The sequence below is a fragment of the Sorex araneus genome, chromosome 6 (assembly GCF_027595985.1).
Source record: "Sorex araneus isolate mSorAra2 chromosome 6, mSorAra2.pri, whole genome shotgun sequence".
Classification (NCBI taxonomy): Eukaryota; Metazoa; Chordata; class Mammalia; order Eulipotyphla; family Soricidae; genus Sorex; species Sorex araneus.
The window spans coordinates 84,493,710-84,550,805 of NC_073307.1; the positions used below are offsets into that span (position 1 = coordinate 84,493,710).

Here is a 57,096-nt window from a genome sequence, read left to right on the forward strand (position 1 = left end):
ATTTTTGGCATATCGAATACACCACGAGTAGCTTGCCAGGCTCTGCCTTGCGGGCAGGATACTCTCCGTAGCTTGCCGGCTCTCCGAGAGGGACGGAGGAATCGAGCCCGGGTGGGCCACGTGCAAGGCAAATGCCCTACCCGCTGTGCTATCGCTCAATTATTATAATTGAATAAAATTAAAGGAAGTGCTGGCCGGGGACAAGACTTTGTGGCCATGCCATCTTGGGCTGGGGATGTGGACAGGTGGTCCAAGCTGCAGAAAGCTGACGACGTGCATGTGTGAAGTCGATCTAGAACCCCACAAAGCCTGGGCTGAGTTGGGGGCTCAGGGATTTGGGGCCTTTCCAGCTCCTGCTGGTCACGGACAGCTGCCTTGGCTTAGGAATGGCTCCTTGGCGGCACAGATGTGTTTCCCGGGTGCAGCAAGGGCTCTGTGGCGAAGGGAAGGGCCGTGGGGGTGCAGAAGCTTCTGCAGGGCGCAACTCCCCGTGATGCCTCAGTGCTCCCGAGCTCTGGAAGCGCCTTGGGGGGTGTCTGGCACAAACAGCCCCTGGCAGGGGCAGCTCAGAGGCCCGGGACCAGGAGCACCGCCCACCCCCACAGGGGAGGGGGGGCAGCGCGGCTGACGGGAACAGCATTCCCGGGGAGCAGCCCTTAGCGCGTCACCCCCCCAACCCGGCCCCGCGCCGGGGCGCGCGCACGCGCCTTTAACTTCCGATTTCTCCGCCCTTAGAAACTCCCGCATCGCGGGGCGCGGGCCACAGCCAATGGGAGGGGAGCCGCGCGGGGCGCGGGCCAATGGGCGGCGGCGACAGTGCGCGGTCCGGTTGCCAGGGGGCGGGCTCGGCGGGCGGCCAGGCTTGCCAGCCCAGCAGCGGAGTTTGCAGGACGAGGAGGAGCGGAGAGGATGGAGACTTCGAGGTCACTGATGGGCTCCCGCGGCGAAAGGTGCGCGGGGAGCTGCCGGTCTCACGTGGAGGGGCCGGGGGGAGACGGGGCCCTGCACGCGGGACTCGGAGGGGACAGGCACTGGGTTTGGGGCACGAGGAGAGACGGAGTTGGTGGCGGGGGCAAGTCCCTCCTCCTGCTGAGGACCCGCTTGTAGCTCTGAGTGCTGGGGGGCGGCTGTGCAGCCCTCACGCGGACGGGGGCTCCTGTCCCTTCGGGAGACGGGCTTGGGGGCTTTCCTTGCGAGACCTCTTTACCCTCTGGGGACGCTGCTCCCCAGCCAAGGTAGTGCCACCACTAGGGTCCGTGAAGCCTTCCCGGGGCCGTGAGGGCTGGAGGCTGGGGGCTGCTGAGGGCTGCTCTAAGGATCTGGCTGGGTTCTGGACCTGGTCAGGGGCTGCAAATGCTGTTTCCCCACTTTCCTATTTGCTTCTAGTAGTTCTACTGCTCAGGACCGTCTCGTACAGTGTGTGGTCCCCCAGTTTCTGATCCTTCGCAATGACCCTCCAGCTCTCTTCTTCCCGCTTTGCCAGAGCAGCTGAGAAATAGAGGCATCCGAGCCGGTTTTCTTGTCAATGAAGACTTAGTTGGGGGCCGGTGAGAAAGCATTGCTTTAAAATGTTACCATTGTCTGAGGATTCCTCCTGGGTTCAGTTGTGAGCGAGCCTTGAGCACAGAGCCGCGAGTAACCCCCTCCCGCACAGCCCCGTAGGGCCCAGCTTCTGATCCCCACCCGGATCCCCGCAATTAAGCTGGTCTCTCTCGATTGCAGTGTACATTGGGATGGTTCAAGTGAAGGGAACACGTCTGTTTCTCACTTGGCCCCCAATTAAGATTTAAACTGGGAAATCTCAAGTTAGGGTTTCACAGCTGCTGGAAATAAACACTTAGCAATTAAGATTCATGGGCTACAAGAGATAGGAGGTGGGGCTGGAGCGATAGCACAGCGGCGAGGGCGTTTGCCTGGCACGCGGCCAACTCGGGTTCGATTTCCAGCATCCCAGAGGGTCCCCCAAGCACCACCAGGAGTAATTCCTGAGTGCAGAGCCAGGAGGAACCCCTTGCATCGTGGGGTGTGACCCAAAAAGCAAAAACATAAGTAAATAAATAACTGATCTGGCGCTGCCTTCCCCTGGGCTGACCAGGTTCTATCTCCAGCACCCCATGCGGTTTCTGCAGCCCGCCAGGAGTCATCCCTGAGTGCAGCAGAGCCAGGAATAAGTCCTAGAGCTTCCCTGGGTGCCCCTGCCGCCATGAAGAATTGAAGAATTGTATCACTGTTATCCCGTTGATCATCGATTTTTCTTGAGTGGGCACCAGTAACGTCTTCATTCTTCCTAGCTCTGAGATTTTAGCAGCCTCTCTATACTCGTCCTTCCCAGTGGTGCCCATTGGAGGCTCTTTCAGGGTCAGGGGAATGAGACCCATAATTGTTACTGGTTTTGGCATATGAATACACCAGGGGAAGCTTGCCAGGCCCACCCCCCAGGGGGAAAAAAAAAAAACCCACCACTAGGATTCACTCGGATATTTAGTGTCTGAATTTTTTTTTTCTTTTGAGTCACACCTGGAGATGCACAGGTTTTTTTTCCTGGTTCATGTACTCAGGAATTACTCCTGGCAGTGCTCGGGGGACTTTATGGGATCCTGGGAATTGAACCCGGGTCTGCTGCATGCAAGGCAAACGCCCTACCCACTGTGCTATCGCTCCAGGCCCTAGTGTCTGAATTTCAAACCATTTCAAAACACTGCCCTGCAGCACCAGATGTGGCCCTGGGGACCCTCAGCACTGTCACAGGACCTCTTTGTCCTTGTGGGCCCTGCGCTGGCCGGGGAGGGAAGTGTGGCTGGGAGCCGGAGGGCAGGAAGCTCCCCTTAAATTGATACAAACAAAAATACTGTTTCCGAAGAGTCGGGGTAGAGAACACATCCGCTTGCAACAAGTTTGGCTTCCTGGAGAGTTGTGCGCTGGGAAATCGCTTCACTGGCTTCCCGGTTCCTGGCCGCACGTGGAGAGAAAAGTCCCCTGTGTTTACAGGCGGAAGCTGGTTGGGGAGATAGTTACTTCCAGCGTCTTTGTTGGGTATCTGAAGTGAATGAAGTTGAGGCAGCAGATTTTTGGATTTTTAGTGTGCGGGCGGGGACAGCAGGCAGTCCTCAGGGCTTTCCCGGGGCTCGGCACTCGCACTCGGGAGCATCACTCCTGGCTATGCTCCAGGGACCGTATGGGGTGGCAGGGATCAGACCCGTCAGCTCTGTGAAAGGGCAGTGCCCTTCCTACCGCACTATCTCTCCAGCTTCCCCTCCTCCCCACACATACTTTTAACTTTTGAAATGCAAATGTTAGAAGCAGGAGGTATGTGATCATTATGTAATATGTTCGGCTTTTTATTTGTTTTGTTTTGCTTTTTGGGTCACACCCAGTGATGCTCAGGGGTTACTCCTGGCTCTGCACTCAGGAATGACCCCTGGCGGGGCTCAGGGGACCCTATGGGATGCTGGGAATCGAACCCGGGTCGGCCGTGTGCAAGAGAACCACCCTACCGGCTGTGCTCTCGCTCCAGCCCCAGGGCTTTTTATTTGAATATAAAGAAATAATGAAACTTGTGGACTTCTAGGGAGGTTGGGCAAGAGAGAGTGGGCTTGGTCAGTTCCTGTGGTTTTCTCCCTGGGCAGTGTGTGAAACTCTTCAATTTGAGGGTAAAGTCACACTCTTGATTTGCCCCACGGTTTATTTGTGGCAGCTTGAATTTATTGCATGTTCATAATTCTATGATTGGTAGGCCGGTGCAGAGATGTTCATCGACTCATTAATGTTGGTGCCGTTAATTACATTTCTGCTTACTTGAAAATAGCTATTATCTTTCAGGTAGGTAAGTAGGATTTTTTTTTTTTTAATCGCAGAGATTTAATGAGTGCTTCCTGCGTGCCCGGTGCTGTTGATGCAGCACTTATTAACTTGCTTCTGTCTTCCGAGCCACCCGGGCTGAGTTGACTATTAGCCTCTGGTTCTGTGTGAGGTTGGGGCATTTGCCAAGGTTCTAGCGCGAAGGCGTTAGGCCTGGGAATCTGGGTCTTGGACACGCACCTGAAACGGTTCCTCCTGGAGTTAATTGACTTTCCCTTTCCCTCACCCTTTTTACAGGGTCATTAGCATTATCCCTTATTGTAAGGGAAAGAAAACAGAAATTTCTTGCTTGGGCTGGAGCTGGTAGGGCGTTTGCCTTGCACGCAGCTGACCCGGGTTCGATTCCCAGCATCCCGTATGGGGCCCCGAGCTACTGCCAGGAGTAATTCCTGAACACAGAGCCAGGAGTAACCCCTGAGCATCTCCGGGTGTGACCCAAAAAGCAAAAACTGAGTAAAATTTTAAAAAGGGGCTGGAGTGATAGCATGACTGCCGACCCGGGTATGATTCCTCCGTTTCTCTTGGAGAGCCCGGCAAGCTACCGAGAGGATCCCGCCCGCATGGCAGAGCCTGGGCAAGCTCCCCGTGGCATATTGGATATGCCAAAAACAGTAACAAGTCTCACAATGGAGACGTCACTGGTGCCCGCTCGAGCAAATTGATGAACAACGGGACAACAGTGCTACAGTGCAGTGCTATTAGTGTTGTTTATATTATTATTTGATTTTGGGGACCTGGTGGTGCTCCAGGCTTATGACTGGCTCTGTGCTTGGGGATCACTCCTGGCGGTTTAGGGACCGTATCGGGTGCCAGGGATCCAACCTGGGGCGATCACGTGCAAGGCACACACTCTGCCCCGTACTTGCCTCGAAGTCTGGTACTTGTGCATCTCAGCGGGAGCTGAGGCACCTTCCCAGTTCCCTTCTTTCACTGTTCTCTTGGCTTCGTGGGTTCTTTTCAGGAATTATGTATGCACAGTTATAAATGCTTATCATATGCACATCAGTAATGAAGCAACGCAGGGCAGCACCCAACCCGCTGTACTGTCACTTCTGCTCAGAATGTGCAGGTTTTTGGGTTTTGTTTTGTTTTTGCTTTTTGGGTCACACCCGACAATGCACAGGGGTTACTCCTGGCTCTGCACTCAGGAATTACTCCTGGCGGTGCTCGGGGACCATATGGGATGCTGGAATCCAGGTTGGCTGCGTGCAAGGCAAACGCCTACCTGCTATGCTATCGCTCCAGCCCCAGAATGTGCAGGTTTTTATGTGGAAGAAGTTTACTGCTAATTTGGCTAAATGCCACAGGGCAGGTTTGCTTGACTGCATGTCAGGGGAAGATTCGGTTCTGTAAGAAGCTGCTGGACGGTTTTCCAGGTGGCTAGACCACTGGGCTTTTTCCTCCAGCAAAGGGGGACTAGTTGCTGTCCGTCCACGGCCTCGTCCAGATTTTGTCTGTCCGACTTCTGGCTTTCAGCTGTTCTAAGGGACATGTGACAGTTGTAATTTGCAGCCCCTCAGGCCAGCGATTCTGAGTTTTTTTTCTTTCTTTCTTTTTTTGCTTTTTGGTCACACCTGGTGATGCACAGGGGTTACTCCTGGCTCTGCACTCAGGAATCACTCCTGGCAGTACTCGGGGACCCTATGGGATGCTGGGAATCGAATCGGGTGGGCCGCGTGCAAGGCACACGCCCTCCCCGCTGTGCTGTCGCTCCGGCCCCAGTCTCTTTTCGAATGTGCATGTGTCATCCGGATCTTCTTTGCTGAGAACTTGGTTCACATCTTTTGCTGGCACTGATTTCTCATGGTTGAGTTTTCAGGGTTTCTGGGATCCCTTTAGGGCGACTCCAGGATCAAGTGCTCCCGCTGACGTTCACACATTCGACTTTCTTTCCCCGCCCCCCCCCCCATGTCCTGTAGTGATTTCCTAGTTGGCGAAGTCGCCTTATGCCGGCTCCTGCGAGCCTCTGAGGCTAAATGTCACGCAGGTGGTGACCTTCGGGGAATGTCTCCAGGCAGGAGACTTACCCGCATTGTGCCACGTGGGATTTAGCTGGTTTCATTTGTTATTAAGAGGGTTTATCTCCTTCCTTCCTTCCTTCCTTCCTTCCTTCCTTCCTTCCTTCCTTCCTTCCTTCTTCCCTCCCTCCCTCCCTTCTTCCCTCTTCTCTCCCATCCTCCCTTTCCACCTCCCTCCTTCCCACCCTCTCTTCCTTCCTTCCTTCTTCTGCTGAGCCACATCTCCAGTTGACTTGCTGAAGATAGCAGAAATGCTAGAGATAAAACTTGACTCAGGGGGGCTGGAGCGATAGCACAGCGGGAAGGGTGTTTGCCTTGCACTCGGCCAACCTGGGTTCGATTCCCAGCATCCCATAGGGTCCCCTGAGCACCGCCAGGAGTAATTCCTGAGTGCAGAGCCAGGAGTAACCCCTGTCTGTTGCTGGGGTTGTCATCCTATTTTGCTGGGCGTGACCCAAAAAGCAAAAAACACTTAGAGCTTCTGACTTCAGATACTGAGCTCTTATTCCCATGTCATCCTTCAAAGAGCAGTGACTTCGGAGCTGGAGGGCTATCTCAGCCTGGAGCGCATGTTTTATATGCAGGAACAGTAAAACCAGTCTTTCCTCTGCTAATCCGCAGCTTTGGGATTCGTTGTGAAAATTTTTGTTATACTTCACGTTAGCGACAGCACAGCGAATAGGGTGTTTGCCTTGCATGTGACTGACCCAGGTTTGATTTTCTGCCCTTCTCGGAGAGCCCGGCAAGCTACCGAGAGTATCCCGCCCACACTGCAGAGCCTGGCAAGCTCCCCGTGGCGTATTCGATATGCCAAAAACAGTCACAACAAGTCTCACAATGGAGACATTACTGGTGCCTGCTCGAGGAAATCGATGAACAACGGGATGACAGGGATACAGTTCACATTATAAAACTTTAGCCTCTATTTTCTCAAGCTTTGGATGGGTGATGGGGGGGTGACAGACCATGTGGGGTGCTGGGCTCTAACCCGGGTCTGCCTCATGCCAAGTGGCCTCACTGCCCCTGAAACTGCCCCTTAAGCAGTAACTCTGGGTTTTCCCCTCCCCCACCAGTGCCTGGCGGCCTCCCTGCTGCCTTCTGGTCTGGCTTCCCCACGTGCCTCGACACAGGGGTCCTGCCGGGAGCAGGTGTTGCAGGGGGCGCGACCCACCCTCTGCAGGGCTCGGCGGTGCCTGTGACTGTACACAGGCTCCATCTCTCAACATCCTGGGCCACACACTTCAGGGGGTTGTTGATTTGGGTGTTTGGTGCCCGGAATAGCACCCAAGCCCTCCTCCGCGCAGTGTGAGTCTCCCCAGCCCGGCCAGCCCCCGTATTTTGCTATTTTTAGCCCGATTGTCGTCCTGGTAAATTAGTAAGAGTTCTCTGTAAGTGCCTTTTCGAAAAGTGTATTTATTTTTTGCCTTGGTGATTTATTTATTTATTTATTTATTTTGCTGTTTCTTTTCTTTCTTTTTTTTTTTTTTTGCTTTTTTGGGTCACACCCGGTGATGCACAGGGGTCACCCCTGGCTCATGCACTCAGGAATTACTCCTGGCGGTGCTCGGGGGACCATATGGGATGCTGGGATTCGAACCCGGGTCGGCCGCATGCAAGGCGAACGCCCTACCCGCTGTGCTATCACTCCAGCCCCTGCTGTTTCTTTCTTTAATTTTATTTTTTTATTGAATCACCATGTGGAAAGTTACAAAAGTTTCAGGTTTAAATCTCAGTTGTACAATGCTCAAACACCCATCCCTTCACCAGTGCACATATTCCACCACCAAGAATCACGGTATACCTCCCCCCTTCCCCCCACCTCCCCAGCCCCCCACCCTGCATGTGTAACTGGTAAATTTCAATTTACTTTGAAAAGTGTATTTATTTTGAGCTGGAAGTGATGGTACCTTGGCTAAGTCGCTTGATTTGCCTGCGGCCATCTGAGTCCTACCCCTGGCATGCCCTGGGGTCCCCCTGACCGCCAGGAGTAACTCCTGAGTGCAGGGCTAGGAGTGGCCCCTGAGCCTTGCCTAGTGTGGCCTAAGCATGAAGAAATTTTTAAAGTTTTAGTTTTGGGGTTTTGGGCTACACCTGGCTGTGCTGAGTTACTCCTGCCGGGACTGACCCCAGGCCACCCCGCCCCCTCCCCCCAGCAAAGTATCCGCTACACCTCTGGCCTGTGAATCCTTTCAGTGTTAAATAAGAAACTCTTGGAGGTCGGTCTTGAAAACAAAATTATTAGCCTGCTTGTTAATACATTTTGAAGAGCAAAAGCTTTATTTTCATTTTGTTAAAATGTATGGCACAGCGGGTAGGGCGTTTGCCTTGCATGCGGCCGACCTAGGTTCGATTCCTCCGCCCCTCTCGGAGAGCCCAGCAAGCTACCAAGAGTATCCCGCCTGCATGGCAGAGCCAGGCAAGCTCCCCGTGGCGTATTGGATATACCAAAAACAGGAACAACAAGTCTCACAATGGAGAAGTCACTGGTGCCCGCTCCAGCAAATCAATGGCAATGGGACAACAGTGCTACAGTACTATAATTTGTTGGGCTGGAGAGATCGTATAGCAGGTAAGACATTTGCCCTGCACACAGCTGGCTTGAGTTTGCTTCTCAGCACCCCATGTTGGGGTCCCCCAGTCCCCACCAGGAGTGATCTCTGAGAGCAGAGCCAGGAGTAAGCCCTGAGAACCACCTGGGGGTGGCCTCAAAAACAAACAAAACACCCAAGCAACAGAACCCCAAAACAAACTATCTGCCTGCCTACCTACCTACCTACCTACAGTTCACAGTAAAACTCACAACAAAACCTGTGCTTTTTCTCCCCAAGAGTGGCAATGAAATACTGTAACCTTAAAGGACTGAATCAGCGTATAATAATTCGACTTTGTCTCTTTGTAGCTATTCTCTTAAATTTGGGGGGAACCGGGGTGGTGCCGGAAAGTGGACCTAGAGCTGCTCGCAGGAAGGTGAATGCTTGACCATTGAGCCACACTCCTGGCCCCCAGATAACTAATTTTGTAAATTAAAAAAAAATTAATTTTCTTGGCAGTGCTGGGATTGAACCTGGGACCTCACACATACCAAAGCAAATGCAAAAGTCCCCCCTCCTCCTCCCCCTTCTTCTCCCCTTCCTCCCTCTGCTCTCTCCCTCTCCCCTCCCTCCTCTGCTCCCCTCTGTCCAGGCCCTTTTGTTTCTTTACTGTACTTCCTGAAACAGAGACAAAGTCTCATTTGTCGGTGTGTGCTCTGTGGATTCAATCCCTGGCCCAGATTGGCCCTGGCTTTTTTGGGGGGTGGTGGGGTGGGGTGGACAGTGGCCCAGGACTAAAATCCGAAGAAGTAGTATCTTATGAGAAGTATCCTTTGTGGTGAAATGGAGCAGCCGAGTGAGTGTTAATAAAGGAAGGGTCCGTGTCTGGCAGCCGCAGGGGCATTGCGTGGTCTTCCTCTGTGCAAGCCTTCCCCGGCGTGGGCGTGGGGAGTGGCCTGCTCCCGGGTGGCGTGGCCAGCCCCCCAGCCCACCCCAGCGCAGAGCCCTGGCCACGTGGCTACAGTGGGTTTTGTGTTACTGGCTGCTAGGATAGTGGGTCTGAGGGCGGGGGAGGGCATCAGGCCAAGGGAATATTGGACCAGAACATGGGAAGTATAGGAGGGTCACAGAGGGGGGCCGGTGGTGGAGGTCTTATTAATGCTCCCCACTTTCGGCTGTGTGAGTGCCGGGGACCGAGCTAGGAGCACACACGTGTGAGGAGTGCCCTCTGCCTTTGACCCATCCCCAGCCGGATCTTTTATTTTATTTTTTTTTGCTATTTTTTGGGTCACACCCGGCGATGCACAGGGGTTCCTCCTGGTTCCGCACTCAGGAATGACTCCTGGCGGTGCTCAGGGACCCTATGGGGACGCTGGGAATCGAACCCGGGTCGGCTGCTTGCAAGGCAAACGCCCTCCCCTCTGTGCTATCGCTCCAGCGCCACCCCCAACCCCCCAGCTGGATTTTTTTTTTTTTTGCTTTTTTTTTTTTTGGGTCACACCTGGCGATGCACAGGGGTTATTCCTGGCTCTGCACTCAGGAACTACCCCTGGCCGTGCTCAGGGGACCATATGGGATGCTGGGATTTGAACCTGGGTCGGCCGCGTGCAAGGCAAACGCCCTACCCGCTGTGCTATCTCTCCAGCCCCCCCCAGCTGGATTTTAAACAGAGTTCTTGGTTTTTGTTTTTTTTAGGCCACACTCAGTGATGCTCAGGGCTTACTCCTGGCTCTGTGCTCAGTCAGGGATCACTCGTGGCGGTGCGTGGGGGGTCCATATCCGCTCTATTATTCAGCCCTGAAAAAACTTTGGGCCCCAGAAAGGAGACTTTTGCTCTTTCTTTTTGTTTTTTAATTTCAGGCTTTAGGTCACACCTAGTGATGCTCAGGGGTTACTCCCAGCTCAGTGCTTAGTCCCTGTGGTGCTCAGGGGACCACGTGTTGCCTGAGACTGGATCCATGTGCCAGGCATGTGCCCCAACACTGAAGCTCTCTCCCTGCCCCCCCCCCCCGCAACATTTTCAGTTTTGCTGAAGTCCAGCGTATCTGCCAGGTGGCTCGTGCTTTTCATGTTCTAAGAATCTGTCGCTGTGCCTCCTGTCAGAAGGATTCACGTACTCTAAGAATTTTCGAGTTTTAGCCATTGACTTGAGGTCATTGATCCGTTTTGAGTCCGTTTCTGTGCTTGATGTGAGAGCGAGGTCCAGTTCTGCCATTTGGCATGTGGACAACTAGTTGTCCAGCGTCCCTTGTCAAAGAGACTGTTCTCTCTTCACCGAAGGACCTTGGAACCCTGTCAGAAATGCCGTGGCCAGGGCCAGCGGGGTCGTCCAGGAAGAAAGGCGCTTGCCTGGCGGGTGGCCCCTTGGGGCCTGGCCCTGGTTTGATCGCCAGCACTGCATGCACGGCCAGGGCCACTCCTGAGTATAGAGTCCGGCAGAGACCCTGTGCACCGCGGGGTACCCCCCACAGCCTCCCGCCGCCAATAAGGTGGCCATAAATTTGACTATTTTTTTTTTAACTGGAGTTAATCATTTTTCTTCCTCTTTGTTCTTATCTTGCCCTCTTCTGCCCTATTCTTTTTGTTTTGTTTTGTTTTGCTTTTTGGGTCCCACCCAGCGATGCACAGGGGTCACTCCTGGCTCTGCACTCAGGAATTACCCCTGGCGAGGCCCGGGGGACCCTATGGGATGCTGGGAATCGAACCTGGGTCAGCCGCGTGCAAGGCAAACGCCCTCCCAGAAGTGCTATCGCTCCAGCCCCTCTTCTGCCCTGTTCTGTAAGTACTCTAGTTTGTCCTGGCTGAAACTTTCTGGGAAAGGAAACAATGTTACAGGCTTCCCCTTTTGTTTAATGACGCTGACAGTTAATAAATGGGTGTCCATGAAATTCATTTTCTTCGATGTTTCAGTTCTGCTGAATGACCAGATCAGATGTTACTATCTTTTCAGTATTTATGTTTTCAAAATATCCAGCGATTTTATTTTTTTCCCTTGCTCACCAGCTTTAATGGAAGGTGGAGGAGCTGGGCGTGGGGTGGGAGATGGTTGGGGACAAGGAGGCGCTGGCCCCACTGGACCCTGAGAGGCGGGTTGTGAATCTTACAAGTATCTTGATAGGGGGCTGGAGTGATAGTCCGGCGGGGAGGGCGTTTGCCTTGCACACAGCTGACCCGGGTTCGATGCCCTGCATCCCATAAGGTTCTCCAAGCACCGCCAGGAGTAATTCCTGAGTGCAGAGCCAGGAGTAACCCCTGTGCATCGCCGGGTGTGACCCAAACAAAGTATTTTGATAGTCGAGGGTTCCTACGGGCAGTGTCCGAGGTGTTACAATAGACGTCCTTGGAGCAGGCTTTTGATTTGGTGTTTTAGGTCACATCTGGTGGTACTTGGGGCTTGCTCCTGGCTCTGTGCTCAGGGATCACTCCTGGAGGTGCTCCGGGGGCCTTGTGGGGTGCCGGGGATTGAACCCGGCCACTGGCAAGGCAAATGCCCACCCTGCTGCATATCCCACCAGCCCAGAGTTTTCCCCCTCTGATGATATTTTTTTTTTTTTTTATAGATTCCGGGGATCGAACCCGGGTCTCACACAGGCCAGGCCTCTACATGACCTGGCCTTTAGCAGAGTTTCACCCAATATTAGTTAGACTTAGAGTAAGGGAGAACGTGCCGGGAGACAGGAACGTGTTTGGGCCTCCAGACCCCAGGCTGCCTGGGTGGGCCCTGTCCGAGACGTCCACTGAGCCTGGCCAGGAACTGCGGGGAGCTCCTGAGCACTGTGGCGACAGCACTGCAGTCCTGACTCGTGCTTCTCCAAGAGGCACATTTAGGGCCAGATAGGACGTTGATGAAGAGAAAAACAGCCGGGAAAATGGTCCTTTCGTCTCCTTGACTTCGTAGGACTCGTTTCTGCCTCACGTTGATCTACTGAGCAAGTTTTTTTTTTTTTTTTTTTTTGCTTTTTGGGTCACACCTGGCAATGCACAGGGGTTCCTCCTGGCTCTGCACTCAGGAATTACTCCTGGCGGTGCTCGGGGGACCCTATGGGATGCTGGGGATCGAACCCGGGTGGGCCGCGTGCAAGGCAAACGCCCTCCCCACTGTGCTGTCGCTCCAGCCCCCTACTGAGCAAGTTTGCATAGGCTGGGCAGCAGAGGCGAGAGGCGGCTGGTAGGGAAACGCAGGTTTGGTGAGCGCACATTCCAGCTCAGGGCTGAGAGGCCCAGTTCAAGACAAGCATATCGAATAGATTGGTTCTGCGCATTTGTAATTTAAAACAAAACAAGAGCCCAGGGAAAGTGCAGCTTTTGATGTGAGAGGCGCCCGAACGTGGCAGTTACACAGCCCTGAGCGCTCGGCTGCTTGGGTCAGGGTGCTTTGATTATACCTTGTTCGGTTACCTCGCCCACCTGCCCAGGCTTGATGAAAGGAAATAAGTGGTGTCAAGACAGCGCGTTGAGACACACCCGGCTTCTCCACGATGAAAGGGCTTAAGTGCTGGAGGGCCCGAGAGAGAGTACTGGGTGGTGGGTGCTGGCCGGGTCCCGATCCCCAGGACCACATACAGTCCCCTCAAACCCTTGAGCACAAAGCCAGGAGTGGCCCCAACACCTCCCCACCTCCCTTCAAATCCCCCCAAAAGAGAAGTACTTGAAGTACTTGAGAGTGTTAATTATGTGTTAAAACTTTCCGTGTGTGTGTGTGTGTGTGTGTGTGTGTGTGTGTGTGTGTGTATTGGGGAACCATATCCAGGGTGTGTGTGTGTGTGTGTGTGTTGGGGAACCATATCCGGCGATGCTCAAGGGTTATCCTGGCTCTGCACTCAGGAATTACCCCTGGCGGGGGACCGTATGGGATGCCAGGGATCAAACCCAGGTCGACCCCACGCAAAGCAAACGCCTTAGCCACGGTACTGTCGCTCCAGCCCAAGTTTCAGACTATTGAGGTTTCAGGGTTTTGGTCGGGCCAGGGCACCAGCACGGTCTATTTTCTGTGCCAGAGTATTTTCCAGCCTCCCGATGAGGACAGAACGAGTGTAGGAAAAGCAGACACAGTGAAGTAGCCGTGGGAAAGACTAATCCCTGACCGTACAAGGTGTCTTAGCCAAGTTTACTCTTACTCTGCGGTGTTGCAGTATCGTACAGTAACAGCATCGCTACAGGAAAGAGTAAATTGGTGAAATTCAGGCTGTTTTCATAATGGTTTTAGCCCTCTTATGTAGAATTTTTTAGATATAGACTAATGTCATAAAATACCAATTATGTCCTAGCATTCTATTTCATAAAGCGAGTAAGAGTAGGTGGGTGGTCAGTAGTCTGCATTCAGCCAGCATCTCCCATCCCTAATGGGCCCTCCTAGCACTTTACTTGGTGGTCCCTTCGCTGTCTGCGCTGCCTTTTCCCCCAGCACGCAAGGCCGGCTCCTATGCTGTGGAGTAATCCTCCTAAGTAGACTACACACCGAACATGATGGCCACTTAATACCTCTGCTGCAAACCACAACACCCAGAAGGAGAGAGAGAGCAAAAGGGAATGCCCTGCCACAGAGGCAGGGTAGGGGTGGTGGGAGGATGGGGTGGGGGTGGTGGGGAGGGATGCTGGGACCATTGGTGGTGGAGAATGGGCACTGGTGGAGGGATGGGCACTTGACCACTGTATAACTGATATGCAAGCATGAAAGTTTGTAAGTCTGTAACTGTACCTCACGGTGATTCACTAATAAAAAAATTTTTTAAAATAGGTGGGTGGGGCTAGAGCAATAGCACATGGGTAGGGTGTTTGCTTTGCACATGACTGGCCCGGGCTCAATTTCCAGCATCCCATATGGTCCCCGGAGCACCGCCAGGAGTCATTCCTGAGTGCAGAGCCAGCAGTAAGCCCTGTGCATCGCCGGGTGTGATCCAAAAAGAAAAAAAAAAAAAAAAAGGTGGGTGTTCAGCCAGTACAGACCATTCCAGTAAATCCTCACACAGTCCCTTCGATGACACTGTTGTGAGATAAAACAATTGTTACAAATTAACTTTTATTGATACATATTTCTTTATAATTCCATTTGTCTTTGTGCTGTAACAAGTAATACAAAGTTAATCATTCGTGCCTGCAAGGGGGCAGGCCGGGGTGGCCGGTGGAACCCCGGACATTGGTGGAGGCAGGTCAGACTGGGGGTGGGGGTGGGGTTGAAACATTTAATGCCTGGAACAACTATGTTATGGGCACCTTAGCAAATTATGGCATTAAAATAAAAAATAGGTGAGTGTGGGTCAGACGCAGCTGACCCCGGTTTGGTCCCTGGCATCACAGTTGTTCCCCTCTGCGGCCAGGAGTGATCCCTGAGCACAGAGCCAGGAGTCACTGCTGAGCACTGTTGGGTGTGGCTGCAAATTCATGTATTCATTCATATATATAGTAGATTTGTATGTAGCATATGACATACATAGATATCTATATGTAACCGCAATTTTAGAGCCAGAAAGGAAAGTGGAGCACCTTTAGGGCCACAAAGTCAAGGACGGAAGTAGGTTTTATTTATTTATTTTTTTTTAATTTTTTAATTTTTCATTAGTGAATCACCGTGATGTACAGTTACAAACTTACGAACTCTCGTGTTTGCAGTTCAGTCATACAGGGATCGTTTACCCATCCCTCCACCAGCGCCCACTCTCCTCCGCCAGTGGTCCCAGTATCCCTCCCCCCACCCCCACCCCATCCCCCACCACCCACCCCGAACTGAGGCAGGGCATTCCCTTTTGTTCTCTCTCCTTTTGGGTGCTGTAGTTTGCAAGAGAGGGATTGAGTGGCCATCGTGTTCGGTCTGTAGTCTACTTTCAACTCGCATCTTCCAACCCCAGTGGGTCCTGGTTTAGTTTCTTAAAGAAGTGGATCATTTAGATGCCTAAGCGATAGTCCAGTGGGCAGGGCATTTGCTGCCCCAGGTCCAGTCTCTGGCATCCCAGAAGATCCTCCCAAGCGGGCTGGAGCGATAGCACAGCGGGGAGGGCGTTTGCCTTGCACGCGGCTGACCAGGGTTCCATTCCCAGCATCCCATAGGGTCCCCCGAGCACCGCCAGGAGTAATTCCTGAGTGCAGAGCCAGGAGTAACCCCTGTGCATCACCGGGTGTGACCCAAAAAGCAAAAAATAAATAAATAAATAAAAGATCCTCCCAAGCCTGCCAGGTGTGACCCTGAGTGGGGAGCCAGGAGTAAGCCCAGAGCATCTCTGGGAGTGGCCCCAAAACAAAACCAAAGAAAGACAGAAAAGTAGATCATTTAAAAAATTTTGTGCAGGGGCTGGAGCGATAGCACAGCGGGTAGGGCGTTTGCCTTGCACGCGGCCGACCCGGGTTCGATTCCCAGCATCCCATATGGTCCCCTGAGCACCGCCAGGAGTCATTCCTGAGTGCAGAGCCAGGAGTAACCCCTGTGCATCGCCAGGTGTGACCCAAAAGGCAAAAAAAAAAAAAAAAAAATTTGTGCAGAGCCAGGAGTAACCCCTGTGCATGGCCGGGTGTAACCCAAAAAGCAAAAAATAAATAAATAAAATAAAAAAATTTTGTGGCTCCAAAACAACAAAGACAAAAAGATCATTAAAACTCTTTTTAAAATTAAATCACCGTGAGATCAGCAGTTATAGAGTTGTTCGTAATTGAGTTCCAGCCACACCCTGGTGAGAACTGTCCCTTCCCCAGAGTCAACTCCCTCCCCCAGTGTCCCCGTTTCTCTCCTGCCCCTCTCCGCCTCTATGGCAGACACCTCTTTTTTTTTTTTTTGCTTTTCGGGTCACACCCAGCGATGCTCAGGGGTTGCTCCTGGCTCTGCACTCAGGAATTACTCCTGGCGGTACTCGGGGGATCCTGGGATGCTGGGGATCGAACCCAGGTTGGCTGCATGCAAGGCAAACACCCTCCCCGCTCTGCTGTTGCTCTGGCCCCGACACTTTTCTTTTTTTCCCTTTTGGGTTTGTGGTTTGCGATACCGTTACTGACGGGCATCGTGCCTGTCCCTTCACCTCCTTTCAGCTCTCAGCCCCTGTCCCGAGGGACCGCTCCCTGGTCCTGTCACTGTCATCATGGCCCTTCTCTGTCCTAACCGCCCCGCCCCGTTGCCCAAGCTTCCTACTAAAGACCCGTCCTGCCAGCCTTGTTTCTAGTGTCTCTTGAGTGTGATTCTCCTACTCTGTTTCTTTATATCTTACCAATGAGTGCGATTACTCAACGTCTGTCCCGCTCCCTCTGACTCATGTCACTCAGCATGACGTTTTCATGTCCATCCATGTATCAGAAAATTTCATGACTTGATTTTTTTCCCCTTTCTGATGGCTGTATAGTATTCCCTCGTGTAGATGTGCCGTAGCTTCTTCATTCATTTGACTGTTCTTGCGCACTTGGGTTGTTTCCAGATTTTGGCTCTAGTGACTAGTTCTGCAGTGAACATAGGACTGTGGTTGTCTTTTCTGCCTTGTGTTATTTGGGCCCTTCAGGTATATTCCAGGAGTGGAATTGCTGGGTTGTATAGAAGCTTAATTCCTGTTTTTTTGAGGAATACCCACATAGTTTTCAAAAAACAAAAAACGTTGGATTAGTCGGTGTTCCCACCAGCAGTAAATGAAGGTCCAGTAGGGATTCCGGAATGCAGAGCCAGGAGTAAGCCCTGAGCACTGCCGGGTGTGGCAACAAAACACAAACCAACCACCAATACAGGGCCTTGTATTTAAATTATTTTTCTTGACTGTAAGCCTCTAATAAAAATTTATAATTCATGGGGCTAGAGCAATAGCACAGTGGGTAGGGAGTTTGTCTTGCATGTGGCCGACCCGAGTTTGATTCCCAGCATCCTATATGGTCCCCTGAGCACCGCTAGGGTTGATTCCTGAGTACAGAGACAGGAGTAATCCCTGCATATTGCCAGGTGTGACCCAAAAAGAAAAAAAATTATAATTCAAAGAATTAGGAGCTAATTTCTGCCCTCTTTGATAGTATAAGCATTCCAGAACTGTAGAGTCGCAAAATATCAAGTTGGGAAGTTGTAAAAAATAGAAAAAGCCACAGAAAGTTAATAAAAGATGAAAGGGTTTGGTTTCTTGGCGGAAGGTGGTAATTTGATGCCGCGTGTGTGGTTATCTTTTTCTCATCAGACAAACCTGTCTTTCCGTATTAAATCTTATCTGTTCATCTGCACTTAGAATTTCCCTGATGCCTGCATAATGTTTTAGTTATTTTTAATTCTAAAAATCAAAAAAATATTTTGTGGGGCTGGAGCGATAGTACAGTAGGTAAGGGTGTTTGCCTTAAACTTGGTGTGGCCCTCAAATAAAAATAAAAATACATATTTTTTTTGATTTGGGATCACTCCAGCAGGGCTGGAGGCTACTCCTGGCTCCGCACTTGGGGATAAGCATGTGGGGACCCGAAATTAAACCCAGCCCCTCGAGCCCTCCCACCTGTCCCTGGCATAATGGCTAATTAGCAGACTTGAAGAGTAAGTTAAGTGACTCGTCTAGATCTTAATAAAATTAGTGGGCTGTGATAACACCATGTGCACAGTCCAAGTTTGCCAGAACTTGCTCCAAAAAGGAAGCATCTTGAAGGTGAAATTTTGCCTTTGAGAGGAAATGAGTCAAGGTCAGGGGCCATTGCTGCTGTTAAACCTTATGCACAACTTTTCACCTCTGTGTCTTCACCGTGAAAGTATGACAGACAGTAGTACCCAATTCCTAGGGTGGTTTAGAAGAAGAGAGAAAATAATGTCTGAAAATACATATAGCTCTTGTGTCCAGAACGGGATCAGTCAGTGCATGGTTCCAAAGAAAGGGATCGGGACTAGAGCGATAGTACATCTCGGGGAGGGCGTTTGCCTTGCACGTGGCCGACCCGGGTTCGATTCCCAGCATCCCATAGGGTCCCCCGAGCACCGCCAGGAGTAACCCCTGAGCATCGCCGGGTGTGACCCAAAAAGCTAAAAAGAAAAAAAGAAAAGAAAAGAGAAAAGACGTGTGTTTGTTTCTGTTTGGGGCTGCATGTAGTGGTACTCGGAGCTCAGTCCTGGCAGTACTCAGGGGGCCATACCTGGTGGGGTCACTCTCAGGCCGACCACTGCAAGCCCAGCACCTTGGCGGTGTCCCGTCTCTTCAGCCCCCGTGTTTGTCTATCCTCTGAGTTTGCAGTCTCCTGAGATTCTTCTTGGAACACAGACAAGAGACATCTCTGGAAGACAGGCATTGGGGGCTGTCAGATACTTAATGAACTGAGCGCATTTCTATCACGCGGGCGGTCCCAGTTCAACTCCAGCACCGGATAGCCCCCGAGCACTGCCAGAAGGGCCCCCACGGCCCAAACCAGAAGGGACTCCTGAGCACCTCCTGGGGTGGCCCCCAAGCAAAAAGTCCCCCCCCATCCCCACCCCTGAAACAGATAGAAGACCTGGTTCTCGGAGGTTGCTCAGAGAGCGAGAGCACTGCTTTTGGAGTTCTGGGTTTGATCTCCGGCACCACATGGTTCCCCCCAGGTGCCACTGGGGGTGACCTCAAGGCAGTGCCCGGTGTGGACCAGAAAACCCACTACACGAGCCACCGCCAAGACTGCCTCAGTGTGAACAGCTCCAGGAACTGAGGCGGTGCAGAGGCAGAAAGAACGGGCTCGAGGGGACAGACACGGGGAGGGGGAGGGGCGGGTGTGAGGCTTTTCGGTGACTCGCTGCCTCTGTGTCCTACAGTGACTTTGAAGACGAGTCTCTGAGGCTGCGGCAGCTGAAGCTAGACAACCAGGTAAGCCGGACCTCTCCTTTGGATGTCCTCCTTGGTCCGTCTTTGTTTGGGGGGGCCAGGGGTGACTCCTGGTGGGGCTCCGGGGACCGGACGGGGACCCAGGTCAGCTGCGTGCAAGGCTCTGGCCCCGCCGTGCTTCTTTTGAAATCCGTCCACTCTGCTGCACGCTGCCCGTGACGATCACCGTCTTCCCTCGCGCTCCGGTGGGGCCAGGGGAAGGAGCAGCGTCTGGGGTTAATATGCTGAACGGAGCCCTGGGGCCTGAAATGATCAAAGGGCGTCGGGACCGTCAGCGATGCAGCCACTGAGGATTCCTGGCGCCTTTCCGAAGAATGCGGAGAATGTGTCCACATCGCGTTTCTGCTGTTAGTCATTTGGCGCTGCTGCTTTACTCTTTGTTTCTTTCCCTTTTGGGTCACACCCGGCGATGCACAGGGGTCACTCCTGGCTCTGCACTCAGGAATGACTCCTGGCGGTGCTCGGGGGACCCTATGGGATGCTGGGAATCGAACCCGGGTCGGCCGCGAGCAAGGCAGACGCCCTCCCCACTGAACAAGGCTGCGTCTTGATCCTGACACACAGACCTGAACTCTGCCGTTTTGTTCACGAGCCTCTCTGGCCGGCCGAGAGCCTTCCTGCACTGTCCTGCTCCCCGTTTCCAGCCACCGCCTGCGGTCACTGCGTGGTTGTTCCTTCGTGGCCTCGCCAGCCCCCGGGAACAGAAGCAAGTCTGTCTGTGACCACCGTTACAGCAGAAGTTTCTCGCTTAGAGTCCCGGGCACATGACCTTCATGAAATACTTGGGGTTTGTGGTGGAGGTTGTTTTGGACCACGCCTGGGGATGTGGGTTACCCCTGGCTCTGCACTCGGGAATTACTCCTGGCAGGCAGGGGCACCATATGGGATGCCGAGAATTGAACCCGGATCAGCCACATGCGTTCAGACACCGTCCCCGCTGTGCTGTCGCTCCAGCCCGTATTAGATATTTGAGTGGAGGAAGAGTGTTAGGAGTTAGTAACCCGGTGGATGGTGTGATCGCCATCTGTGACCGTGCCTTCCCCGTGTTGCTCTCTCATTTGCTTTTTCCTGTGAGTGCTTTAACCCCGGGAGTCCCATACCTTTGCCTACCCAGGAAACACCGTTCACGAAGTTTCTTGGTGACTGAACATGACATGACAGTTTTGTCGTCGTCTTCTTTTTTTTTTTAATTCCTTTATTTATTTATTTATTTATTTATTTATTTATTTATTTTGCTTTTTGGGTCAAATCTGGTGATGCTCAGGGGTTCCTCCTGGCTCTGCACTCAGGAATGACTCCTGGCGGTGCTCCGGGGACCACATGGGATGCTGGGAATCGAACCCAGGTCAGCTGAGTGCAAGGCAAACGCCCTCCCCGCTGTGCTATCGCTCCAGCCCCTTGTCTTGCTTCTTGCTGTTGCTCGGGGATTAGTGAAGGGACCTCTAGCCCGACAGGTGACTTGAATGATTCCACAGGAGAGGGGGTTGGGGCTGAGTCCCACAGACCCGTGGGCCTGGACCCAAGGGAGTGTCCAGGCCCAGGAACTGTGCGGGTGCCCCTGGCCACGTGCTGCCGGGTGCCTGGGGTGCAGGAGACAGTCATCACTTTCGGCTGCCCCTCAGGCCACCAGCACTGGCACCCAGGCCCCCCCTGGCCCCGGGAAGGGCCCTCCAGGGTCAGTGCTGTAGCCCTGCTGCCTTACGGGTCAGGCGGGGTCTGCAGAGGGGAGAGTCGCTTCCTCTCTGCCTTGCTCCGCCCTTTACCAGGCGAGTGTCCCCTTCCAGGGACAGAAGAGGAAAGGCCACCAGTCACGTCAGGGTGCCGAGGTTTTGGGTGGCTTGTCAAACAGTGGTCCTCACCCGGGGCCAGCCAGACAGGTGCCTGGAAAGGGGTTTGAGGATGCGGGCCCTGGGGGCACAGGCCGCGCCCTGTGGCTCTCTGCGACCACGTGGTGCCAAGGCTCAGGCTTGGGTCCGAGCACCATGTGGCCTGACCCTGGGCTCTGAAGGTTTGGGGTGTTTTTTTTTTTTTTTCTCTTTTAGGCCACACTGCATGGGGGCTACTCTCGGCTCAGTGCTCAGGACTGCTCCTAGCCTTTGCTCCTAGCCTTTGACCTTTGGCACTGCAGAAATGCCCCGAGTACCATCTTGTGTGGCCCGAAATGCTAAAAGGAAAACAGACAACACTGGGCCCGGAGTGGGAGCACAGCGGGGAGGGTGCCAGCTTTGCTTGGCATGGGGCCAGGTTGGGTTTGAGCCGAGGCATCCGTCCCAAGGCACCGCCAGGAGTGAGTCCTCAGTGCAGAGCCAAGAGTCACCCCGGGCACCGCTGGGCATGGCCACGACAAAACAAAAATGGGAGAGGGGGGGAAAACCAACCCACAAAAGTCTTGGGGCTGGGACTGTAGCTCAGCTCAGTGATAAAGGAAATCAATATATAAATAAATGATAGCAGTATATTTGGGGAGAGCTTTGATTTTTCTTTCTTTTTGCTTTTTGGGTCACACCCTTCGATGCTCGGGGCTGACTCCTGTCTCTGCACTCAGGAATCACTCCTGGCGGGTGCTCAGGGGACCCTATGGGATGTCAGGGATCGAACCCGAGGCAAACGCCCTCCCGGCTGTACTACTACTCTGGCCCCTTAGGGAGAAATTGTAAAGGACCGAAGTGAAGTGCGTACAGGGTTCAACCCCCAGCAACACGTGGTCCCCGGAGCACTGAGCCAGGAGTGGTCCCCAAAACACACGAAAGCCACTTGGGGCTAGCTCAGGGCTAGAGTGTGAGCTCTGCGCATGTGCGGTCCGGGGTTCACCCCGCAGGACTGCCCCTCCCCCCCCCAAATTCTCGGGACCAGGGCCGATCTTTGCAGGCGAAGAGGTGAGGATCCTGGGAGGCCCCTGAAGTCCTGCCCTGTGCAGAGAAAATGTTGCCCAGAGGCACGTTGAGGCAGGGGGTGGCCCGGCGCAGGGCTGCCTCCCTGCGGGACACGGCTTGCTCCGGCAGCGGTGGGCCTCCTCAGGGGGGCAGGCTGGGGGCCTCTGTCACCCCTCTAAGGCCGGCTCAGGTGTCCCCGAGTTCAGTTCCTAGGGAGTCCGCGGTGGGCACGTCACCGTGGCCGAGGGTCTCCGGTTCACCGTCTCTGTGTGATTAGCCCAGCGGCTGTCAGTGTCTTAGGATGGGCTCGGACCAGCAGGTAGCCAGGGCTGGGCCGGAGCGACAGCACAGCGGGGAGGGCTTCGGTCCCCAGCGTCCCATAGGGTCCCCCTAGCACTGCCAGGGGTGATTTCTGAGTGCAGAGCCAGGAGGAACCCCTGTGCATCACTGCATCGCTGGGTGTGACCCAAAAAGCAAAAAAACAAACAGCCCCAATATCAAGGGCTGAAGCTAAATTGGAGAATTAGTTTCTACTAAACGGTACCCCTGAATCCACTGGCCGGCACGTGTCACAAGGAAGGGCTGGAGGGAAACCTCGCTCCAGAAAGGGACTGAACGAGTGTGTGTGTGTGTGTCTGTCTGTCCATCCATCCGTCTGTCTGTGTCTCCCTGTGTGTGTCTCTGTTGTGTATCAGTGTCTGTGTGTCTGTCTGTGTCTGTGTGCATCTCATCAAATACCCCGTTTGTCCTGATTGATTCTTTTTTTTTTTATGCTTTTTGGGTTACACCCGGCGACGCACAGGGGTTACTCCTGGCTCTGCACTCAGGAATTACTCCTGGCGGTGCTCAGGGGACCATATGGGATGCTGGGAATCGAACCCGGGTCGGCCGCGTGCAAGGCAAACGCCCTCCCTGCTATACTATCACTCCAGCCCCAGTCCTGATTGATTCTTACCGTACTTTTATACCTATATAAATCAGAAAGCGGCCTGCTAAGTTTGAAATCACAGGAAGTGGAGTCCGTAAGATGATCTTCGGGTAAGTATCATTAATGTATGCTGGCCTGACTAGTTCACCTCTAGGGAAGGCCTTGAGCCGCCAACGGAATGCGATACCTACCTGGCCAGGACACTGCATGGACACTGGACACTTCCAGGAAATCTCGCCCCTTGGTTTTCTGTTGCCTGATATCCCTAGAGACCGTTTCCCTTCCCATTCACTTATTTTTTTCCATCACCCAGGTAACGGTATTGTTTAGATTTTTTCCTGTATCCTTTTTTTCCCTTACAGTAAAATCTTAGAATTTAATGTATAAAATTCTTAAATTTTTAAGGATCTGGGTTTGCCTTTCGTGGTAAAGCATAAACCTGTTTGTGTATGGTCCTGGGTTCGATCCCAGGCCCCAAGCACCACCAGTTTTTTGTGGTTCATGGAATGATACTACAAATTACTAAATTTTCAGATACTTTTAAACCAGGCTATTTTTTGTCCTATGTAGGTTTTGGGGGCGTCGTGGGGGTTGAACCCAGATCCTAATGTATTTAAGGTCTGTATTTGACTTCATCCCCACTCTGACACGTGTGGTATTCTGTGTCGGGGTTCTCTGATTCAGCAAATTTCTTACATGTTGAAAATTGGCCGGAGAGATAGCACAGAGGATAGGGCATTTGTCTTGCACACAGCCAACCTGGGTTTGATCCCCGGCATCCCATTTGGTCCCCCAAGCACCACCAGCAGTAATTCCTGAGTGCAGAGCCAGGAGTAATCCCTGGGCATTGCTGGGTATGGCCCAAAAACCGCAACCAAAGAAGAAAAAAGAAAATATATTACTTTTTTGGGGCTGGAGTGATAGCACAGCAGGGAGGGCATTTGCCTTGCACACGGCCAACACAGGTTTGATTCCCAGCATCCCATAGGGTCCCCCGAGCACCGCCAGGAGTAATTCCTGAGTGCAGAGCCAGGAGTAACCCCTGTGCATTGCCGGGTGTGACCCAAAAAGAAAAAAAAAATTTTTTTTAATTACTGTTTTTTTTCCATCTTATTGTTGTTTCCACTTTTTGATCATTTCATATTATGCTGCCCTGCCCTGGACATTTATGCACAAGTGTTTTGGATCTGTTTGAACCTCAGGTGGGTAAAACGCCTAAATGCAGGCCTGCAAGTATAGGCCTGCTCACCTGGGGTAGTGGAGTTGCTGGGCCGTATGGTAGCTCTAGGAACCACCAGACTGGCCTTGGAGATCCTGAGCACCTCTAGGGTGGACCTCACAGTCCCCAGCACTGCAGGGCCCACGGGTGCCACGTCCTGGTACCCTGCAGTGAACGAGGGCCCTGTTGCCTAAGCTTTGCTGGGAACCCTTGGGAGGCTCCCCCATTGCCATAAACACATTTTTTTTTGGTTTTGGGGTCACACTCGGCGATTCTCAGTACTCACTCCTGGCAGTGCTCCGGGGACCATATGGGATGCTGGGAATCACCCGGGTTGGCCACCTGCAAGGCAAATGCCCTACCCGCTGTGCAATCACTCCAGGACCCATAAGTACACTTTTTAAAAGCCATTGTTTCCTCTAAGGTATCGGCTTCTGTTTGTACTAGTTTGACCAGAGTACTCAGATTTTCAAGGCTTGTAGGCACCTTAGCCGACCCCAGAATGTCAGGATTTTTGGGCTTCCCCGGGATTCGCGCCAAGCTTGTTTATGCCATCTGGTGGACAACGGTGGAAGTGCAGCAGCATCCCGGATTCGGTCTGCCCCTCTGTCTGTGTTCACCCTTCCGGGACACAAGATCATGTATGGACCTGGTATTTCAGAAGGTCTGGTTGAAAGCTTTATCTTCCTGTGACACTCTCGGGCAGACTCCTGGACCTGGGCAGCCTTCCCGACCTGGCCGTTGCTCCTTGGAGCTTTCTAGTCCGTTCTAGAAGACCATCCTATATCCAGCCCTTGTCTCTTGGAAGGTCAGATTGTAGCCTGTTCCTTGGCCAACACCCCCCCGCCCCCACCGTTGTTTCCCGAATCATTTTGCCACCATCATTCATTCCTTTGCCCCCCGAAACTGGTAATAGACTCCTCCGGGGTCTAGAGAAGACGGATTCTTCAAGCTCTTGTTCAGTTTCCCAGGGAGTTGGGAAGTGCGAACCTTTCAGTTAAGTGACTCAAGGTCCTGGAGGTGCCTGTTTTCACTGATTCGGGCCATCAGGGGACCCCCCCGCGGGGAGTCATCCCCCAGACTCCCTGGCTGACTTGGAGAGGGGCCTGTCCCTGCTGCCTGGTGTCAGATATTCGTAGCTGCTCCAGGGGGACACATCGTAAATGAGAGAGGAGTTGCCATGGTCCCTCTGAAACTCAGCAGCTCTTTCCTCCCTGACTCCAGTCGTGTGTGCTGGGAGCAGGTGGAATCTACAGCAGATGACGGCCTGGAGGGTGGCACAGCGGGGACAGTGTTGGCCAACCCGGGTTCCATTCCCGGTATCCCATAGGGTCCCCTGAGCACTGCCAGGAGTAATTCCTGAGTGCAGAGCCAGGAGGAACCCCTGTCTATCGCTGGGTGTGACCCAAAAAGAAAAAAAAAGCAAACCAACTTGTATTTTTTTTTAATTTAATTTAATTTTATTAAATCACCGTGTGGAAGATTACAATGCTTTCGGGCTTAGGTCTCAGTTATACAATGCTGAAACAACCATCCCTTCACCAGTGCCCATATACCACCACCAAAAAAAAAAAAACAAAAAACCCATACAGTACACCTCCCATCCCGCCCCCCCACCCCCTACCTTGTAACTGATAAGTTTCATTTTACATTCTGTTTACTTCGGTTACATTCAATATTTCAACACAAACCTCACTATTGTTGTTAGGAGTACCCCACTAGATTCAGACCTACTGTGAAGACAAATAAGGTTTTGAATTTCTGTACTTTAACAAGAAGTCCAGGGAGATTTCTTCCAGATATTAGATAACTGCAGGCTTGAAAACCCAATCTGTGGTCGTCTTAATATGGCAGCCACCGCGCCCCTCATCCCCGGAGAGAAAGAGGCGAGAGAGAGAGAGAAATACCTTTCCCCTCCCGGGCGGGCACGGGGCCGAGGCTTAGTTCTCAGGCTGGAGACATTCTGCGAGGAGTTGCTCACACCGAAAGAGGTTTTGCTGGGTCTGGATTCACGCTTGTACAGCTGCGGAGAGGCCGCACATGCGTGCGGCCCCCAGGATCACATCTCGGCGGTCCAAACCAACTTGTAAAACACCATCAAAGTTAACCTCCTAACCCTGGTGGTTCCCAGAGGTGGGGGGAGTGAAAATGGAGGGCTGGTTTTTTGTTTTGTTTGTTTCATTTTGGGGCTATCCCCAGTGGCATTCCTGCCTCTGTGCTCAGGATGACTCTTTTTTTTCTTTTTGGGTCACACCTGGCGATGCTCAGGGGTCCCTCCTGGCTCTGCACTCAGGAATTACTCCTGGTGCTGAGGGACCCTATGGGATGCCGGTGATCAAACCCGGTTTGGCCTCGTACAAGGCAAATGCCCTCCCCGCTGTGCTATCGCTGTGGCCCCCTCACAATGACTCTTGGCTGGGTTCGGGGGACCATCTGGGGTGCCAGGGATCTAACCTGGGTTGGCTGCATGCAGGACAAGCACTTTACCTGTTTTACCATCTCTCTGGCCCCCTGGAGGGGTGGTTTTTTTGTTTGTTTGTTGCTTTTTGGGTCACACCCGGCGATGCTCAAGGGTTACTCCTGGCTCATGCACTCACAAATTACTCCTGGTGGTGTTAGGGGGGCCTTATGGGATGCTGGGAATCGAACCCGGGTCGGCCACGTGCAAGGCAAATGCCTTCCCCGCTGGGAGATACTGGAATTTTGGCGGTAGTGCTGGTGAGTTGTAGCACACACCTCGAACTGTGAAGCTGTTCTCCTGAAATTGTGTAGGACCGGGAACCTACAGCAAATCAAGCCAGTGTGATTTCAGGAGATTAGAGCTGGGCTTTGTCGGTGAGCCAGGGTGGAAGCAGGTCCTTTGGGTCAGGCTCCCGAGAGGGAGTGAGGGAACGGGATCCAGGGTGTTCATTTCCAGCGGGCACGCTGAAGCTCCTGGCCTGCGCGCCTGTCTCCTGTCCCTGCCTCAGTCCCGGACACCTGACCCGGCGCTCGGGGAAGGAGATGATGAGGGAAACCAATTAGGCAGTCCCTGGGGCCCTTTCATGGGCCACCAGGAAGCCTGATCTAGTTTCTTGTCATCTTGTCTTCAAAGAAAGTAAAAATCCCCAGGAAGTAGAATACTCTCCCCCTCCCCCCACCCCGCCACCGCACATCTGTGCAGTTCCCCTTGACCAGACACCAGCAGGCGCCCCTTTTCTGCAGAACAGCTTCTCGGTCGTGCCATCAAGCCGACTGGCTGTCGGCAGGGTTTCTGCCCCGTTCAACAGCTCTGCGGTTTGCGGAGTCTGACTGCGGTCCCGGGGGTAGGGGGTGACCGTTGCTCCTGCTTCTCGTGTCCGTGTTCACTGTGTCCTCAGGCAGGCTGCTCCTTGCCGACAACACCGAACTTCTCGGCTGCTGGAGAACCTGTTAGCGATTCTCTGGGGCGGGCCTCAGAGCTGACAGCGCTTCTGGCCCTCTCAGGCCCGTCTCGCTCTCTCTGTCCAGTCTCGGAATAATCTCCCAGACTCCAGTGACGGGGCCGAGGCCCTGGCTCGGAGGACTGGGAGGATGCTGTGCCTCCTGGAGACCCGAGCTTGAGCCTCAGCACCGCATGGCCCCCCACGCACTGTGGGAGCGACCCCTCAGCCTAGAGCCAGGAGGAGCCTCTGAGCACTGCTGGGGTCACGCAAACGCTAAATGAACAACCGACCGGGGTCTTTTCTGTCAGCTTCTATCTGGGTCCTGGCCTGGCTCGACACGTGCCAGACATTCCAAGTCGATCGTCACAGGTAGTTGATAAAGGTTCGCGTCATGAAGCGAGCGAATCCTTGCCCCACCCGGGTCCTCACCTTTCCCGTGTCTCAAGGCGGCAAAAGTTCACTTAGAAATAAGTTTTTTGTGGGGCTGGAGCGATAGCACAGTGGGTAGGGCATTTGCCTTGCGCACGGCTGACCCGGGTTCAAATCCTAGCATCCCATAGGGTCCCCGAGCACTGCCAGGAGTAATTCCTGAGTGCAGAGCCAGGAGGAACCCCTGTGAATCGCCGTGTGTGGCCCAAAAACCAAAAAATAAATAAAATAAATAAGTTTTTTATGGTCGCCGAGGAGCTCGTGGCCTGAGGCGGTGGCTCTCTACGGGGCCCTGAGTGCTCCTCCCGTTCCCTTGCAGAGAGCACTGCTGGAGAAGAGGCAGAGAAAGAAGCGCCTCGACCCGCTCATGGTCCAGCCCAACCCCGACGCCGGGTTTCGCCGGCCAAAGCTGAGACGTGGGGAGGAGCAGACGCCTTTGGTGGAGTCCGGGCCACGCAGGGAGGCCGTCCTGCCCGGTGGGTATCTGCACCGCGGCTCTTCCCGCTGGGGGGGAGGACAGTGGGGCGGGGAGGGGCTCCTAGCACACCAAGAGAAGGCAGGAACTGTCAAGGGACACTATTAGCGTTCATCAGAGTCCTGGAAACTGCATTTGACTTAGGATAAAGCAGTGACCTCTTTAGTGGAAGACATTATTATTATTATTATTATTACTATTGTTATTATTTATTACAGCACAGCGGGTAGGATGTTTGCCTTGCACTGATAGGACATTTGCCTTGCACGTGGCCAACCCAGGTTCGATTCCTCTGTCCTTCTCGGAGAGCCCGGCAAGCTGCCGAGAGTATCCCGCCCACACGGCAGAGCCTGGCAAGCTCCCCGTGGCATATTCGATATGCCAAAAACAGTAACAAGTCTCACCATGGAGATGTTACTGGTGCCCGCTTGAGCAAATCAATGAACAACGGGACGACAGTGTTATATGAAGAATAGTAAGGGTATTTTGGTGATCGGAGGGGCGGGATTCATTCCTCCTGTTTTGGAGCTAGACCTGGTGTTTCTTGGGGATCACTTGATGCTGGGGACCCCCACATAGAAAGCACCTCCAGTTCCATGAGCCAGCTCCTCGGTCTCAGAAGAAGGATCTGCTTCCCGCCCTAGAGTCGGTGTTGGTTTTTCCTGTTGGTTTTGGACCAACACCCGGTCCTGCCCAGGTCCTGCCTCTGGCTTGGTCGCAGCTCCCAGGGGTTCCCGGGGGAGCTGGGCTGGAACCCGGGGCTTCTCTCTGCTGGACCTGTGCTCCGGTTCTTCAAGCCGTCTTCCAGGCCTAGACAACTGTTACTTCAGATGCCATAAAAGGAAGTTCAGCAGCTGACAGTCTTGATTGTTGGTCATTCAGAGGGTTCTTATTTGGTTTTTTGTCTGTTTGTGGGTCACACCAGGCGGTGTTCAGGGCTTAACCCAGGCTCTGCACTCCAAGATCAGTCCTGGTGGGCTCGAGGGACCAAAGGGGATGCTGGGATTGAACCTGGGTGGGCTGCATACAAGGCAGGAGCCTTACCCACTGTGCTACCATTCCGGCCCCTCATCTTTCAGAGTGACTGGGGAGTAGGTATGAATAAAGGGCGTCCGTGCTTCTGATACTGCGACTCAGAGGCGCAGTCGGGGCACGCAGGCCTCAGATCGAGCCCCTGAACTTGAACGGCCTGGGTAGCATCAAAGCTCTGGAGCACAGACTTAGTTTTTTTTTTTTTTTTTTTTTGGTTTGTTTAGTTTGGGGGCCACAGCCTGGCGCTCAGCGCTTGCTTCTGGCTCCGCAGTAAGGAATCCCGCCTGGCCCCGCGCCGTGCCGCGCCCGCGGCGCTCTAGCCCTGACTTTGTTTCCCGATGCCGAGTTTCCCAGTGACAACCTCAAGTCTAGTTGGCATCCGTGAAGCGTAAACCGAGGAGCGCCGGTTCAGCGCTGGCTGCTCCTGCGAGGACGAGGGCTGGCGTGGCGTGGCGTGGCGTGGCGTGGCAGGCCCGCGTGCTCGCACACGCCCAAGCCACTCCGTGGAAACAGCCGCGTTTGCTTCTCCCGTTTCCTCTCCTTCGGGTCCCAGGCATCGACGGCCCGGCCGCCTTCATGAAGCCCGAGGCTCCGGATTTGGAAACGGAACTTCCCGTCCCCGCCGCCGACTGCCCCGCCGCTGACGAGGACGCTTCGGGCCACGCGGGGCAGACGAGCCCCGGGGACACCGTCCCCAAGCAGGACCTGCAGGAGGTCCTTCAGAAACACGGTGAGGACCAGTACAGCCCAGAGACAGGCTCGGTGACTGTCCCGTAATCTGGACTGACCTCGCCACCTTGTGCCTTGACCTTTTCTCGCAGGGGGACGAAGGGGGGGCGACAGTCCTACAGGTGGGAAAGACTTTGTGCTCAGGGGTCACCCCAAGCCGTGCACAGGGGACCCTCGGCCAGCTACAGGTCAAGGTCCTTGCACCCATTATCCTATTACTCCAGCCTCTTCCTTTCATTGTGGGGGACATTCTAGCTGGCTGTCCGGCAGCTAAGGGCTTACCAGGTTACAGTGCTAGACGCCTTGACCTCTGGGTGATTTGGTCATTGTCGGCGATATTAGCAGTTACCCTAATGCCTACCCCCCAGATAAGGCAGACAGAATGGAAAGTGCCAGCAGCAGGGGTTATAATACCTTGTTTTCTCCGTTTATGGCCACGCCCAGTGGTGAGGGGTTTTCTCTCTGGGGGTCAGGGGGTGGCAGGTGCGTCCAGCAGTGCTCAGAGGCTGCTCCTGACCCAGCGCTTGGGGTCACTCCGGATGGTGCTCTGGGGTCACTGTGGGGCCGGGCGCTGAACCTGGGCCTGCCCCATGCTCCGGCCTCCTTGGGGGCTTTACAGCGGGGGAAGTGCAGCAGAGGCGGGCAGGAAAGAGCGGCCCTGCACCGTAGGGTGTGAATTGGAGAGGGGAGCCGGTCTGGGGGCAGAAACACCCACCAGGAGAGGCGGCGGCTGGCGGGCTGAGTTACACCGTGACGCTGAAATAGAATCACACCGCCGGGCCGTGTGCACATGGTCAGAGGGTGTCGGAAGGTGGTGCTGGTCAGGGGAGCCTGGGAGAGTGCCCAGGACTGCCAGCTGTGGAAGCAGCCGGAGACTGGCATTTGACGGGCAAACCCTTGACATCTGTGAACTGGGAGAATTTTATTTCCAAACAATAAAGGGTTTGGGGCTGGAGTGACAGCACAGCGGGGAGGGCGTCTGCCTTGCATCGGCCAACCCAGGGATTCCCAGCATCCCATACGGTCCCCCGAGCACCGCCAGGAGTGATTCCTGAGTGCAGAGCCAGGAGTGACCCCTGTGTATCATCGCCCCCTGTCCCAGACGCCCTGCTCCCTGGGCGAGAGAATCTTGCAGAGGCCGGGGGGAGGCAGGGAGTGTGGGCAGGGGCGAGGGGCAGCAGAGGGCAGCGTGGTCAGGGCAGGCCAGGCGGACACCTGAGCTCTGAGCCCCCACGCTCGGTCTGGGGTCTCACCTCTGCCCCAGGGGGCCAGAGAGGAGGAAACGGGGGGTGGGGGGAGCTTCCCGTGTCCTTTGGGCCGGTCTTCGCGGTGCTAGAGGTGGAAGTAGCTGTGTTCCTGGCCCTGACCCTGACTGGGCGCTTGGTCCCTGCGGTGCAGAGGGACCCGCGCCCTTGCAGGTCCTGTGCGGGCGGCCGCACTCTCTCAGGACCCCCCTGCCAGCGCCGGGCGGCTCGGCCCTCTCGGCACGTGGCCCCTGGACTCTGAAGCACATGAAGTGCCTCTCGGAGAAGCTCTCGAAAGTGTCACTGCGGCAGGTTCTAACCCCCAGGTGGTCCCCAGTGCCTGTGCTGCACACAGGTGTGGCGCCTATTTCCCCGGCCCCCTTCCCCCTGCGGTAGTTCTGTGGTCCCTCACGCCCCACCAGTTCCCCCCGCTGGACCGTCGTCTCTCCAGCCCGAGTGATGTCTTTGCCTCAGAGGTTCCTGTTTCCCGTAAGGGCTGGCAGCTACGTGTCCCTCTCCTGACAGGCATTTCTGGCAGCCTGAACTTCGACGAGGAGGGCTCCGACTGCGCGGAGGAAGAGGGAAAGCGATGCAGGTCTCACCCGCCGTGCTTGGAGGCCGAGACACTCACGTCGGGGTCCAGCCAGCTGTCCATCACGGTACGCAGACCTGGCCCATCTCCAGAGCTGAAGACGAGCTGCCACCTCGGGGTTCAGTTAGCACCAAGGGGGCTATTTCCCAAGCGTCCCTCTGGTGTTAGGTACCGTGGCTAGCTTAGGTGCTTCTCCAAAAGATTCCAGCTCAGATTTTGATGGCTAGCTCACATTTAGCTCCCTAAAGTTTTTTTTTTTTTGAATCACTGTGAAAAAAATACAAAGCTTTCAGGTTTAAGTCTCAGTCATATAATGGTTAACCCCCATCCCTTCACCAGTGCATGTTCCACCACCAAGAACCCCAATATACCCCCCTCTCACCCCCCCACGTAAGTAGCTAATGATCTTCATTTCATTCTCTATACTTTGAATACATTCAATATTTCAATAGAGAACTCACTATTTCCCCCCAACAATCAGGCCTGCTGAAAAGGCATCGTTTAATAATTTCTTTTCATTGCTGAGAATGAAGACTATGAGCTCGCACGGCCGCTGTTGTGGCCGCGTGGTTTTGGATTTCTGATATTTTGGCTCAGTTCACACTCTAGCTGCATTTCCGTAAGAAGCCGCTGGGTTAGGAGACCTCTCGGATCATAGTCCTTAGGAGCAGAGGGTCCGTTTTGCGCGAGGCAGCTCCGGATCTTACCTTGCACATGTTCGTGGCTGACCCAGATTCAGCATCCCATATGGTCCCCCAAGCTCCACCAGGTCTGTTCCGAGTGCAGACTCAGAAATCCCTCCGATCCTCCCTCGGGTCCCCGGCGCACACCGGGACCGGGTGGGTGCGCTCGTGCCCGATCTCCCGACGACAGCAGAGGCGGCCGACAGTCCCGGGGAAGCGGCGTGAGTGCACAGCCGGCACCCGTACTTCCTGATCGAGCTTTTTGAAATGTCCCCCAAGACTGTTTGAAGAAGGAAGACATAGGGATAAAGCAATCCGTTATCTCTGGCAAAGTGTTTCTTGGAGAGAGTTGGAGGTTTTCTTTTTTGTCTGTTTTTAAATCGTATTTATTTATTATATTTTGAGAGTTGGAGGTTTCCTGATGTTCGGGTGATGCTGCTTTCAGGATCTGGGCGCTTCCCGTTCCGTAGCCCGACAAATAGAAGTGGAGAAGCTCTTGGGAGACATGGAGAATCTAGAGGACTTTGCCTATCGCCCCGCCCCACGGGGCATCACAATGACCTGTCGGATAACCCGAGACAAGAAAGGAATGGACCGCGGTCTCTTCCCCACTTACTTCATGCACCTGGAAAAGAGTAAGAATGAGAAGGTAGGACCCTGAATTCTCGGCACGAATCAGGAGCTCCAGGGAAGAATGCTGGTGGTGTTGGGGTGTGTGTGTGTTGGGGGGGCGGGGAGCAGCAGAATTCTTTTATTGCTGTTGGGTTTGTGAGAAGGCTTCAGCACTGCTGTTGGGCCCCATCAGCTCTCAGTGGTGAGGAAAATCTGTCCCTTCTCCAAGAGAGTGACAGTTTTATCCAGAATGTAAAAAAGTGGAAGGAGGGAGCTGGAGCGATAGCACAGCAGGGAGGGCGTTTGCCTTGCACGCGGCCGACCCAAGTTCGATTCCCAGCATCCCATCTGGTCCCCTGAGCACCGCCAGGGGGTGATTCCTGAATGCAGAGCCAGGAGTGACCCCTGTGCATTGCCAGGTGTGACCCCCCCCCAAAAAAAAAGAAAAAAAAGAATAAAAGAAAAAAGAGTGGAAGGAACTCCGTCATTGTATGACTGAAACGTAAGCATGAAAGTTTGTAAGTCTGTAACTACCTCACGGTGATTCATTAGAAAAAGAAATAATTTTTTAAAAAGAAAATAAAGGAAAATAGATTGCAAAAAAAAAGGTGGAAGGAAATTTCCTCCCCACCACCCTGCTGGCAGGGGAGCTCCAGTGTGCGCTTCGGCTGTTGTCTGTCAGGGGTGAAGAGAGCTCGTGCTGCGGACCAGGGCTCAGAAACACAGACGCACACATGGTGGAGTATTGACTCTGAGCGGTTCTAACTGATGTTGGGGGGCAGGTGACTGTCTTGGGCCACACCCGGGGGTGCTCAGATCTGACTCCTGGCAGGACTGGGGGGCCATACGGGATGCTGGGGAGCAAAGTCAGGTTGGCCACAGCAAGGCAGGCGCCCTCCCCGCTATGTTATCACTAACTGCTTTTATGCATAAATAGGAGGCAACTTAATTTGAAGAATATACTTTGTGTTATTCCCAGGGCCTCTGTAGATGGTTTTATGAGATTAGATGTAAGATGATGATATTAGAACTATGCTTTATAGAGCATTATTGACATACCACGGGTGTGCTAACTGCTTTATTTGTTTATTTATTTGGGCTGGAGCAATAGCACAGCAGGTAGGACATTTGCCTTGCATGTGGCCGACCCAGGTTCGATTCCCAGCATCCCTCTTGGAGAGCCTGGCAAGCTACCGAGAGTATCCCGCCTGCACGGCAGAGCCTGGCAAGCTCCCCGTGGCGTATTCGATATGCCAAAAACAGTAACAAGAAGTCTCACAATGGAGACGTTACTGGTGCCCACTCGAGCAAATCAATGTGCAACGGGATGACAGTAACAGTGATTTATTTATTTATGTGTGTGTGTTGGGGGTGGGATTTGGTTTGGGGTCAAACCTGACGATGGTACGTAGGGGACCAGGAGGTTCTGGGGCTTGGAGCAGAACTTCCCCGTGGGAAGCATGTGGTGTCCTCTTTCCCCAGCCTCTGAACTAGGGTCTCTGAGGCCTGGTTTATGCATGGAGGAACTGAGGTTTAGGGAGTCACCGACCCGCCCCAAGTTGTGGTCATAAACTGCTAAGCAAACACTCACTAGATGCCCCCCTGCTCCGGCCCCTCCTGCTTGTCCACTGATGTCCACCTCTGGGCAGCGTGAGGAAGGGTGCGTAGCCAGAACCCGTTCATGTGAGCTCACGAGGTGTGAAAGCCACACGCAAACGGAGGTTAGAGAAGCAGTTGCACTTCCGTGAGTGCCGGAAGCGTTGGGGATTCGGGAACCTTCTCCGTCGAGTTGGACACATACTCATGGCCCTCTGAGCACTGCTGAGATTGACCCCCAAACGCCTCTGCTTGAACCCCTCCCCGCAAAAAAATAAAATTTCAAGTGAATTAAATCTTTTTGTAAGAAAAGAAGACTGGAATATTGATTGTATGCGATTGGCATTTACAAACATGTAAATATTTGCTAAGTGAATTGTATAACACAGCATGGCGTGTGCTTCGTTTCTGACCGCATTCCTCTCCTTCCCCAGGTGTTTGTCCTAGCAGCTAGAAAGCGCAAGAAGAGTAAGACATCCAACTACCTTATCTCCACCGATCCCATTGACTTATCTCGTGAAGGGTTAAGTTACATTGGCAAACTCAGGTGAGTAGCCTTGGTTTTCTGTCTTTTCTTTTCTTTTTTTTAAAAAAAGGAGGCGGGGTGTTGGAGTGATAGCACAGCAGGTAGGACATTTGCCTTGCACTCGGTCCGACCCGGGTTCAATTTCCAGCATCCCATATGTCCCCTAAGCACCGCCAAGAGTAATTCCCGAGTGCATGAGCCAATAAAAAGTGTGTGTGTGTGTGTGTGTGTGTGTGTGTGTGTGTGTGTGTGTGTGTAAGTAAATAAGCCAGGAGTAATTCCTGAGTGCATGAGCCAGTAAAAAGTGTGTGTGTGTGTGAGTGTGAGTGTGTGTGTGTGTGTGAGTGTGAGTGTAAGTAAATAAGCCATGAGTAATTCCCAAGTGCATGAGCCAGTAAAAAGTGTGTGTGTGTGTGTGTGTGTAGCCCCAAGTCTGTGACATACTGGGTGTCAGCCAGGTGAGCCAGTGAGTGTGTCTGTGTGTGTGTAGTAAGCCCCGAGTCTGTGGCATACTGGGTGTGACCCAAACCATCCCCTCAACCCCCACCCTGCCCCACAAAGAGATAGTATGGGATTAATGCTTTGGCCTTCCATATACTGTTACCCACTTTAAAAAAAAAATTTACTTTCAGGGGCTGGAGCAATAGCACAGTGGGTAGGGCGTTTGCCTTGCACGCGTCCGACCCGGGTTCGATTCCCAGCATCCCATATGGTCCCCCAAGCACTGCCAGGAGTAATTCCTGAGTGTAGAGCCAGGAGTAACGTCTGAGCATCCAAAATGCAAAAAAAAAAATTTTTACTTTCCCCTTACACTTTATATAAAAACCGTGGTTTACAAATTCGTGAGGATTTGTTCCATTCAGTATAGCAACACCAATCCCACTACCACTGCACCTTCCCACCACCTTTATTCTCTTATTTTCCCAATCACCCCCCAAGCCTGCTCCCATAGAAGGCCCCCAATAATTTATCTTATATTGCTTCTTATAAATAATTTGCTAAAAGAATGATTTAGAAAATGTTTCCTTAGAAGAAAGTTAGTGAAGATTGTTGTATCTCACCATGGAGCCATGAAGCCCTTGTAAGGACTTACTAAGATGTTGTCACAGGTTAAGCCTCCTGGGTGTATATTTTCTTACTCGAGATTAGTTACCTTCTACGTTACACCCCATCCAATCTGGTGTGCTACTGGCTTTCCAGTGTTGTAGAGTTGGAGAAGTCATTCCAGGAAGTCCAAAATTTTTGATGGGGTGATACTCCTGGAGTTAAATTTTTAACTGGGTCACAACTTTGGGGCAAATACATGACTGCCGGGGCTTCTGGAAACACAGGGAGCTGGGGGGAGGTAGCATATCCCTGACTCCGTGAGGCCCTGGAGATTTCAGTCCCCAAACTCGCGTGCCTGAGTTTCTCAACACACTAGTTTCTGGGTGAGGCTCGACCTGAGCAGTGGAGTCCTGCTGGGAGCACGGCGGCGATTGTGGAGTGTGGAGGCCTTTTTTCCTTTCTGGATGTTTTACTCTTTGTAGGCTTTCTAGCTGCTAGAACAAACACCTGGGGAAGGAGAGGAATGCCGGTTAGAAATGAAGCGCAGCGCCCTGCTGTGTTATATATATTCACTTAGCAGATATTTACATGTTTGTGAGTGGGCAGGTGGTGGGCTCACCCGCCCCTCCCCGGGGTGCCCTGGATAACTCACTTTGCACAGGGTCTGGTAGAATCTCTGCAACTTGCTGGTCTTTTTTTTTTCTTTTTGGCTCTTTGGGTCACACCCATGGCAGTGCTCAGGGGTTATCTAGGCTCTGCACTCAGAAATTACTCCCGGGGGTTCTCAGGGGACCATGTGGGGTGCCGGGGATTGAACCCAGGTCAGCCGTGTGCAAGGCAAACGCTCTACACGCTGCCCTATTGCTCCAGCTCCTGGCTGGGCTGTTTTGAGATCTACTCATGAATCTCTGGATCATGGCCGGTGAGTGATTTCACTTGGCACTGGAGGTGGTTCGTGGTCCCACCTGCCTGGGAGATGGGGGGAGGTAGCCCATCCAGGACTCTGACCCATATAAATCCTGGCTCTGCATGTGCTACCCCGAGCACCACCAGGGGTCACTCCTGAGCACAGAGACAGGAGTAGTCAGTCCCTCTGCATGGACGAGAGTGCCGACCCCACCCCCAAGTCTCCTTCCAGGATTTTGGGTTTGTTTTTTCTTAGTGGATGGAGCCACTCAGGCAGAACGACAGCGGCTGTCAGGGAGGCCCGCCCTCACGTGTACCGAGGAGAGCTCTCTGAGGAGTCGACGACCCTCGGGGCACGAGTCTGTGGGCATCCTTCCCTGCCCGCGCCCCAGGGCTGCGTCTGCTGGGAGAGCCCAGGAGCCAGCCCGCCCCCTGACACGCTCTCCTGCTTCCAGATCCAACCTCATGGGGACCAAGTTCACCATTTACGACCACGGCGTCAACCCCAGCAAGTCCAGCGGCCGGGTGGAGAAGTGCTACATGCGGCAGGAGCTGGCGGCCATCAGTTACGTAAGTGCCCGGCAGCCGCGGCCCGAGGCCCGCCCATGAGGAGTCTCCCCTCCGGAAGACTCAGCCTGGGGGGGCCGTGACTCCCACCCCAGCTGCCCGCTAGGTGTGGGCTTCCTCCGTTCTGTGCTGACGGTCTCTCAAAGTAACCAACTTTTTCCTTCTTTTTTTTGAGGGGGGTCATACCCGGTGACGCTCAGGGGTTACTGCTGGCTCTGCAGTCAGGAAACCAGGTCGGCCACGTGCAAGGCAGCCGCCCTACCCGCTGTGCTATCGCTCCGGTCTGAGGAACTTTTATCTTGAGTGTTTGGGGACCAGTTGCTGTAATATTAGTAATAGCATTTTCTCTTCGTTTTAGAATTGTTTTCATTATGTGTCGCTTTCTTTCATTTGTTCCACTATATGGTGGTGGCACGCACGTCCATATAGATGAATCGAGCAAACCTCTGAAATTTCACAAAATTGTAAATCAATAAGTTGATTAAAAAAAATATTTTTTTCGGGGCTGGAGTGATAGCACAGCAGGTAGGGCGTTTGCCTTGCACGCGGCCAACCTGGGTTCGATTCCCAGCATCCCATATGGTCCCCTGAGCACCGCCAGGAGAAGTTCCTGAGTGCAGAGCCAGGAGTAACCCCTGTGCAATGCCGGGTGTGACCAAAAAAAGCAAAAAAAAAAAAAAAAAAAATTGGTGTTTTTTTGTTTGGTTGGTTGTCTGGGTCACACCCAGTGGTGCTCAGGGCTTACTCCTGGCTCTGGCTCTGAACTCAGGGATCCCTCCTGATGGGGCTCAGGGGACTGCAGGTCAAAATTGGGTCAGAAGCATACCAGGCAAGAACCCTACCCCACTATACTCAAAGGTTGGAACATTCCTTTTTTTTTTTTTTTTCTTTTCTTTTTTGGTCATACTCATGGATGCCCAGTGGTCACTCCTGGCTCTGCACTCAGGAATCACTCCTGGCGGTGCTCGGGGGACCCCATGGGATGCAGGGGATCAAACCTGGGTCAGCTGAGTGCTAAGCGAGCACCCTCCCCACTGTATCATCACTCCAGCCCCAACGTCTGGAACATTCTTATCAATGATTAACTTGTTATTTCTTCATCAAATTTGCCTTTCTGTTCTTTGGGACTCAAATAATTCTTACATTCTTCTTGACCTCATCCCATAATTCTCTGATACGCTGTTGATGTTCTTTCAGATTTTTTTTCGTCTTCTCAGTAGTGAGGGAGGGTAGTTTCTGAATCTCATCTTGGAACTCCTCAATCTTTTACTTCACTGCCATTATTCTGTTGTCCATGCCTTCTATTACGATTTTGGTTTTTTTTTTTCTTTTTGGGTCACACCCAGCAATGCTCATTCTCAGGGGTTATTCCTGTCTCTTAACTGAACAGTTTCTCCTGGCGATGCTCAGGGGACCATATGGGATGCCAAGGATGGGACACGGGTCGGTTGCATGCAAGTCAAATGCCTCCCTACTACACTATCTCTCCGGCCCCCCTTCTGTTACATTTTTTAATATACCTGCCATACTCTTCATTTCTGTCACTTCTTTTTCCTTTTTGGGTCACACCCAGCAATGCTCAGGGGTTACTCCTGGCTCTGCACTCAATAATTACTCCTGGCAGTGCTCGGGGGACCCTGTGGAGTATTGGGAATCGAACCCGGGTCGGCCCCATGCAAGGCACACGCCCTCCCCACTGTGCTATCGCTCCAGCCCCAATTTCCGTCACTTCTGACTCTGGTTTAATTATTTTTGCTCTTACACTTTCTTTGCTTCACTGACAGTCTGTGCCGTGTTTCTTGGGCTCATCTACTGGCTGTATCTAAGGAGTGACAGCCCCTGGTCAGATGGTCCCGGAGATGTGGACTACCTGGCCCCCTGTGATGCAGAGGCGTGGAGGCTGCCAGGACCCCTCTCGAAGGGAGGGGAATCCACTCCCAGTTCCAAACAGGCCCCAGGGTTGTCAGCCAGGAGGGCCTCACCTGGGAGCTAGAGGAGCAAGTCAGCATCTGCGATGCCTTTCATGTCTGTCTCCACCTTATTGGGCTCATCTCAGTTTCTCTGAGACTTGAGTACTTTCGCTTCCTAACACTGGCCCTGTTTAACCTGAACTGTAATCCCACTATATAGTACCATGACCTCATTGGGGAATTTGTATTTATCAATGACAACAGAGTGGGACCAATTGCTGAAGGCTTCACTTCAGATGAAATTTTCTTTACTACTACTTCTTTTTTTTTTTCAATTGAATCACTGTTCTGAGACACAGTTACAGAGCTGTCATGTTTGAGATTCAGTCATACAATGATCGAACACCCATCCCTCCACCAGTGCACATTTTCCATCACCAATGTCCCAGTATCCCTCCCGCCATCCCAGCCCTCCCCCTGCCTCTATGGCAGACAATTTCCCCCATACTCTCTCTACTTTTGGGCATTAGGGTTTGCAATACAGATACCGAGAGGCCATCATGTTTGGTCCTTAGTCTGCTGTTAGCGCACATCTCCCATCCCGAAAGATCCCTCCAACCATCCTTGACTTCGTGATCCCTTCTCTATCCCAGCTGCCTTCTTCCTCCACTCATGAGGCAGGCTTCCAACCGTGGAGCAATCTTCCTGGCCCTTGTCTTTACTGTTCTTGGGTGTTAGTTGCATATTGTGATTTTTATTTTTCTTTTTGGGTCACACCCAGCGATGCTCAGGGGTGACTCCTGCCTCTGCACTCAGGAATTACCCCTGGCTGTGCTCAGAGGACCCTATGGGATGCTGGGAATCGAACCCAGGTCAGCTACGAGCAAGGCAAATGGCCTCCCCGCTGTGCTATCGCTCCAGCCCCCAGTATATTATGATATTTTATATTCCACAAATGAGTGCTGTCATTCTATGTCAGATGAAATTTTCAAGTCAATATAATCAATCTTCAAGTCTTCAGAGTAGGTTTTTAAAAGTACTGTGGTACATTTCTACTCGGGATTCTATTTCTTTGTCGTGTTTGAGGTTTTGGGCCATGCCCAGTGCTGGTTGGGGGCTCCCCTGGTGGTGTGGACCGAGCCGGGCCTCTGTCTCATCACCTGCAGCGCCGTCTGCCTGGGAGTGTTCTTCCTCTTTGAACAACAGTCGCCTGCTCCCGATTTGCAGGTCTCATGTTAAGAGTGTAGTCTTTTCATTTTCCCTTTTCTTTCAAGGTTCTTCCTTGTTTTTCTGTCTAGGAAACCAATGTGCTTGGGTTTAAAGGGCCAAGGAAAATGTCCGTGATCATTCCGGGACTGACTATGAATCACGAGCGAATCCCAGTCCAGCCACGAAATGTAAGTAAGACTTACATAGCGAAGGATCGTGTGTGTGTGTGTGTGTGTGTGTGTGTGTGTGTGTACACTTTAAAAATGTTATAGGGGGCCGGAGCGATAGCACAGCGGGTAGGGCGTTTGCCTTGCATGCGGCCGACCCGGGTTCGATCCCCGGCATCCCATATGGTCCACCGCCAGGAGTGGTTTCTGAGTGCAAAGCCGGAGTAACCCCTGAGCATCGCTGGGTGTGACCCAAAAAGCAAAAAATATATATATATGTTATAGGGTCCAGAGCCATAGTACAACATATAGGGCATTTGTCTTGCACGAGGCCGGCCCCAGTTCGATCCCTGGCATCCCATGTAGTGCCCTGAGCCCACCAGGAATATATCCTGAATGCAGAGCCAGGAGTAACCCCTGAGCACCCCTGGGTGTGGCCCTCCAGAAAATTTATCATAATTATGATACTGTGTTTCTGATGGTGTTGAGATTTCTGGCCTCAATTTGCAGTGACCTCACCCCGCCAAATACTTTTGTGTTCTGTTGTTGTTGAGAGGCAGTGGTCAGGGGACCAGGTGCCAGGGACCTAACCTGGGCTCCAGCAAGAAAAACACCTGGATTGACCATTGGCCGACCTCATTGTCCCTAAACAAATAAGGAAGTGTTGATCCATCCAGAGCCTCAGCTAGAGCAAGACTCAGCCTTGCCCCAAGGAACAGCTCTCACTCCACTTGGCGATGCACAGGGGTCACTCCTAGCTCTGCACTCAGGAATCACTCCTAGCGGTGCTTGGGCGACCCTATGGGATGCTGGGAATTGAACCTGGGTTGGCTGCGTGCAAGGCAAACGCCCTCCCCGCTGTGCTATGGCGCCAGCCCCAGTCCTAGCAGTTCCGAAAGCTGTCCAGTGGCAGTCACAGAGCCTGCAAGGAGAAACCCCTCAGACGACGGTTACAAAAGAGAAAACTCCAGAGCCGGCCCGGCTTGGCTTGCTGCCCAGCGCCGTCCCGGTCGGCCCGTTCGGAAAGGAGGCGGGAGTTCCCTCCCCGCCGTGCTCCTCAGAGGGCTGACCCCTGCCTCCCCGCGCAGGACCACGAGAGCCTGCTGTCCAAGTGGCGGAACAAGGCCATGGACAACCTCATCGAGCTGCGCAACAAGGCCCCGGTGTGGAACAACGACACGCAGTCCTACGTGCTCAACTTCCGCGGCCGCGTGACGCAGGCGTCCGTGAAGAACTTCCAGATCGTCCACGAGAACGAGCGTGAGTCCGCGGGCGGGGGCGGGCGGGGATGGACAACGGGGTGCACAGGCCACATGGGCGGGCGGGGGGCCGATAGGGTGGATCCAGGCCCTGGCGCTAGTCGCAGCCTTCGGGAGAGCGAGTTTGGAGAAAGGCCCGTTCCCGGAAAGGCCGAGGCGGCTGTGTGCACCGCACCCTTGTGCCGAGAGTGGGGAGAGTCCGACAGCCGGGCGGCAGGTCAGGCGAGGCGCGTGGGAGCAGGGGCAGATGTCCTTGCTGTGTGCAGCTGGCCCCAGGCCCCTGGCCCCTGCCCAGCCGGCCGCTTCGGACTTTCTGTCCTTTATTTTTTTGCTTTTTGGGTTCCTCCCGGCTCTGCACTCAGAAATTACCCCTGGCAGTGCTCGGGGACCCTATGGGATGCTGGGAATCGAACCCGGGTTGGCCCGTGCAAGACAAACGCCCTCCCCGCTGTGCTGTCGCTCCAGCCCCTGGACTTTCCGCCCTTTGAGCCCCTCCCCGCAGTCAGGAGCCGCCCCAGGACCGCTCCCGCGGTGGACAGGCCGGCTGGAGGGCGGAGAGTGAGTGGGCTTGGGCGTCGTCGGAGGGCGCCGTCTCACGCCCCCCCTCCCGCCCCCAGCCTCCTACATCGTCATGCAGTTCGGGCGCGTGGCCGAGGATGAGTTCACGCTGGACTACAACTACCCGCTCTGCGCCCTGCAGGCCTTTGCCATCGGCCTGTCCAGCTTCGACAGCAAGCTGGCCTGCGAGTGACCGCCCGCCCGGGTGACCGCCCAGCAGGGCCCGAGCCCCCGCAGGCCGCCCCCCCACCCCACCCTCGCGCTGGCCCCACCCCTCGGAAGGCTGACAGTCGCCCCTGGGACTCAGGCATGGCACCTGAGTGCACCGTGTGTGCATACATGTCACCTCACACAGAGATGTGTGTCCACGCATGGCTGCGTGTCTCTGGCGTGGCGGTCCTGGTCAGGGACCCCCTGGCCCCCGGGAGACCCTTGAAGGCCCCCAGAGCAGGTCTCTATTCAGAAGCCCCCAGCTGATTTCGGAAGTTCTTGCCCAACACATTTTGTGCCTTAAGAGTTTGATTTCTGGTCTGGAGCAACAGCACAGCGGGGAGGGCGTTTGCCTTGCGCTCAGCCAACCGAGGTTCGATTCCCAGCATCCCATAGGGTCCCCCGAGCACCGCCAGGAGTCATTCCTGAGTGCAGAGCCAGGAGGAACCCCTGAGCATTACCGGGTGTGACCCCAAAAAAAAAAAGAGTTTGATTTCCTGGGGCTGGAGAGAGTACGTGCGTAGGCTTGCCCGAGCTGACCCGGGTTCAACCCCCAGCACCCCCTGGGGTCCCCAAAGCTCCACCAGGAGGGCTTCCTGAGCACAGGGCCCGGAGACAGCCATGAGCAAACCCAGGGCTTCTAAGCATAGGGAAAACTTTTATCAGAAGTTTGATCTCCTGTGCTTGGAAACAGGAAGTCAGAATCAGGTTCTGATGATTGGCTACTCTGGTTTGGAGGAGGTTTAGATGTGTTTTCACGTTCTTTTGAAAATTTTAAATCTCTTATTATTATTTTTTTTAATTAAGTCTCACTGTGAGATGCGCAGTTACAAAGTTGTTTCTGTTTGGGTTTCAGTCCTGTAATGTCCCAGCACCTGTGTACAATTCCCACCACCAACATCCCCAGTTTCCCTCCCGCCACCATTTTTTTGAGATTTTAGGAGAGAGCTGGTTCCCCACGTCCCCTCCACTCCCCAGGCCGGTGGTCGTGAGACCCCAGAAGTGGGGTGTGACAGCAGCGGCCCCGGAGCACGGACCCAGAGAACCCACGTGGTTTGTTTTTCTGTCAGTTTGGGTTTTGTGTGGTTTTTGCCTTTTCTCTTGTTTTTTTTTTTGGCAAAACCCAAGGTCAGCGGCCATTTTGGTGGGTCATCACAAAGGAAAATGATGCCATCCAACCATCCCTGATGTAGTGGACGGAGAACCGTCCCCCCCTTAGTCGCTCACGGCCACCAGGAAGCAACCCCAGCCTCGGTGAGTCAGAGGGAGCACGGGGTGACCGTGGCCTTCCCAGCAGGCTGGGGGTGCCGCCCTGATGCCGCACTGCCCACCGCCCCCTCCTGCCCAGCGCAGGGGCCTGGCCCCCACCTCCAGGGGGCTCGGGCAGGGTCACGGCCAGCCCCGTGAGGACAGCGTCCTGACTCCCGGTGACCGCACGCGCCAGCCGCCCGGCGGACTGTCCAGTTAGAACCCGGGACTCGCTTGGCCTCTGCCTTTGTTCCTGGCTCGGGGGGTGCCGCCCCCCCACAGTGTCACAGTATTACAGCGGCCGCGTCAGTGTTCGGGGACACGCGTGAGGGGCCCCGTGCTGAGGTGAGACATGTGGTGTCATGCCCGGAGGGTCGGCAGGAGAGGCGAGGCCGAGACGGGCCCGCGGGCGGGCGCTCCTTCCGGGGGGAGCGTGGCTCAGCCCTGCCTCCTCCTGTCTGCTCGATCAGGGCTGGGGGACCCCGCCCCCATGGTCCCCACACCCGGCTCAGGCTCAGGGGCCCCAGGGGGTAGAGGCCCAGCGCCCACCCGGGCCTGCTTCCAAGCCCCCAGCAGAAAGTGGGTGGTCAGTCGAGCCCCTCCCCAAACCCCGCCCCCACACACGCTCCGGTCGCAGCAGCCCCCCATGGCCGCAGCCAAAGCCACAGGCGGCTTTCAGCAAGACCACTGGCCTTCACTGCCGGCGGTCATCAGCGGTCAGCTCCGGGCTCCCCGTCCGGCCTCCGTGCCGGGGACAGCAGCCGGGCCACAGCGAGGGTTGCAGGGAGAGCAAGAGTGTCGTTGCCCACGCGCCGGCTTCCTGCTGCCCTGACCGGCCCCGACCGGTAGCGCCGTGAAGCAGAGTGAGCGGGGGGACGCCAGGACCCTCGGCTGCTCCCAGGCTGCCCGCCCAGTGCCTCGTTCACCAAGTGCCCAAGGCCCGGCCAGCGGACTGGCCGAGAAGCCGCCTCCTTGGAGGAGAAGCTCCTTGTCCCTCCGTCTAGCAGGTGGTGTCGGAGGCGGGGACCCACCGAGGTGCGAGGGTGACTCCCGCCTCCCGCCGCCTCCGGGACGACACGGAATCAGCTGCGTGGGCAGGGGGCTGGTTTTGACACATTCGACGTATTTATACCTTTTGTATGCTTTTAGAAATAAAGGATAATTTATAGTAAGTGCACGCGTGTCACTTTGTGTCTTGACAACGTCCCGCCCCTCCCAGAGTCCCTCAGAGTTGCTAGTGCTGAAAGCTCTGGAGTACTTGGTTCCCATGTGCTAAGTCTCCCCAGGGACGTTACTGGTTTGGGGGTGGTGCTTGAGGCCCATTTCGGTTCTGTGCTCAGGTGCCCTGTGGTATCAAAGGTTACACCTGGGGCCCCCACATGCGAAGGGTATGCTATGCCGTTTCTGGGGTTACTCCTGGATCTGCACTCGGGCATCACTCCGGGCAGGCTCCGGAAACCGTGCGGGGTGCTGGGGATTGAATCCGCCTCCGCCACACGCAAGGCAAGCGCCCTACCCACTGCTCTGCCTCCCCTTGGACTCCCTTCCCAGGCGGCTAGGGCCAGACTGCAAGGCTGAGAAGCCATCTGGACTCCCGGTGGTACCCAGGCCACGGTACCAGGCGACCTCCGGACAGAGAGCGGGGCTGGAGGGCAGGACTTCCATTGTTGGAGACCGTCGCAGTGGCCAGCCGCCGGCGCTGGTGTCAGCCCCTCAAGGGCAGAACAAAGGGGGAGCTACAGTGAGACTATCTTTGGCTCCGAAGGCTTCACATTTTATTTTATTTTCCTTTTTTTTTTTTTAGGGGGAAGGGGTCACTGGCGATGCACAGGGGTTCCTCCTGCCTCTGCACTCAGGAAGGACTCCTGGCGGTGCTCAGGGGGCCCTATGGGATGCTGGGAATCGAACCTGGGTCGGCCACGTGCAAGGCAAACGCCCTACCCGCTGTGCTATCACTCCAGACCCAGTGTTCACTTTTTTTAAGTGTCCACATTTTAAAGTCGACTTTTAGAGAAAGTTCCAAACTGCTTTCACAGGTCCTCGCTGCATCTTCCCACTCTTCCTGTCTAGACAGTGAGTGACTCGGAGACATTCTGGAGGAGCCTCGAGGCCCACAGAAGGGCTTCGGAAGGCGGGTTAATGCTGAGAGGCTGGTTTTTCCGTTTTCAAATGATTCCTTTTAGCTACTGTGCTGTGCGTGGCTGGCCCAACAGATCACGACAGAACAGTTTTGCATCCTTCTCAGGGACCAGGAAGGATGATGGTCATTGACATCAAAGACAGCAACAGGGCCTGCACTTTTGTAAATCAGACGTTTAAAAACAACAGTGATTCTATTAAAAGTTAAAATTTTTTAAATTTTTTTTATTTTTTTAGCATTTTGGGTCACAACCAGCAACGAACAGGGGCGACTCCTGTCTCTGCACTCAGGATTCACACCTGGCGGTGCTCAGGGGACCCTATGGGATGCTGGGAATCGAACCCGGGTCGGCCGCATGCAAGGCAAACGCCCTCCCCGCTGGGCTATCGCTCCAGCCCCGAGGAGTGATTCCTGAGTGCAGAGCCCGAGCTAGCCCTGCGCATCACTGGGTGTGGCCCCAAATCAACAACAAAACCCCGAGTGTACAACCTCTGACACTTCTCGGCCAGGTGTGTGCGAACTCGACAGCTTACGTGCGTCACACCTGGCAAACATCGCAGTGTGTGTTGCTGGTTCACAACGAAAAGGCTCCAGAAGATGTGTCCAGGCAGATAGATCACTCAGCACAGACAGGGAAAAGTGGGGGAAAGGCAGCTCAGAGAGAGAAAGGAACATCAGGTAAGCTCTGGTTGGAGGACCCGCTCGGGAGGGGAGATGTGTGCTGAAAGTCGACTATAGATTGAACACGATGGCCGCTCAATACCCCTAGTGCGGACCACAACACCCAAAAGGAGAGAGAGAACAAAAGGGAATGCCCGGCCACAGAGGCGGGGGGGGGGGGGGGGCGGAGGGGGGATGGGATTGGGAGGTGGGAGGGATACTGGGTTCACTGTGGTGGGGAATGGACGCTGGTGGAGGAAGGGGTGCTCGAGCATTGGATGAGGGAAACTCAAGTATGGAAATGTGTAAATCTGTTACTGTACCCTCATAGCGACTCACTAATTAAAAAAATAAAAGTGGAAGTAGGAGCAGTTTAGTGGGGGGCGCTCCGGAGCGGACTCTGCAAACCTCGGGTGAGGCTGGGGGGAGCCGCCCTGGGAGAGACTAAGGGGGCTTTTAAGTTGTCTTGGGTGGGGAAAGGGGAGAAGGGAACCGAGGCCAGTGGAACCGGGCGTTCTGGGTCTGGCTGTTATCTGCAGGGGCGGCAGCCTGGGGGTGTCCGTCTGTCCGTCCTGTCTCCCTCGCAGGGGACTCAGATCCCTGATTCCGGGAATGTTGCTGTCTCATCAGCTGGTTGCTATTTGGTCAGAGCAAACCTCACACAGGCACTGCCAGTAAAGTGTGGGACCCCCACCCCGCCCCAGTGAGCACCAAACCAGAGGGGGGAGCAGGGTAAGCGAGCTCGGGTAGCCTCCCCGTCACTGCAGCACGACCAGAGGCGGGGGAGCAGCGGGGAAGCCTGCAGTGCGCTCCAGCCCGCACAGACCGTGTCCTCGTCCCCAGAGCCCTGAGGATGGCGAGATTCACTGAGGGGGACGGGAGTGATGGCACAGTGGGGAGGGCGTTTGCCTTGCACTCGGCCATCCTGTGTTTGGTTCCCAGCATCCCATAGGGTCCCCTGAGCACCGCCAGGAGTAATCCCTGAGTGCAGAGCCAGGAGTAACCCCTGTGCATTGCTGGGTGTGACCCAAAAAGAAAAAAATAAAGGATTCACTGAGGGGCGCCTTGGGACCGTTCGCCGCTCAGTGAGCCTTGGATGGCTCCACAGCGCCACCTGCTGTCCCCAGACGCCCTCTACAAGCGCATCCAAGAGAGGCAGCCCGCCCAGGTAATGATGCACTTCACCACCTAGTGCTGGCGCCTGACCGGCCCCTGGGAGGGCGGAGGACAGTGGTGTTTCGGTGAGCCCCGAGTCACCCTGCAGACTCAGTTCCACAGGGAAGAAGGCCAGAGGGGCCCAGGCCAACTTGGGGCTGTCCTGGCTTACCTGTCGCTGCAGTTTCATTCCGTGGTTCTCGAGCCTTAGAATTTGGGCTTGGCGGAGGGAGGCGGCTTCCGGGCTGCCCAAGGTGTGTGTGGGCCCAGCTCGGCAGCGCGTGGGGACCAGGCCCACCCCCAGACACGGGGGGGCAGGGGTGGGGACAGGTGCTCTGCCTGGCCTCAGCCTGGGGGTTTTCTCTCCTGGGTTAGAATTCTTCTCAGGGGCTGGTTCTAGAGCAATAGCACAGTGGGGAGGGCGTTTGTCTTGCACGCGGCCGACCCCAGCATCCCAAAAAGAAAAAAAAAAATTAAGTTAAGAAACGATGGGAAAATAGAAAAAGCTTTAGATCGTTAAAAAACAATGAAGTGAGTTTGGTTTCTTGGTTGAAAGTGATAATTTTTTTTTTTTACTTTATTTTTGACTTCTGAATCACACCTGGCGATGCTCAGAGGTTACTTCTGGCTCTGCCCTCAGGAATTATTCCTGGCGGTCCGAGGGGTGACCCCTATGGGATGCTGGGAATCAAACCCTTGTCGGCCATGTGCAAGGCAAATGCCCCCCCCCCACCAGTGTCCTCAGTTTCCCTCCTGCTCCCCGTCTGCCTTTGCAGCAGACACTTTGCTTTTTCCTTCTCTCCCTTTGGGCTCTGTGGCTGGCCACACTGTTGCTGACCGGTATCGTGCATATCACTTCCCCTCCTTGGTGCACACCCAGTTCTTGTCCAGAATGACCACTGCCCACTGCCCTCTGGCCCCTCAAACTGGCAAACTGATATTGTGTGTGTGTCTCTGTGTGTGTGTGTGTGTGTGTGTGTGTGTGTGTAAAGCTGTTTTCTTCCAGGGGCTGGAGCAATAGCACAGTGGGGAGGGCGTTTGTCTTGCATGCGTCGACCCCGGTTCGATTCCCAGCATCCCATAGGGTCCCCCTGAGCACCGCCAGGGGTAATTCCTGAGTGCAGAGCCAGGAGTAACCCCTGTGCATCGCCGGGTGTGACCCAAAAAGCAAAAAAAAAAAAACTGTTTTCTTCCATTAGACAAATCTGTCTCTTATGTTCAATAATTTTGTTTTGTTTTGTTTTGTTTTTTTCTTTTTGGGTCAGACCCGGCGATGCACAGGGGTCACTCCTGGCTCTGCCCTCAGGAATTACCCCGGTGGTGCTCAGGGGACCATATGGGATGCTGGGAATCGAACCTAGGTCGGTCGCATGCAAGGCAAACGCCCTACCCGCTATGCTATCACTCCGGCCCCAATTTTGTTTTGTTTTATATGTGGGGCTTTGGGGTCACACCCAGCGATACTCGGGGCTCACCCCTGGCTCTGATCTCGGGGATCACTCCTGGCAGGGCTCGTGGGACCATGTGTGCTTACCTGGGATCCACCTGGATCAGCTACTCGCAAGGCAAGTGCCTGTCCGCTGTACTCTCTCTCCAGCCCCTACTAGACCTTGTCCGTTCATCTGGACTTACAATCTCTTTTGATGCCTGGCATAATGTTTTATTGATTTTTAGTGTTAAAAAAAAGTTCTGAGCCACACCCAGCAGTGCTAGGGGTCACTTCGGCCTCAGCAGTTTCCTGGGGTGCCAGCACTGTGTGTTCTCTGCCCTGGCCCTGGCAAGGTAAGTGGCCTCTGCAAGGAGACTTGCCGTTAATTTACAGCGAACTTGGAGAGTAAGTTAAATTACTTGCACTGTCGCACTGTCATCCCGTTGTTCATCGATTTGCTCAAGCGGGCACCAGTAACGTCTCCATTATGAGACTTGTTGTGACTGTTTTTGGCATATCCAATACACCACGGGGAGCTTGCCAGGCTCTGCTGTGTGGGTGGGAGACTCTCGGTAGCTTGCCGGGCTCTCCAAGGGGGTGGAGGAATCGAACCCGGGTCGTCCGTTGTCAAGGCAAACGCTCTCCCGCTGTGCTAATTGACTTGAATAAAACTAAGTGGACTGTGGTAACATGAGCTATATAAGTCGAGCTTTTCTCAAACTTGCTCCAAAACAGACAATTTAGTATGTTTGAAGTGAAACTTAGTCTCTGGAAATTTGAAATCAAGATTGGGGGGTTATTTGTGCTGGGGGGGGGGGGTGCTGGAGTGATAGCACAGCGGGGAGGGCGTTTGCCTTCACACAGCTAAGCCGGGTTCGATTCCCAGTATCCTATAGGGTCCCCGGAGCACCGCCAGGAGTAATTCCTGAGCTCAGAGCCAGGAGTAACCCCTGAGCACTGCTGGGTGTGACCCAAAAGCCAAAAAAAAAACAAAGTACTGCCAGAGCAACTCCTGAGCGATTCCCAATCACGGAGCTGACCTGGGCATGCGCCTGAGCTCTGTCGAAGAAGGTGACTCTGCAGCACCAACAGCAACAAAATGAACCACAGATATGTGCAGTGTGACACGTATTCGACACAGCCCCTGAGCACTGCCAGGTGTGACCCCAAAAAGCAGAAAACCAAACAGAGGCCAGGAGGACTAGGCCTGGGGCTGAAGCGACAACACAGCGGGGAGGGGCGTTTGCCTTGAACACAGCCGACCTGGGTTTGATTCCCAGCATCCCATAGGGTCCCCTGAGCACCGCCAGGAGTAATTCCTGAGTGCGGAGCCAGGAGTCACCCCTGTGCATCACCGGGTGTGACCCAAAAAGCAAAAAACCAAAGAGAGGCCAGGAGACGGGGCCTGAGAAGGAAGCTTGCCACAGTGGGGGGAGGGTTGTCAGGGAGAGAAGGGGCCGCTCTGACAGGGACAGGGGCAGTGCTCACTCTGGAGGACCTGGGTGCTCTAAGGAAGTGAAGTGATGCACGACACCCTCCAGCGACAGTACGGGCCTCAGGGCCCAGAGGGAGAGAGGGAGAAGGAAAGTGCCTGCTGCAGGGGGGACCGGACAGTGGTGAGGAACAGGCTCTCCGGCACGGCAGGACTGGAACTCAGTTCTGAGCCACGCTGTGACCTTGTGTCACACCGTGATTCAGTACTTCCTTTTTAAGTTTCTTTTTTCTTTCTTTTTTTTTTATTAGTTTATTTTTAATTAGAGAGTCATCGTGAGGGTACAGTTACAGATCCATACATCTTTGTGCTCATGCTTCCCCCATACAAAGTTCAATAACCCATCCCTTCACCAGTGCCCATTCTCCACCACCCGTAATTAAGTTTCTTTTTTCAATAAATTTTTTCATTTTGCATGGGTAAGGGGCTTTGCACAGAGGCAAGCTGAGCTCTCAGGGGGCTCCTACTAAGAAAGGTGCTACAGCTGGATGTATAAAATGTCCTGCTGGACCCCCAGTGCCACCTGATCGAAAAGCTGCTCCAGCCTCACCGTCCCAAGAAAAGTACCGAACGCCCTGAACAGACGCCAGGACCTCTTAGCACCTGTACTGCAGACCATAGTGCATGAAAGGGAAAGGAGAGAGAGAGAGCAAGAAGGGAAGTGCCCCCCGTAGAGGGAGGCTGGGGTGGGGGTGGGGTATGGGGGGTGGTGGTGGGGAGACGGGGGACATTGGTGGTGGGAGGGCTGCACTGGTGGGGGGATGGGTGCTGGATCGTTGATCGTTGTATGACTGAGACCCAATTATGAACAGCTGTGTAATGGTCTGTCTCGTGGACATGCTTTTTTTTTTCTTTTTGGGTCACACCTGGGGATGCTCAGGGGTTCCTCCTGGCTCTGCTCATGAAACTATGCAGAAACATACTAAGTTTTTAGACATTTTGCACCTAGCTATTTCTGTTCTATTTTTTTTTTTTTTGTGTGTGAGTGTACTGGGCGTAAATCCAGATTCTCACAAATTCAAGGTCTCGGTAATTAGCCTTATCCCTCGCCCTCAGCACCGAGTTCTTGGATGTGGGTTTTTTGACTTAAAAAAAAAAACAAACAAAAACCTTTTTTCATGTTGACGGGGGCCGGAAAGAGAGTGCAGTGGGCAGGGCTCCCCTCTCAGGAATCAGATCGTATGGGATGACGGGACGGACCCCGCGGCTGTGTGCACGGCGAGCTCCCTCCCCCCTGTACTATCGCTGCGCCCCAAATGGGCCACAGGGCAGGGCTTCAGGGCATGTCTAGCACGTCCCCCACCGGGGTCTGAGTCCTGCACACGCCATGCCCCGGCTCACCAGGTGTGGTCCTGGAGGTCTGCAGGCACCTCTGGGGTAGACCTCGTGGTCCCGCACTGCAGGCGGAACAGCACCGCGACCCGGGTCCCTGCCTGGAACCGCGCCAAGCTTTGCCGGGAGCCCCTACTCCCACCCGCTACCGCCCCAATTACTAAACACCAAACACAGAGCCGTTTTTTTCCTTGTTGGGTCACACCCGGAGATGCTCAGGGGTTGCTCCTGGCTCCTGGCAGTGATTAGGGGACCAGATGGGATGCCAGGGATCGAACCCGGGTCGGCGGCGTGCAAAGCAAGCTTTGCTATTTGCTGTGCTATCGCTCCGGCCCCTCACAAAGCCTTTGCTTCCCATCAAGTATCCTCTGCTTTGCTTGCGCCACTTTCCCCGCAGCGTTCGTACCTTGGGGGTTTGTGGGCACCGGGGCTGACTCCGGAGCTTCCAGGTTTGTCTTTCCCGCGCTTTGACGCAGGCCTGGACGTGCGTTTGGAGGGGACGCGTGTGCCATCTGGTGGACGATGTGTGAAGTACGGCACTGTCCCCGGGGCTCGGGAGGCCCAAACTTCCACGTGCGCGTATAACCCCGCATATATTCCGTGTCCCTTCCCTTGTCACTGTCGTTGTGAAGACAAGGTTCTGTCGTTGGTTTGTGGGACAGGGCCGGTGTCTAACCAATGCCTGCAAGGCAGGTGCTCTGCCCCTAGGGACACATGTAAAAAGCGGTATCAGGGCACGCAGCCAACCCGGATTCCATCCGCCGCATCTCACAGGGTCCCTAGAGCACCGCCAGGAGTAAATTCCTGAGCATCGCTGGGTGTCTCCCCCCACCAAAAAAAAAAAAAATTCCCTCCCCGCTTCACTCTTTGGCCTTCATCCTTCCTTCCTTCCTTCCTTCCTTCCTTCCTTCCTTCCTTCCTTCCTTCCTTCCTTCCTTCCTTCCTTCCTTCCTTCCTTCCTTCCTTCCTTCCTTCCTTCCTTCCTTTCTCTCTTTCTTTCCTTCTTTCTTCTCTCTTCTTTCCGCCTTTCTTCTCTCCTTTCCTCCATAGAAGCGGTTGCATTTCTATGAATGAAGGGAGGGGCCGGCATTCCAGAACCTTCTACAGTTGGACAGACTCTTTTCCCTCTAACCAAAAGAGCTTTCTGGAAAGGGAAAAAAACAACTTTGGTGGGTTGAGGACCCAGTACAATGGGGAGGCCACTGGCTCTGTGTGCAGCCAACTGGTCTCGAGCCTCAGCATCCTCCGACACAGACACGGGAGTCTCTGGTCATCGGGGTGGCTCAGTCTCGTTCTCTGGACCCACAAGCACTGCTGGAACCAGCCCTTCCTGCACCCCATGCTCCCTCACAGCTGCGTGTGACGCTCCTGTACCCCTTGCAAAATAAGTGACTTAACTTCTGGGGGGAAAGACTGGAGGACTGATAGAACGGGGGGGGGCATGATGGGAACTAGCGAATATTTTGTTTGTTGGTTTACTTGGGGGGGCCACACCCCACAGGGCTCAGGGGTTCCTCCTGGCTCTGCACTCAGGAATCACTCCTGGCGGTGCTCAGGGAACCTTATGGAGTGTCATGGATCAAACCCAGGTCGTCCGCTTGCAAGGCAAAAGGCCTATCTGCTGTACTACTTATTGCTCAAATATTTTAACATTCACTAACTAAATAGGTATAGCGGAGTATGGTGGTACACTTCCTTTTATTTATTTATTTATTTATTTATTTGCTTTTTGGGTCATACCTGGGATGCTCAGGGGTTATTCCTGGCTCTGGACTCAGGAATTACTCCTGGCCCTACTCGGGGGACCATATGGGATGTTGGGAATCAAACCCAGTTCTGCTGCTTGCAAGGCAAATGCCCTACCCACTGTGCTATCACTCCAGTCCCTCTAAGGAAATTTTGTTCAATACAAACTACCTTGTTTCAGGGCCAGAGTGATAATACATTGAGTAGGGAGCTTGCCCTGCATGTGACCAATTCAGGTTCAACCCCCCAGCATCCCATCAGGACCCCTGAACACTGCCAGGAGTAATTCCTGTGTGCAGAGCCAGTAGTAACCCCTGCACATTGCCAGGTGTGACCCCCAAAATTTACATATACCAAAAAAAAAAAACACCTTGTTTTGTTTTGTTTTTGAGGACATCAGATAATATGGGGACTAATGAATGCCTTCTGTGCACCTCAATCTTAGTTTGAATCTTGGCACGGCACATGATACCCCAAGCATCACCAGGGGTCACTCCTGAACACAGAGACAGGAAGAGCCCCCTGGGACTCCCGGGATGTGGCCCGAACCTGCCCCCATGCCGCCTCTCTCTCTCTCTCTCTCTTTTATTTATTTTTTTTTCTGTTTTTTTTTTTTTTTGCTTTTTGGGTCACACCCGAGGATGCTCAGGGGTTACTCCTGACTCTGCACACAGGAATTACTCCTGGAAGTGCTCGGGGGACCATATGGGGTGCTGGGAATCGAACCTGAGTCAGCCACGTGCAAGGCAAATGCCCTGCCCGCTGTGCTATCGCTCCAGCTTTTATTTTTGAACGGAATGGGTCACTCCTGGCAGTGCTCAGGGACCACCAAAGCCAATCTATGCTTGGATCGATGCAAGATCTTTCAAATGGCGATGATGAACATTCGCTGACAAGCTGGGCAAACGGGCATCCTTCTGGGCGTGTAACTGCAAGGCCGCTTCTCAGGGGAAACCAGAAATCACCCTAATGACGCTCCTCCTTCAAGGTCCAAGCTCAGACGGAGCAAGTGTGCAGTTCATGACCACGCTGTCAACCCAGACGGGTCCAGTGGCCCTGTAGGAACGGGGGGGCTAGAAGGGGCAGGGGCCGGGGTCGTCTGATCCATGAGGGTCTCCAGCCGGACGCTATCCTGCAGCGCCTGTGCCCTAGGGTTCGAGTACTTAGCCGGGGAGTCTTCCTGCCCAAGTTCCCTTTGGATTCTGGGTTTCCTCTATCCTCTGGCCGGCATTGTTTTCTCTAGGTTATCAGACTGTCCTTTGCTGTCCTTTGTTCTGAACGACCAAATTCAATGGATGCTGATAATGTATTTTCAGTCTTTGTTCTGCTTCTCTCTCTCTTTCTCTTTTATTTTTGGGTCACACCCAGCAATGCACAGGGGTTCCTCCTGGCTTTGCACTCAATGGCAGTGCTCAGGGGCCCCTATGGGATGCTGGGGATCGAACCCGGGTCTGCCGCGTGCAAGGCAAATGCCCTCCCCGCTGTGCTATCGCTCCAGCCCCTGGACCATCTCTCTTGCCTCTCATTGTTTGATTCTTATGAAATTTTACCTGAGTGACTGAGAATCATTTACTTTAATATTAACGATGAATAGCATTTTTCTCTTTATTTCAGAATTATTTTAAATATGTATATGTAACTATTTTCGTTTGTGGTTTGGTTTGGGGGCCACACCTGGTGGTGCTCAGGGCTTACTCCTGGGTCTGCGTTCAGGGGTCACTTCTGGTGGGGCTCGGGGACTCTATAGGATGTAGTGTCAGGGATCGAACCCAGGTCGGCTACATGTACGGCAAGTGCCCTACCACTGAGCTATCGCTCTGGCCTCCGTATATGTAACTTTTATATATGTATAAGGTTATCACATATACATATATGTAACTACATGTATTTATAGTTATATATTCAAACTATTGAGTGTACTTATTCTCAGTTTATCTCCCTGCCTTGACAAGGCATTTGAGATTTTAATTAGTTTTATTTTTCAGTGAAGCAAGATAGTTTATATTGAGTGAAAGTTACTTAGAATGTGGAGGGAGAGAAAGAGAGAAAAATACCTGTTCAAGAGAGAACACAGAGGCGGGGTGGGGTGGAGGGGACGGGGTGGGGGTGGTGGGAGGGATGCTGGGACCATTGATGGTGAAAAATGGCACCGGTGGAGGGATGGGTACTAGATCATTGTATGACTGAAATGCAAGCACAAAACTCTGTAAGCCTGTAACTACCTCACGGTAATTCACTAATAAAAAATAAAAGAGAGAGAGAGAGAGAGAGAGAGAGAGAGAGAGAGAGAGAGAGAGAGAGAGAGAGAGAGAGGCTGGAGCGATAGCATAGCGGGTGTAGGGCGTTTGCCTTGCACATGGCCGACCCGGGTTCGAATCCCAGCATCCCATATGGTCCCCTGAGCACCGCCAGGAGTGATTCCTGAGTGCAGAGCCAGGAGTAACCCCTGTTCATTGCTAGGTGTGACCCAAAAAGCAAGAGAGAGAGAGAGAGAGAGAGAGAACAGCATTCCCCAGAGTGGAAAAAGCTGCAAGCAA

General features: G+C 53.8%; 1 protein-coding gene across 1 annotated transcript; it reads left to right on the forward strand.

Annotated features, from left to right (window-relative positions):
• The first annotated feature begins 850 nt into the window (after positions 1 to 850).
• Positions 851 to 45,778, forward strand: TULP3 (TUB like protein 3). Its single transcript, XM_055141831.1, has 11 exons — positions 851 to 950; positions 19,113 to 19,164; positions 28,355 to 28,511; positions 30,096 to 30,272; positions 32,041 to 32,174; positions 33,236 to 33,439; positions 35,433 to 35,545; positions 37,933 to 38,047; positions 41,253 to 41,351; positions 42,419 to 42,590; positions 43,207 to 45,778. The coding sequence occupies exons 1-11, from the start codon at positions 910 to 912 to the stop codon at positions 43,338 to 43,340; spliced, it is 1,398 nt and encodes a 465-aa protein (XP_054997806.1). The 5' UTR covers positions 851 to 909; the 3' UTR covers positions 43,341 to 45,778.
• The last annotated feature ends 11,318 nt before the right edge of the window (positions 45,779 to 57,096 follow it).

What these genes read in the sequence shown, in the direction of transcription:
- TULP3 (XM_055141831.1), top strand. Translation starts at nt 910, where the DNA reads ATGGAGACTTCGAGGTCACTGATGGGCTCCCGCGGCGAAAG. An exon ending in AGCTGAAGCTAGACAACCAG is followed by an intron (nt 19,165 to 28,354) that starts GTAAGCCGGACC and finishes GTTCCCTTGCAG; the next exon opens with AGAGCACTGCTGGAGAAGAG. An exon ending in GATCGTCCACGAGAACGAGC is followed by an intron (nt 42,591 to 43,206) that starts GTGAGTCCGCGG and finishes TCCCGCCCCCAG; the next exon opens with CCTCCTACATCGTCATGCAG.